This window comes from Larimichthys crocea, chromosome I (assembly GCF_000972845.2).
Source record: "Larimichthys crocea isolate SSNF chromosome I, L_crocea_2.0, whole genome shotgun sequence".
NCBI lineage: Eukaryota > Metazoa > Chordata > Actinopteri > Sciaenidae > Larimichthys > Larimichthys crocea.
This window is the reverse complement of record NC_040011.1, coordinates 8,352,181-8,424,269: the sequence shown is the minus strand read 5'-3', so window position 1 is coordinate 8,424,269 and position 72,089 is coordinate 8,352,181. Positions and strand designations below refer to the sequence as shown.

Sequence of the window (72,089 nt, the reverse complement as noted above, 5' to 3'; positions counted from 1 at the left end):
GTGTTTGGCGGTGTGACAGGGGACAGGTATGTGTAGGAGGAGTTTGCCGGTTTGGTGACATAGGGGGCGTTATCATTCTCATCCAGGACGTTGATGGTGACACCAACATAGGAGGATCGAGGTGGGTCGCCGGCATCCACAGCCTTAAGCCGGAAGGTGTAGGTGCTCTCCTTCTCACGGTCAAAGGAGATGCTCGACAGGATGGTTCCTGTACCATTCTGGATGACAAACTTTCCATTGTCTGGTTCTACATACAACCTCACTCTGGCGTTCTCTCCCTCATCGCTATCAGTGACGGTCACAACACCAACAGGGTTGAGAGGAGCCATGTTCTCATTGACAGAGAAGCTGTAGCCACTCAGCATAAACTTGGGGTCATTGTCATTGCGGTCCAGAACATTAATCACCACCGTAGCAGTGCCGGTTTTGATGGGGACGCCCTTGTCTGCCGCTGCCACACGGAATTCGTACCGCTCCGTCTCTTCCCGATCCAGCAGGTTCTTCACACGAACCACTCCAGTGTTGGCGTCAATTTCAAAGAGCCTGGTGGCGGAGTTCTCGATGATGCTGTAAACCAGCTCTGCGTTGGTGCCGCTATCGGCATCGGTTGCCACGACATCCAGCACCTTGTCACCCGGTTGGTTACCCTCTGCAAAGTCCACCTCGAATACTGTGGGGGAAAAAATTGGCGTGTTGTCGTTCACATCTGTAACCTGGACTTTAAGAGAGTTGGTGCTGGACAGGGCTGGGTTCCCAGAATCCACTGCAACGATTTCAACAAAGTATTCCCGAAGATGCTCGTAATCCAGCAGAGTAGTCGTCCGCAGGAAGTATTTCTTCTTACTATCATTGGATGACTCGCTCGCAAGTCGGAGCTGAAATGGGACGTCACCGGCAACCACGCACGTGACCACTGCATTTTCCCCCTCATCACGGTCCGACACCTGGACCAACGCCACCGGTGTGCCGATGGGCATGTCCTCAGAGATGTTGGCCACACCGTCCTGGTGTGTCACCAAGCCGATACCACGGATCTCGATGGCTGGGGCATTGTCGTTCTGGTCCTTGATATTGATGGTCACCAGCACCTTGGAGCTTTTGGTGTTTGGTCCGCGATCTTTGGCGACCACAAAGAACTTGAGGAAGTTGTCCTCCTCACGGTCCACCGTGTTTTTGACGTAGATGATGCCTGTAGAGCGGTCGATGCGCAGAAGTCTCTGGACGGTCTCTGACGCCTGATGGAGGCTGTAGTCAATCTCTCCATTGGTGCCGGTGTCTGCATCGTTGGCTCTGACCTACGAGGACAAAAAACAGAGGTTAAGGACCACGCAATCCCCCGCAAGAAGCAATGAACATATTCAATGAACATATTCATAGGAGGTCTTAGAAGGTAGAGAGGGACGCCCCTGATCTGGTAGGAAAAGTTTGGATTGATTAAGAGGGTGTTACTGTAATCGAGTGGTGAGAAGACCACAGCCTGAATCAGGAGGGTAGCGGTACAACTGGGCAACCGAGGCAATGTGATCAGAGATGGTTAGTTGGTCACTGATCATGACTCCAAAGTTTCTTGCTACCCTGGTAGGGAGTCAATGTTGATGTTGATGTCAATTTCTCTTCTAGTTGGTTTCCGTACCCTCTCTTAGCTTCAGATGTTTGTTTTCTTGTAAGTAAACGTCAAAACTAATCAGGACTCCGACTCAAATCTTTGTTTGATAGTTGTAGTCAAAATAAGACAATCATTTGGACGTTTGACAAGAAATTCAAGTCCACAGCGTTGATTTTATCAAACTCTCCATTCATTGTGTCCTGCTTTCATGTGTCAATCTTTGGCAGATCCACCATAAATCTTTAGATTTCATCCCAACAATTTGTCAAATCTAAGCAGCCATATTCTCTCTCTGACCTCAGAGGATTATTTCATTTCTCTGACTTACAACCATCACTAATGTAACACTACAAAGCCCTTTGTGTTTCCCCCCGAGGAGGAGGAGTTTTTCCGCCATGTGAGAAACAGACGATCAAAGCCGAGCGCACACACCCACACAACAACATCTAAAGCGGCCGTGCAGCGGGTCATTGGCGTCTAATGGGCAGATGAGTGAATGTTAATGTTCCTCTCATTATCAGAAAAGCTCCGGCTCCTCTGGGCCCATTAGAGGACACACCAACATCGGACACAATCTAGCTTTATACGCCCAAAACCCCAAAGTAAATGGAGGTAATTAGTCAATTAGGAGGAGCTATCAGTCAGCAGAATATCACTCGTTAGGACGTCTTTTCTATCTGCACATCTAATACTTTTTAATTGCATTAATTCAATGCCACGGCCGCCGTTAAAAGGAATGTAGGTCACCGTGTAGTTTTAAATGAACTAGTTGTTGAACGGTTGATTTAAACGTCCCAGGTGCTGCTGGATCAGCGTTTCCTGCAGGCTTCACCTGGGACTTACAGTAATATAATTATAAATTTTAAGGCCTTTAAAGCGGAGCTGAATCCGTGCCAGGCTTGCACTCAGCAAAAATAATCTCCTAAAACTTAAAGTCCTAAAAATTATTTGAGCCTATTTAAACAAACAATAAAACTTATGTTGTTCGGCCAAGGACGAAGCATCGATTTCTAAGTCCAGAGAAGATGCCAACGCAGTTTTTTTTCTTTTTGAAGGAGTGCTAAGCTGTAGTTTATATCCACTGCACAGACAAGAGTATAAATATTCCTTTAAGATACCGAATTTGTACAGTAGCAGTCAAAAGTTTGGACACACTTGTAAATGATCTCTGAAGACATCAAAACTACGAAGGAACAAACAAAACATGTCTCATATTTTAGATTATTTTGCCTTGATGGCAGCTTTGCACACTCCTCTCTCAGTCAGGTTCATGAGGACCTCACCTGGAAATGCGGCATGAGCCACGATGACCTCGGATTTTGAATAAGGCCGCATACAGGATTCAGCCCTGTGGTGAAAACGCACATTTGCTATTCATTTGAATGGGGTTAGTCGGTTTTTAGTCTATCTAAGAGAAGTTATGGCGGATCTGAACTCTGATACTCGACCTGATATGTTCTGGCTTTGGTTATTTCGTGAAGCAGCTTCTAAATCTGAGTCTTGCTCACAATTTATGCTGCAAAATAGTGATGAATATGTGTCAGGAAGGTGGTGTGACAAAGTTTGTGTCCAATGGTTTGAGAGATCGAGGTTTGGTCGAGAGTCGGCCGAGTAAACCACAAAATAAAGGTTATTTCCTGAATGTTTGACAGCGGTTACGTACAACACAAAAAGACACACTACTGCACAACACTGAACCAACACTGAAATTTTTATAAGTCTGTGTCTTTGGAAATTCTCCTCTTGTTGTTGGTCTTCCTCAGTCGTGGTTTCTTTGTAGTAATTCGACTATGAAGGCCTGATTTTGAAGACCAGATGTCGAGATGTGTCTGCTACTTGAACTTAATTGTTGATTTCATTAGCTAACTTAGTTTATTACATAATTCCCGGTGTGTTTCTTCATAGTTTTGACGTCTTTGTGTTCATCTACAATGTAAAAGTTATTAAACCATTGAAGGAGGAACTGGTACTGTATGCAAACGTCTTTTAAAATTAGTTAAGATATCCAGATTATTTGTATTTTATGGGACGCCGTGGCAGTAAAACAGCTTTAATTGAATGTTTAAGCAGGTTCCAAAGGTTAACAGCAGCAGACAGACTCTCTTTCTAACAGTTTATACTGCCTCATCATAAATATCTGGTTTCCTGCCTGCTCGGGATCGCACACTGTGACAGACTGTCACCGGTTGGTGGGGGGGTTGGGTGACCGTGGAAATCACTGATCCAAGTCGTGGAGGTTGAGGTTAAAGAAAGCATGAAAGTGAAATTATAATTCCTCCCTGGACATCGATTTCCTTTCCTCCGGTGCGGCTTTAAGCAGCCAGACATCACCAAACAGCGGTGAATTATTGACAGCTTCAGAGGATTGTGTATTGAACAGTCGAGCTGTCGGAGCAAAGTGCCGCTGTGATGAGGCCGGCGCTCTCCAAGGCCGCTCTGTCCGGGCGCACGGCAAATATAAACAGTTTATCTCACAGTTAACAATTAACCAGCGAGGCAGACTGGTTTCTTAAACGAGAGCTGCGTGGTTCAGCTGTTTTAACGAAGCTAAACCTCCAGTCCACTTAAAGGAGGCTCAGTTTATTCTTCTACATGGTTACATGAATCCCATGTTCCCAGTTTTATCCACCTTATTCTTCTCTAGTCGAAGGAGTCACTCCTCCGGAGACATTTGGGGATATTTCAGATGTACAAACAGGTAAAAAAGAAATCAAATATCAGGTCTGAAAGGTCTAACATGAAGTCTGGCAGTACAAAGAATGTTGGCGCCAAGTTGTCCTGGTTTGGAAATAATGGGCGTCGTGTCCTCCAGAACGAATGTACACAGCGTATCGTGTTAAACATTAACCAGCGATAAGTTCACTGTTGACCCAGCTTCGACTTTACTCTCTCAGTCAAAAAATAAATCTGAACTCTTTAATTAAAGATGTTTTTTTTTATATTCATAACCAAAAAACAATGAAATCTATTAAACGAGTAAGTGGACCTTTGTTTAATGTCAACAGATAAAAACACAGATTTAACCGACAAATTAAGTTTTGATTCAAATTCGAATGTTGCCCCTCGCACCTGATTGGTTTACGTGTGACATCACCTTTCTCCTTACTAAGCCCCGCCTCCTTCAGACCAGCAATAAAAGGCTGTTTTCACGACCTTTAATTAACTAATTATCAGATTAATTATTGTTTTTTTGAGCTAAATGATGAAATAAGAAGCGAGAGCGTCTCTAAAAACCCCATAAATAAACGAGCATGACGTCCATATTTATTAATCACTGATAATTATTGATAAACATATTTCTGTTTGAAGGTTGCTGTTTTTCTGTTTTTTGGTTAATAGATAAAAGTTAACGTGTTTTTTCTTTCTCATTTTGATTCTGTAGTTTAAGATTTAAGACTTTAAGATTTCGTTTCACTGGATTCTGTTTTTATTTCAGTTTTTCAGCTTCATGGTTTTAATATTTCAACATAAGTAAATGTCCTGAATCCTCCTGAAATAAGCTGAGCGCAGCGTTGTGCTTCATCACAGAGCGAGTCACAAGGCGAGGATCTACACGTCTGTGCCTCCGTCGGATGTTTTAAGCGGGTCAGGGTCGTGAGTCGGCGCCGTCCCGCCACCTCTAAAGCTTCGCTCCACAAACGCACGTTAAGTGAAATGAAGTCGGCGGCTCTCTGAAATGCAATGAGCCGCATCCAGAGCAATAATACCAATAAGCCCCGTGGATAATCTCATGACTGACTCAGATTAAGCCGTGCATGGCTTCGCTGGAAGGCTGGCTCGGGCTCTCGCAGTCAGGGAAGAGGAAGGATGATACGGGCCGAGCTAAACCCGCCGACGGTGACATCACGTACCGGCCGCCAAGGCAGCGGGCTCAAAGGTGGAGTTGAATCAGTGGTTAATATGTGACTACACGCGGCGATCCCACGGCCCGGCTTCACCTCCACCGCACCATCTGTCTGTACGGATAATTGAGCAGCATATTATGTGCAGTCACTGCAGCCGTGTTGTCCTGCAGCTCTCAGTGTTATCGCCGACTAACCGGGCCAAAGGTTCCTCCGCAATGTTTGGTGGACAAGAAAAACTCCAGATCGGGTCTGGAGGAGCACCGGGAGGGCGAGATTTACCCTGAATTCAAACTTTATGACGAGTTTTACCAACGAAAGGAGGCAAAATGTTCGCTCGCTGGTGTTAGAGAGGACAAATATGTGTCAGGAAGACAGTTTTAAACCCTGATTTTACCCATAAATCTTTAATAAAGTGGAGAATAAGATGTAAAACGCAATATTTAAGACGTAAACCTCAATATTTAAGATGTAAAACTCAATATTTAAGATGTAAACCTCAATATTTAAAGCCTAAACGTGGCATTTAGGGCGTAAAACTCAAGATTTAAGACGTTAAACGACATATACTGGCTCAGGAATCACTGTCATCCTGAAGTCTGGCTGACAACCAACTGTAATCTTCATGATCGGTTGTTTCTCAGTTTGAATCAGTCGATTGGTTCATAAACTGTTTTGTACAGCTGGACTGACCTGCAGCACTGAGTGACCCTGCGGGCTGCTCTCCGGCAGTTCGGCTTCGTAGTGATTCCTCTCAAACTTCGGGGCGTTGTCGTTCTGGTCGGTGACGGTGACCCGCAGCAGAGCGCTGCTCGCCCTCGGCGGCTTCCCACCGTCCACCACCCGGATGTTCAGGTCGTACGAGTCCTTCTTCTCGCGGTCCAGGTTGCCCATGACGACCAGCTGAGGCAGCTTCTCGTCCGTGTCTACGGCGACCTGAAGGCTGAACAGCTGGTCGGCGTCCGGCCCGGTGCTCAGCGAGTACTCGGCCACGCCGTTGGTGCCGGAGTCCCTGTCGGTGGCCATGGGGATGGAGAAGAGGGCGCCGATGTGTGTGTTCTCGGGGATGGATAAGGTGAGGATTGGCGAGGAGAACTGTGGCGTGTTGTCGTTGATGTCCAGCACCTCGATGCGCCCTTCGATCAGCCGCGGCCCCGAGCCGATACCTTTCACCATGTCGGTGATGGACACCTCGAACTCCAGGAAGCATTTCTCGTCAAACGGGTTGCGGCAGTCCCTCATGGTCTCGCGGTCGATGGGGATCTCGGTGGTGTAGATGTCGCCGGTCTTGCCGTCCACCCGCAGGTACGGCGAGCCCACCTCCAGCTTGTAGAGATGGCCCGTGTCGGGAAGGCCCCGGTCCGCCGCCAGGCTACCGATCAACGTGTTAGGCGGCTGCTCCTCGGGAACCCGATACAGGATGTCAGAGGGCGCGGCGCCGCAGGAGACCAGCAGGACGACCGCCACGAACACTAGAACCTCCCACCTTAGCGCCGCCATGTCTCCACCCGACAGCACCGCTCTGAAAGAGACAAGAGAAAACAGATTAGCTCGACCGCCGTCACTCATCCACAACAGACAACAACAAACAGAAGGTTGACCTAGGATCCGCAGAGCTGCCCCTCGCTCCGATTTATGTCCAGAATAGACGCTCGGATTCGTCTCCGTGGGCCACTAAACATGTCCCGTATGGTTATTTGCGAGACCCGAGGGCGACAAAGGTTTCAGGCCCGGTGTCACCGCTGGCAGAGATCAGCCGAGCAGCACAGAGTGATGATTTCCTCCTGCTGCCAGTCGACCCTCTGACAGGAAGACGAACCGAGCTCGGCCGCAGGCGACACTCGACCACAGATACTGACGAAGGGCGGCGAGAAGGAACGGGGCGACTGCATGTCAGAAACTCGAGGAGACCTTTTTAGATTTAGTCCGCTCAGCCCTGTATGGAGAGCAGGCAGGGGTCAGCAGAGGCCCGACAGGCCCCCGGGCCACACTGTGAGTAAATCAGGCCATGGCTGACTCATCAGACTGTCTGAGTAGCTGCTTCACGGTCGAGTTAAACAAGACGAGGAGAGCAAATGAGAGAGTCTGAGCTTCAGTTTCAGGAACATTTCTGACACGAGAGGAGGAAGAACTGCACTGTAAATGTATCACTTCAAATGATGAATGAAAAATAAGACTTCTGCCTCTGATTTCACTTAATCTGAGACATGAAACGCAACATTTAAGATGTAAAACTCTTTATATGCGACATCTGAGGCCTGAAATGTAAAACTTCAGACATGTAACTCAGTACTGCATAAATTAATATAATAATAATACAGTATACTGTAATACTATAAATATATTTCAGACGTCTGCTGTAACATCACATTCAGTCAGATATTTCTTTCTCCTCGTCTCTCCACCTCTTTCTCTTTCTTCTCTCGTCTCTGTTTTTTCTCTCCACCTCTTTCTCTTTCTTCTCTCGTCTCTGTTTTTTCTTTCTGTCTTGGCAGTAATTCATCACACACACACACACACACACACACACACACACACTGTGTGTTTCGTGCTGTAGGAGTTTCTCGGTTTCGGGTCGCCGAGGTTAATCTGAAGAGTTTTTTTTTTTTTTTTCATCACGTCCTTGATTTGGAGAGCACACACACACACACTTTATAACACACACACACACACACACACACACTTTATAACACACACACACACACTCTGGCTCGCATGCTGAGCAGGAAGCAGGAAGTCTGCCCACACTGATGCACCGAGCTTCCTGTTCAGACTCCTCTAGAGCGAGAAGTCAGCGAGCCGCGTTCACCGTCGCATCACGTGAATCGCTTCATCTCTCAGGAGGTTCGACACGCGACGTACTTTAACTCGAGATGTCCGAATCATCGGCTGATGTTCAACAGAAACGTGCGATCGGTCAGGTCGGGATTGGACCTATCGGTGACGCACGTCGTGTTTGTTTACCGGCTGATCTCGAGTTAGGTCGGTGAGGAGGCGTGAGGAGTCATCAGAAACTTTGATCAAACTCAATAAATTCGATAAGAGACGAATACGCAGCCGTGTTGGATTAAATTCAAGGCACTTTAAGGTTTATTTTCCAGGTTTTCCAGGACGGGACGTTGCCATAGCAAAACAACAGATGACCTGTATAACGTGAGCTGACGGCCGTCCACAAACTTTTGACCAAACCTGAACTTTGAGCTGGACACACTGCAGATAAAACCAGACGTTCACGGCGTGAGGAGCTCTTCCCAAACATCGGTCGATCAGCTGTTCTCACGCAAACTGACTTTGTTGTTTCAGCTCCTGCTGTAACACACACACCTAATTACCCCTGTGTGTGTGTGTGTGTGTTACAGTGTTTCTTTTCTCACATTTTTCCCCCCAAAGCTGCCAAATGCTCCAAACTGACGACCTCTGACCTCCGACCCCCGCCGGCATTTCACACGTCACCGTGGAAACGAAGCCCAAACAACAACTGTTCGCTGGCTGACGTCCAGTCTGCCGACATGAGCGAGACGACAAGTGACGCACGGACGAGGAAGATTAAGACATAAAACACGAGCTTAAGACGCAGTGCAACATTAAAAACAAAAATCACAAAATTTAAAACATAATCGGAATGTTTACGACAAAAAAATGGATATATTTATATAAAACAACATCCAGGAACAAAACACGAAATTATGTTCACACTGACACTGGCATCTATACGACATGTTCTCATAGACGCGCCTTTGTGGCTGTAAACCGTCAGAATAAGGTGATATCTGATGCAGTTTTACAGGTTATACGACACATCTGTCCCCGATAAACACCAGCAGATTTGCATTTCCCTGTTTACGATCATAAAACCTCACAGCGGAGTTTCTGTCCTGAAGGCAGAGTTTGTTTAACCGCGTCATCGAGATTTGCCCGAAGCTGCAAATACAGAATAAAGGATGATTCAGCGTCTAAACACAGGAGCACATACTGTCCAGAAAATATTCTGACACGCTCGGTGTCTCTGCTGGATTCTTAAAATAAAGCGAACCAAAGTTTCTAAAACTCAAAATAAAATAAACTGAAAATATAAAGCAGTTTGATCAAAGATCAACAAACTTTCAGTCTTTGGTAGTTTTTATATTTCGGGTCACAGAGTCAGAAATCTGACTAACGAGGTCGTATGAGGAGTAAACTCGTCCACCAGTACGCCGACGACGCCCCGTTCTACATCCACTGACACCACCTGTCATCACCGTCTCATCCACCTTAAAAACAGCCCGACTAACTATGACTTCAAACGGGAACTATAAGGGAGAGAAATGTGGATCAGGAGCTCCAGATGAACCTGAATCGGATTCAACAACGTCGACAATAAAAACAAACCTCCCTCCTGTTTGAACGTCTGTTAAAGCTGCTCTACAGCGAGCGCACCGTCCAAAAACAGATCTGCCGCTCGCCCACACGACCAGTTAAATCACATCGACCACGTTACATTAGAAAGATGAGCCTGCACGCTCAGTTCTTCAGCACAAACTAAGAACAAAATGACAAAACGCTGAGAAACCTCCTGCAGATTTTTGTCTGTTAAAATCAAAATGTTTGATTTCACGTATTAATCGCGCCATAACTGGTCAGCAGAGTTTTAAAAACTCACAGATTTACGTCCAGTTACTACAAAAAAACACGAGTAAATTATGTGAGTCAGTTAAAAACCATCTGCTACAGTAAAGTCCACCTCTCCAGAACCTCCAGAACCCAACACCCAGAACCAAATAGATATTTAAGAATACAATCTACAGTCCGGCTGATATTTGACAGATCTGTGTTTGCTGCATATTTTCCGTCGACACACACACACACACACACACAGCTGACATGTGAATCATGAGGCCTGTAATGTAAACTGCAACATGTGAAATGACAGAGCGCGCTCGGGTCGTGAGAAGTCACATGTTTGTTCACGTCCCCGAGGAGACGATCGCCGGACGAGGCCGGAGATCGTCCAGCTCGCCTCGATTTTCCCACAGTCCATCTCCGACCATGCAGTGTGTGTGTGTGTGTGTGTGTGTGTGTGTGTGTGCTGCGACACAAAGCCTTTTTTACGAGCACTGTAACATTTCCATGTGTATGAAGCCAGCCAGCCGCTGTTTGACTCCCGGACGGGGCGAGAGACAAAGACTAACAATGGAGGACATAGGAGGAGAGAGAGAGGGAGTGTCCGGACAAAAGCTCCCGTCTGTACATCACAAAGCAGCTCGACGGCCTCGTTACCTCCCACTGTGCGTGTGTGTGTGTTGGCATTCATGTTAACGAGCAGCTTAAGTACAGTACACGACGTTACATTAGAAAGTCGAGCAGCTGAACGCTCAACAAACTGAGAATAAATGAATTTATTTCACATCTAGAAAGAGATTTTTATTCATTCAACTCATTCTGTGACTTTGTTTGTAGGAGAGCTCGACAGGTTTTTGTCTTTTTGTCCAAATGTTTGATTTAGATTATTATTATTATTATTTAGGAGATAAATTAGATTTTCTTTTTGAAAATAATCAAAGTTTAACATTAATTTAACGTGTTAAATATCAGATTTACACTGATTTAACTTAAATAAAGTCATTTATTTCAATAACTAAGTAAATTATGTAAAATTATATTTATTTTACCACTTTATGACAAGATTTATAGAAAAGCACTGCAGTTAAAATCAAAATGTTTGGTTTTATAAACATGTCATGGCTTAATGGGTTTTCTATATTTTTTTTAATCAGTTAAATTTCAGATTTACTCAATTAAACTTAATTGAAGTCACAGGAAAACATGAGTAAATTGTCAGCTGACAGATTTTCGTCTGCTGAAGCTGAAACACTAAATTTACTGTGGAGATACGAAGTACAGTCACTTCAAACTCTGACAAAATACTGCAGACATACTGCATTACACCACAAAACTACACACAGAGTCAAATTCAAGCACTTTCAAGGTACCTAAACCAAAGATTTCCAGACTCTCAAGGCCCTTGTTTAGTGTAAATAAAGTTTCCTTCCTGTGAGCAGACGTCGCCCACGTCTCCGGGCAAAACAGAAAAAAACGGAAAAATACCGTAATTTAAAAAAATAACCTGTTTTTCAGTGAAAGTCTGTCGAGCTGTTGAAATATTTCATTTTGAATATTTAAAATAATTCAGCCTAAAAAACAAACAAAAAAAAAAAACGGTTAAAGTGACGTATTTTCTTTGAATCTTAAAGTTCAATTAAAAACTGTTTTAGGTGAATTAAACGCCTGACTGTTATCACACTGATGTAAAAAAAAAGTTAAATTACCAAATTATTTTTAAATGTCAGAAAACAGAAAAACGCCGTATTTCACCGTAAACTTACCGACCTGAACCGAGCCGAGTTCTAAAGATCCAACGGGATGAGCTGTCGCACGTCGCTCTCCTTCTCTGAACTGTTGCATCTACAACGTGAGCGTCGACCTCATGCCTTCATCTCCATAACAAACACCCCATTGGCTGCTGCACGACAGGCCACGCCCCCTCCAGTGGAGCGAAAAACAAGATTTCCACGTGAAGTTTCAAAACATGTCACGACTTTTATCCTCTGAGATAAAAGTTTATTAATCTCTGCAGCTCATCAGTGAAACCACGTCTTCTTCTCGTTAACGTGAACAATTGAAGTAATTTGTTATGTTACCGCGGCGATTACACACCGTTAAAATATAACTGGAATCCGGTTCACCTGCTCACAGGTGTGTGTTTTTATGTCTATATCTAGGTGTGTGTGTGTGCAGGTGTGTGTTCTTTATATAAATTCCTAACCTGAATGTCCTGTATGTCCTGTTCACACACACACACACACACACACACACACACACACACACACACACCTGGATTGAAATAAATCAAACACACACACAGGAAATCAAAAGATCCTTTGATGTTTTCAGATCTCGATGTTCACGGTCGAGGTGAGCGCTCCGGACAGTGTGTGTGTGTTATTGTGTTAGTGTGTGTTAAAGTGTGTGTTAAAGTGTGTGTTAAAGTGTGTGTGTTAAAGTGTGTGTGTGTGTGTGTGGTCCCCCGCCCTGCAGCACAAAGGGGATTACTCTAATGACTCCATTCACTTCTATTGTTTGATGCAGATTAGCACACACACACACACACACACACACACACACACACACACACATCCTCCCCATTCAGATGCAGCAGCCAACCAGAGCCACCACCTGTGTGTGTGTTTGTGTGTGTGTGTTAAACCCAATCCAACATGAATACCGCGACACAACCCGACCTCACGGCCAATCAGTGAGCCCGAAATTTGACTTAAACTGAGCGCGCTCCAGGTGAGCTCCACCTGCTGTGTCTGTTTCTTCGTGTCACACCTGAGTCTGACGACGTTTACGCTGCAGAACAACAACTCAGAGAAGGTGAACTCGGTTTGTTTGGTGGCTCCGAGACATTTCACGCTCACGGTAACGCGCTGAAGAAATAAACGCTTGTTTTTCACGAGACGGTAACTAAGTTTAAGTTTACGAAGACGTTCAGACTCAACAAGATAAAAATATTAATTAATCACGTCAAAGTTTTGAGTCTAAGATCGTAAACAAGTCGTATTAATCGTTCCTATATAATGTTGCCAAAACTAAAATCAAGACGATCAATAAAAACTAGACACAGTCAGAACTATTAGCAGACATATCGATATTTGGACGTAAATAACTCGGATTAATCTAAATTTTCCTGAATTTACTGACTTTGGAAACATCTAAATAATTAATTATTCTTTAATTAAACCCACAAAACAAATGTAGTCGACTAAAAATACTGAAAAATCTGAATTCAAACGACTGAAACTGAATAAAAATTGTATCTTTATCGATCTTTCCGCACGTTACAGGAAAACAAACGATGATAGCTGGTGCAGACGCCAACAATACATCATCACGTTCTCCGCCTGCGGCAGGTGTTCAGGTGTTCAGGCGTCCACGCCTCGTGTAAACAGTCTGCGTGCCGCACACACAGAGCGATCAGGTGACCGCAGTGAAAGGAATGTGTGGCGTCAGACAGGAAACGCCGGATGACTGTCAGCTGACTCACTGGTTTAATGGTTTCACGGCTGGTTTCGGTGCCGAGGCCGGACTGAGCGGCTCGGGGATCAAACGTGTGACGGTGTACGGACAGGATGTGCAGTGTAACACACACACACACACACACACACACTCTGATCCGCTGGCAGCAGCAGCAGCAGAAGGGGATTACGGGAGTGGATGGCAGATGAACAGCAGAACAATGTTTTAAATCCACGGCGACATATTTATCTCACATGTCGGACTACGGAGGACAAAACCAACGCGGAGACGTGACGGGGGAACGTCGATGAATTAAAAATAAACATTAAAGCTGCAGCAGGTGACATTACGTCATCGTAAATAACTCGTTTTAAAACATTAACCAGGTTAACTGGTGACTCTTTTTGCCCGTAGGTGTGTATGTGAGTTACCGACTGACTGGTGACTTGTCCGTGGCGTACCCCGCCAGCCGGGGTTGGCTCCAACCTGCCGCGATCTTTTAAGATGACTGGAGCCAATCAGGATTGGCCAGCACGTAACGAGCCAATCAAACAGTTGAATTTAACGTATCCGCGACAGATTATCGTCCTGAAGCTTCCCGCTGTTTGTCTCTAATCTAAGGCGGCCAAACGCCGCCTGTGACCACACCCACCTGTCAATCAAAGCGTCCATGCTCTTAATCCTGCATAACTTTAAGCCTTAATATAATGTGAACAGGTGAGTTGTATATAAATTCACCCTCAGTACAGTTGTCATGAACGGGGAAATTAGCTACAGAGACCAAAACTGTTTTTTGTACCAGGCTGTAAACATGTTTATTTCTGCTGTGAAGTTGGACATTTGGACATGGGGACTTATGGAGACTGACTCACTTCTGGAGCCAGACTCAAGTGGACGTTAGAGGAACTGCAGTGGACACGAGGTTGCTAGTTACGTTTACGTAATTTGGTAGTCACGACAAAGAGAAGATCGTTTAATCGTGTAATTAAAGGTGTGCGACCAATAAAACGACATGAATATAAACGACTTCCATCGTTAACATTAACTCGTTTACTCATAATTAGACGAACAGGTCAACACAATTAATTGATATTTATGTTTTAATTTATAGTTTTAAATGAGCTAAAACGGGACATGACGGATTTAATCATGATTTAGAGTGTGTGTGTGTGTGTGTGTGTGACGTTGTTTAAAGATTTGTGTCAAAATTAAATTAATCCACCTCAAACGATCAAAAACTATTCAAACAATCGATCAGTGTTTTGATTTCGTGTCACTTCACTTTGTCTGAATCGACCCCGCGTGGCGTTCTTCTTCTTCTACACGTTCATGTCGGCTGTGAACATTCAGACGACGAGCGTGAGCCGGCGTCCTCTCAAAACAAAAATCAATATAACGACGTCTCAGTAACGGAGCTTTTAGTCCCTGTTTATGACAGGAAATGACATCATCCGCCTGTGAAGGGTCTCCGCCGCCTACAGACGGTTTCCGTGACGCGGAGGGGATTTTTTTTTTTGTGGTTTTGGTGACTTTGATGACCCCGAAATACGACGTGACATCACTTTTAGTGGCTGTCACGGCGATTAGAGCGTCCGGATGATGGATTTACAGATTTCTGTGCAGGAGAACAAACGAACAGCTCAGGACTTTATTTAATCGACTTCATTCTGAAAATATCTTCAATCTTGGAGTTTTTTAAGGCCTAAATTTTTATTTTTCTGATTGTTCAGATGAAGAAGAATCGTCACGTTAACGGCAGCCGGCGCCTTTTCTTCATCCTTTCTCGTCACACCTGAACCGAAACAGAAAAACCTGCCGTGAAAACTCTTTAATCGAAGCGTGGACGTCTCTTTCTCTGCAGCGCCGGGGTGTGTGTGATGAGTGTGTGTGTGTGTGTGTGTGTGTGTGTGTGTGTGCACTCTCCCATTTCACACACCAAACCCATTTCCACTCTCCCGGCTCCCATTTTAATGACGGGCATTAACGACATGGCTCGCTCAGATCTCCAATTTTTACGCAGAAATGTGCAGAACGGACTCTGTCCGACCTCCTTCCTCCTCCTCCTCCTCCTCCTCCTCCACCTCCTTCATCTTCTTCTTTTCCCCGCTGACTAATCCTCCACCTCACACCCCCTCAACCCTCCCGCGGAGCCGCCACCACGCAGCAGCACCGCCGTGGAGGACGTTTGTTTTGTCTTATCTGGTCACATTTGGACGGACGGTCCTCTAAATTAGAGACGAATCCCCAAACCTCAGACCTCGCCCTGCGATGCCACGGCGGTGGTGGCGGCGGCGGATCGGGTGACAACGGGGTCCAAACTGGCCGCAAACCTCAGTGAGAGTATCTCCACCTCCTCCACCTCCTCCACCTCCTCCTCTGCTGCAACATAAGCCTTAAACACACGTTCACAGAGCGGGCGGTTGGTGTGATGCACAGAGGGGAGGGAAACCCTCCAACACGCTGCAACACCACCTCGCCTCACCCGCCTCACAAAACCTCCCGCGAACGTGACGGGGGGGAAGGAAGTGGGGAACGGGGTCAAAGGTCAAGTGAGGGGTTCACACGGAGCTGTGCAACCGACGACGGCGGCGGCTACAGCTCGCCTCTCTGCACGGGGAACAGCAGATGCATGTAAATACTCCACCTCCCACTCTCTCACCCACCCATCCTCCCCCATCTCTCTCTCTCTCTATCATGTAGAACAGGTCCGTCCTCTTCCCCTCTCCTGGTTGGAGACCGGAGCGACCGGACGGACTGGATTCCCAGGCGGTGACACCGTCACCACCAGCAGCACCTTGACGGGTTTCCAGTGAAACTCCGCCGCCTTTATTTGGATTTAAGCTCATGTTAAGCACACACACACACACACACACACACACACACAGACGTGTTAAATTTGATGCTACAGGTGCTCAGGAGGCCTCAGGTGCTCACCGAGTGTGTGTGTGTGTGTGTGTGTGTGTGTGTGTGACGGCTTTATGAGCAGCCTCAGATGAATGGACTGTTGTATTGTTGCTTTAAGCAGCGACGGGAGTCCCTGAAGGCAGATTAAGCTCTAATATTACAGTGGGAAGACAAACCCCGATCATAATGACGAGCTTCTTCTTTTTACTGCCATTTTCTCTCCTCCTCCTCCTCCTCCTCCTCCTCCTCTACAGAGTCCCTGCAGAACTCCTGTGATGCTGCTGCTCCTATAGAGGGGAGCTGTGCAGCCTCCTCCTTACTGTAGAGGCAGAGCCGGGGTTAGGAAACCCGGAGTGACCCACAGGAAGCTGGGTTTTATTACTGAGGAACATGGAGGTAATGCTGAGCACGGATCGATCCGGATCAATAGCACTGTGGTGTAATATAGGTAAAATACCCATCAGGGGGGATCAGAGGGGGAATATCAGCGTTTAAACCGCCATCAGGGGGGATCAGAGGGGGAATATCAGCGTTTAAACCGGGTTATTTCTCACCCAACAAGTGTGCACGGAGGCTGCAGAGATTTGCACCCCATCGAGGATGTGTGTTTTTAATTAAGGTGCAAGTGATAATTCATAATAAAGTGAATTTATTTGTTCAGGCTGCGGTGCGTAAAGCGTCTCCTGCAGAGCTGCAGATGAATATATATATATTTATATATATAATATGTCACAGCAGTGCTGTTATGTAAAGATCTAGGAGCATTTTTCTGTGGAGAGAAGTTCCTACCTGGACCGGGTGAGAGCCGCGCGGTTCCCCAGCTCTGAGCGCTCCAAGCCCGGCTACAGGCTCCGCTCCTCCTCGGTACCCAGGCGGAGCCGCTCCGGGGACCAAAAAAAAAATGAGAAAAGCCCGAAATTAACAATCCAAGCCGGGTGAAAGAAAAAAACAACAATCCAGACAGATGGGGGTAATTATTCCTCCAGATCCTCTCTCACAATCTCTGTCCAGTCTTACTGTCGTGACCGGGGCTGCGCGTCTCTCCGGGGAGAGCGGCTGGAGCTGGGAGCCCGGTCCGGACCGGGGAGGGTGGGGGCGGGAGGGGGGTCACTCACTGCTACTCCGTGAAGCGGGCGGTGTGTACCGGAGACAGCAGCAGCAGCAGCAGCATCCTCCGCCTGGATGGAGGTGGTGGTGGTGATGGAGCACCGGGACGTTAAAGGAGGAGTAAAAAAAAAAAAAAAAAAAAATTAAAATAATAAAAAAAAAAAGATTAAAAATCACCAAAGCGACAGAAACACTTAGGTCCGGTAAGGTTCCGAGGAGTTGCCGCCAAACCAACCAACAACAAGCGGTCCGGTTCTAGTTTCCACCCCGACGCACGGTCACCGCTCCGCCGCCTCAAACTCTCTGTCCGCCGCCCGGTCCAGCACGGAGCAGGTCGCGCGACTGCACCGAGTGTGATGAGAAAGTGGAGTGAGTCCAAACGACTGCGCTCGCGCTTCCCTCCCTCTCTCCCTCTCTCTCTCTCCCCGGTCTCTCTCTCTCACTCTCCCCCTCCTCCTCCTCCTCCTCCTCCCTCCATACACTCCTCTCTATACACTACACCGAGGCTGGGGGAGGAGGTGGTGGTGGAGGGGGAGCCGGGTCGGGCGGAGCTTACATCCACTCTCTCACCACCGACACCAACTAACTCTGAGCGGGTTCCCCAACATTTTCTATGTTTCTTTAATGGCGACTTCTCCTCCTGTAAGCTGCCGTCCGTGGACAGCAGCAGCAGCCGGTGTTGTCTTTAACTTTGCCCGCTTAAACTGTGACTGTATGCGGCAGCGGCGGGGACACAGGTGAGCGCCCCCCTCCACTCTCCAGCCGTCACCCTGATGGGATACTTTACGCCGCCATACTTTTTTTTATTATTATTATTTATTTTTTTAATTCTGTCACATCTCTGCTTCCATTTTCCGCCCATACAGTAAATAAACGTCCCGCTGCCTTCGCCTGTATTTCTGTCACTCCTCCCCGCTCTCCCTCTCTCTCTCCTCGGCTTCTTCTCCCCCTCTCTCCCGCTCTCTCTCCCTCTCTCTCGCTCCGTCCTGCCGCTGCACACAGAGGCGGGAACAGGCCGTCTCTCTCGCGCTCTGAGCGCCACCTACAGGCGGGAAACGGCACGTGACAAGGGCGGGAGAAGCTGGAAGAAGCTCGAGAGCGGAGGCTCGCTCTTCCCGCCACTGCTGGAGCAGAGAGACGGCAGGGGACCGATCAGAAAATGGAGGCTCCGGCTGAAATATATGTGTTTTAAACGTTATGTCTGTTATTACAGCAGCGTGTTGTTGTATGAACAGCATGTGGTGGAAGGAGTATGATGTTTAAAGCAGCTTAAAGCACAGGCAGTGATATTACTACACATGAAACATATGGATTATGTTTGTTTGTTTTGCATATGGCTGCCTCAGTTTCAGTGTAGCAGCTTAGCGAGAATTAAAAAAATATTCTCCAACATTTATTTCACATTTTTAACTGCAAAAAATATGAAGTGTTTTCTGTCTCAGGTGACAAAAAAAGTGACTTATATATTTTTATATTTACAGTAGTGGTGGGTGGATCGATCCAAATATCAATACGAAGTCGGTATCGGATCAATATTAGTCTGGTGAGATCGATTCTTTACTTTGGGGGTTGTTAAGTTGTTTACATATTATTTATATTTTCACCAGTTGTTTTTGTTGTTGAGAATTTTAATTTTATTTTTGTGTTACAGTTTCTCAACAGTACTTGTCTGTTTTAATTTGTTTACTGGTTTGCGAGTACTTTTTTATTTAAGATTTAAAATTTGATAAAGGATTTCGTATTTAATTATAAACTTTGTCCTAATTATGTCCTGGGTTTTAACTATTTAATAATAATAAAAGGAAACATCACAAAAAACACTTTAGGTCATGAAAATTAATTGAGATTTAGCAATTCAATGATGCATCCACCTTATTTATTGAATAAGGTATCGGCGATACTGGCCCGTATTTACTCGGTATCGGATCGATACCAAAATATGCAGTATCGCACGGCACTGATTTACAGTATATTCAGCATCTTTTTAAGTGTTATTTCTCCTTTACACAAGGAAGGCGAGGGTGATGTGAGGAGATTGCAATGCAGTGATTACACATGCAACTAAATTTCATATTTATAATTATTTTAGTTTAGGTTGAGCTAGCTGATAATCTCTGAAGTATTAATACAGTCTTGTATATGACTGAATAAATCTGTTTTCTTAAATAAATATTGTATGTAAGTCTTCCAAAAGTAAAAGTACCGTACAGTTATGTAGCATTAATGTTAGCATGGTGGAGCTCGTTTTAATTTATGTTGTGTAATGTTTTATTGTGTATTCTATATGTGTATTGTTTTATAACAATGTGTATTGTTAAATATATTTTAGTTAGCCTGTCCTGAAATGTGGCGTATAGCACAGCATTAAGCAGCTAGCAGTTAGCCTCCAGGCTAAACTTAGCCAGTGTTAGCTACATTTCTAACTGTTGACATTTGCGTTAGCTTCCTCGCGTTGTATATTTCTCTAACTGTCTGCACTGTTCTAAACAATAAGTTGTTATGTAGCCTATTTATCACATGTATCACATATGTTAACAAACAACAACAACAACACAATAAGCAGCGACAGATCTGAGCTAAAGTTAGCTCGGGTTAGCTACATTTTAAGCTGTCTAACGTCTGCGTTAGCCGACATTTGCTATCCTCACGAGCTGAATATGTCGTTAACTTTTAATAAGTTATGTATTCATTGTAGAGACGTACATTTGTTAGCCTGTATGATGACAAACGACCTGTCAATATTAATCTCTGAGCTAAGGTTAGCCTGTTAGCTACATGCCTGTATTTTTTTAGTTGTATATTTCCTAAACTATCCACAGCGTTATAACATTAATAGTCTGTAAGAGGATTTATTTCCTTCTATACTTGACATTTCTGAGCAATATTTACTGTAGATACTTTGCCGCCGTGCTAATCAAGGTCTCTGTAAATAGCAGTTTGTACTTTGGGTTAATTACAGAGACATCAAGATCACAGAAATGGGAGGGTTGATGAACATAGCTGCGGCTCATGTGCCAGGATTCACACACCCTTTATTTACCACTACATTCCTGGTCAAAATATTACCTTCTGCTGCAGATGCAGCGTCGCAGGACCCCTGAACAAACATTCCCATCCCAGACGTGCAACTGCTAACTATTTCGTACCTTTTGGTAAGTTGTTATATATCATAACAGTGCGTGTACTCCCCTCAGAGTGTACTCCCTCTTCCCTTTCTCCATTTTACTTCGATGTTTCATGTTATTGATGTTAAGCTCAGCAGTTTCTCTCAGGACAGAAATACACAGAGATACTGAATGATGGACAAAAGTGATTTTGTTTTTCCACAGTTTTCCCCTTAAGGGTGGTTCGAGTTCTTGATGATCACGCCTGCTGGAAGAAATGTTTCAAATATACACAGCAGGTTTATTTCTCAGTGTATCTATATGTCAAATAATAAAGCACAGTACATAACACTTACAAGGCGGTGTGGGTCCCAGGTGTTTAGCTACACCTCCTCACCATGTGACCCCATGTGTGAATTACTTTGAGGTAATTTGATTCTAACATGTTTAATTAGGATTATGCACCGTGTGTTGACAGTACAAACAAGCCTGGTAACTGTCAGTAAGAAGCTATTCAGTTGCTAACAGACAGTGAGCTCACACAGTTTGTTTAAAAGGTGTGTCGACTCTTTATCTCTAATGTGGAGCAGTTTAAAGAGAAGATGTGACACACACCTTATAAGGTCCGAGAGCCTCTTCCATTGTTTCATTCCCTCAACGGTTTAAGCCACGTCCATATTTGCCAACTTTGAGGCCTAAAACATGGCGAGGGATTTCAGAACCAACCCGTAGGTTCTGGTCCGATCTTCCCTAGAGAAATTAGAGATTTGAAGACTTTCTTAAATACTTTTAATCGTTTCCTGAAAGATCAGCTCAGTCTATATTTACCCACCTTGAGACCTCAAGCTCACAGGGGATTTCTAAACCAACGCTGGGCATCTGGTGGTCGTTCCCTAGAAAAAGCGTTGATGGATATTCCCTGGAGAACTTTGAGATTTGAACACTTTGTTTCCTGCATTTTGGTGCTTTTAAAAGAGCGACAACGACAAAATAATATTAAAAAGTACAACATATTTATGTTTAATACCTGTAATTGTTCCCTCAGAGGTCAGCTCAGTCCATATTTGCCAACCCCGACTCTAAAACATAAAACATTCGAAACCAACGTGTGGGATCTGGTCGATCTTCCCTAAAGAAATCTAAGATAATGAACTGAAGCTGCAAACACTGGGTGTTAAAAACCCTCCTGACACGTCACAGTTGTGATAACGAAAAGGAAACAAAGCGTGAAGATTTGTCAGAAATCAAGAGAAACGTGAGAAAACTGTGACCCGGGGAGGAAACCAGGAGATGGTAATGAATAACAGTCTCCCAGGAAATACCGGAGGGCTTGAAGGTATGGCGTCTATTCACAATGTCAAAGTTTAAGTTGAATTTCATGTAAAAAAATTTAGGTTAGTCAATCTTTTTTTAACTGCTGGTGGAAATTCCCTGATGAAATGTACAAATTAATCAAATGACCTAATGAAAACACAGATATACTGCAGAGTAAAGCTCTGTCAGGTGTTTCAGGATTATAAACTAAAACAAATAACTTGAAAAGGAGAGATATGACTTTAAACAGGCACAATATTTGCGTCACCGTTATTCTTCTGTGTTAACAAACTCCACCCGTCTGACACCGACAGTGACTTTAAACAAAGCAGCTCAACAGTGTCGTCAATACTGTTTAGCGTCCGTCTGTTTCCTCGATTTGTTTTTCCTCGTTGTCTTCCTGAAGACATGCTGCGACAGGTTGGTCTCCAGAGGAGTTTAAAACGCCGTGGTCGACTTTGTTTCCCAGCATCCCTCTCTGTAATTAACCCCCCGGCCTACGTGGACCCTGACTGATCAGCTGTAATATCCTCATCAATATTCTGTCCTCTGCAGCTCGGCCCGGCTGCGCTCACATTCATAACTGGAGTTATGAAGTTAGTTCACAGAGTTAAAAGTTGTCTGTGGTCGCAGTTCGAACATTTTGTTTGTTTTGAAATGTCTTCATCTGTGTGTGTTTATTGTTAATTGTGCAATTATATATGTTCCAATCAGGAGAGCAGAGTATAGTGTATATCACAAATATGTAAATATGAGGACGTCCACACTGAATCTGCTCATGAAGACGCAGAAGTCGAACACTGAAAAAGAACAACTTGTTTATGTTGTTGCGTCACGTTGTGTTACACTGTGTAGTGTCTGTATCTAGTTTGTGACAGTTTGAACAGGTGATGCTAGTTTGAAACACACAGTCACGACCAATCTACAGTTTCTTACTTCAGGTGTGTTCGGACGACAAATTGTACAAATGAGCAGTTTTTACAGTAACTACGTAAAAATTTGAGTGTTGTACCTTACACGACTGTTCCACTATATTTCAGAGATAAATGTTGCACACGTATATAACACAACACATTAACAATCAGGACAATTACACATATCACGTTACATCAGATCTCAGTTAACAACACGGTTGACTGATTCAGTTTTATTTGTATAAATCATAACAAATGATCTCCTGACACTGCCTGTACAGAGCAGATCTACACTGTACTCTGTGTGAACTGTTTAAAAAGGTTTAAAATAATTATTCAGCCTGTTGTGTTCAAATGAAGCGACTATAAATCTTTAAATCAAATTTAATCTTTTGAGGAGTATCGAAGATATTCTGCAGAATTGAATTTAGTATGTTTACTTTTTTAGATCATGGTATCGAACACTTCTTCCACCGCTGTTCATTAACAACTTTAAAAATGAAGTACAGCGCAGAGCTTGTCAGATAGAAATTCTTGTGAAATAAGAGACACGAAAACAACTCGGCTTTTTGCATTTTTAATGCAATTAGAGGAAAGAAAATCTGTTCTTTGTCTGTTATTTTTCCATTTGTTTCTGTCATTTGAAACGTGCAGGAAAGGAAAGCTGTCATAGCCGCAGACAGACGGACTGAAAGCAACACGTGAGAGAGGAAGACTCCGACAGACTCTGACTGTTTCGGAAATGAAGCTAATTATCATGAAATAAAAACAAGAATCATTTTAATCCTCCGCAGATAATCATCATTAATCATAAAACAAAGAGAAACTGCGCCGTAAAAAATTGGTTCTGCTTCATTGACTTACTTCAGACTGTAGAAGTTGACTACGAGTCCCAGAGAGCATTTCTCTAAGAAACATTCAATCAGAGTTTCAACAAAGTTTAACTGTATTAATCCAACTGGTCCAAAGTGAAGGTGCCGATGGGGCAGGGACAAATGGAAAGACGCTGATAACAATATTAATTATTGAACTGAATTATTGAATTATTAATGCGCGGGAATGAATGAAGTAATTCAATGGTTCGATATATGAAAGTGAGGCAAAAAATAAGAGTTCCAGGCGAGGAATTCGAGCAATGATTTGTAATTTCAGCACACAAATGACTCATTTGAAGGGGCGATTATTAAAAATTTCCCTCCAGACACATGGTGGACTGAAAGGACCCACGTGACCCGAGCCAGCTTGTCTTCCACATGGCCAAACATATGTGGAGACCCAAACGCTCCACTCATATGTGATTGTTTAATATGTTGAAAACTGTTGTTAGCAATATGCTACGATAACAGCCTTTCCTCTTTTGGTTTCCACCAGATTTCTGAATTTGAGTTATTCTAACATGCCACATATGAGGGGTCACACAGGGTCCTCTTAATCCTCGAGGTCCCTGTAGGGACAGTTCTAAATTTTAGTTTGTTTTCCATGAGATACAGAGCAGCTAACAAAATCACTGAGGGTGACCACGTTTCTTTATTTGTAGATTAATGAACATTTAGGGAGGTTTCCTTCATCTTTTCTTCTCAAAGGAAGCACAACAGGAGAAAGACTTCCAGTTAAAGGGACAGTTTGGGTTTTTTCGAAGTGAACAGGTTGTGAACAAACGCATGTTGATGAGTTTATTTAGACGACTTGAGAGTTTCTCGTTTCTCTTTCTTTCTCCCTGCTTATGGTCTTTATGCTAAGCTAGACTAAACACACTGTTAACTGAAACAAAGATATCCATGTTCACGCACTTTGTGTTACGTTACGCTACACTAAAGTTACATTATGCTGAGTTATGTTATGTTACATTACGTTACATTGATTTGCTTTACATTGTGTTGCGCTGCATACTGTATGTGTGTTACATTGGGTTCCGTGCCACTGATTGCATTGCATAGTGTTGAGCTACATTAAGCTGCGGTACATTAAGTTGAGTTGCATTTGCACTTCGTTGTGTTGACTTACATTATGTTGCGATACTGTTCCACTGCATTTCGAAAGTTCAAACATATGGTCGGTTCATGTTAAAATTCATTTTGTAAACCTGCATAATGAAACATTCTCCCCTGAGTCTGGACAACAGGGCAGACTGGAGGATGTCCCGTAATGTTGGCGTCCTCCCAGGTGAGTGGCCCCTTTGACCTGGAGTACCGGCAGCAAGAACATGGAGGTCAAAGGTCATCCAGGACGAGGACGGACGGTCTGAGCCCAGCAGCTTGTCTTCCTCCGGCAGGAAGCTGCTTTACATTCAGCGAGCTCGTCTCGTTCTGCTTTGATGAATAGACTGTAATCTGTAATCTGCGGCGGCTACCTGCTGCTAACGAGCCAAATTAATTAGACACCGACAGTAAACATCTATCGATAAGATCAGATGAAACTTTATTGATCCCTGAGGGGAAATCGGCGCATTGTAGCAACAAACAGTAACAGGAAACCACAGAAGAAGAAGCTGAGTGGTGGGAAACATCACAGATCTACGAATGAAAAAATATATGAAATGAATCGGAGCTTTGAGTTCAGCGTGACAGAAGAACAATACAAGAAGACCAAAGCTGCAACAATTAATCAAACGTTTGTTGTATGAAAGAGCGACAAATTGTTTGTACAAACACACACACACAGTTTGCAAATTAGATTAACCTCCAGAGGTGTGTGTGTGTGTGAGAGAGAGAAATGTAGGGCATTAATAATGAATCTCTGCTGGAAGTTGATAGTATTGAAGCTCTGGGGTTCCTGTGGTGGGCTCGGAGGCGACATTGGTTCTCTGGAGGTGAGAGTACTCCCGCTGTGGTAACTATGTTCAGCTGTACTCGAGTATTTGTTCTGATTACATTACGTCTGGTCAAAAGTCGACAACTTTGCTAACAGTCAAACATCAACCAGGTCCCCAGCAGCAGCTGATCTCACTGCCTAGTCCAGCAGCAGTCAGCCCAGCTCGGCGTCTGTCTTTCAGCCTTTTATTTCACCAAGCTCTCACCAACCACTAAAAGTCAGTCCCACATTTACTCTTGTCCGGCGGCTTCTTGCTCGCTCACTCTCTCCTTTTCTCTTCTTAGCTTCCTCCGTCAGCGTCCTCTTCACTCTCTTCTCCTCTGGTTATATTGCCCGCTTGCGCAGCTCCTGTTCTGGCATGACACCGTCTCTGCTCCCTGTCAGCATTATGTTAAGATCACCTGTGGGTCGTTAAGGACACCTGTGGGTCGTTAAGGACACCTGTGGGTCGTTAGGGTCACCTGTGGGTCGTTAAGGTCACATGTTGTTGATGGTTGTTGGGGCGGAGCAGCCGGAGGACATCAGAGGGAAAACCAGAAAACATTTCCTCCATAAAATATGATCCAGTTTCACCAGAATCAGTGAAATAGTTGCTGCTGTGTGACTTAGTGCCGTAAAGCGTTACGTACTTCCAAAGTATGTTCAGAGTGAACACAAAGCAAATTTCCGTTGTGTTTCATACGTGTAAATTTGAGTGTTCTTGTCTGATTATTCTTTTCAAACTGAACGTGGACGTGAACTGGGACTATTATAAGATTATTATAATAAGTAAATATTATTTTAAAACTCCATTCATGCTCTATTGTAACAGCTTCTTTTCCTCTGGGCCCATTAAAATGAAAATACTCGTACACATATAGGCATACAGCGCACAATCCACAGTATTAAGTTCAATCAACACCCCACTGCTGCCCATAACATCACATTCACTTCAGCTACACGGGGAAGAATAACGCTGATTGCTGCAGCTCATAGTTTACTGCTTCGTTATAATGTGACTCATTAGGAGCCTTTTCAACTGTTTCTCCACTAATGTTGTTTGTTGCTTTTATATCACACAGCAGATTATTCCATTGAGTAACTGTGCTGTACACGTCGGGCTGCATGAAAACACAGTGAGGAAGAAAAGGCTAGTAGAGAAACTTTATTTATATGTATGTTTATATCACAGTGATACACAGCACTGATTTGTATGTTTGTGTGTTTATTTCTGCTGTGAAGTTGGACATTTGAACATGGGGACTTATGGAGACTGACTCACTTCTGGAGCCAGCCTCAAGTGGACGTTAGAGGAACTGCAGTTAAGTCTATATCTATTCTCATTCACATGTTAAGACATTTCATGACCACGCTATACTACCAACAAATGGTACAAAAACTGACTAAAAACAACCTGGTTTATCCTCTGTGGAGCCTAAAAATTAAATCTGTCAATAAGGGGTTCATCCTCTGGGGATCATCCTTCAAAAATTCTAGCATCTAGTAGTGCCAGATAACCTGGCCAAGGAGAAATTTAGTTTTTATTGAACTTAATTGTAGTGGCACAAGAGAAAAGATCAGGGGTTAGTAATATGATGTAGGATCATCCTCTTGTGAGCACTCTTGTGAAAACTTAGACCACCCCCTGCATGAAGCTGAAATTTACCGTTTTTCCCCAGAATCCATGTCACCATCCTGCAGGACCCTCAGAAACAGGAAGTGCGGACTCCTCTCGGCGTCCCGTTAAACCTCGGAGGTTTCACGCTGATCAGGTGCCTCAGGGGTCGCTGAGTCCATCAGGCGCCTACAGTCCGCCACATGAAGCGTCCCCCCGCAGGTAGAGCCACCAACACTAATGGTTCCTGGGTGACATTTAGATAAAGGTGAGAGGGAAAAAGGTTCAGTTAACTCACCATCAACCTTTAACCTCCCGTCCAGGAAGTCAAACTGCAGCCAGCGAGCCTGACATTTCCTCCGCGGAGCACTTTATTCAGCTAATTAACCCGTTAGCTGGATGACCTGCAACACAAAAGGACGAGGAAGAAAAGCACGAGGACCGGTGATCTGGTCTCTGGTCAGACGACTGAATCAGCAAATAAGTACATGACTCAGCAGCTGTTATTCACTGACTAACTATTTAAAAAACTTAAATCCGAGTCTCAGCACATTTCAATCATACTGTACAAACGGTGTGAGGCGTCCATTATGAGGCCTGCAGAGAGAGAAGCAGTATTTTCTATGTAAGCTGGAAGAAAGACGTCTTTGTTCTCTGGCCTCCACGATGTGAAAGGAGCATTTTATTTTATAATAAAAGACAAATTTCTCTGCAGTCAGCATTACAGTGTTTCGTCTTTGTTAGTGTCCATCACGATCGCTACAAAAGCTACGATATATAAAGCAATGTAGCATAAAAATCACTGTTTGTGTTCGTGTTTCCCATGTTTGGTCGTGTTTCCCGTATTTTGTCGTGTTTCCCGTATTTGGTCGTGTTTCCCGTTTGTGTGTTCTGTATTTGGTTGGATCCTTCCTGTGGTGCAAACATTAACACTCCCCCGGTGCTCTGAGCTGACAGTCCTACTTTCCGCTGTATAAACAGTATTGTCCTTTAACCTGACTGTGAACTGACGTTTGTCTCACCGTGGTACAGTAACCATAGCGACCGTGGTCATTTCACATCCCTGTGGCGGAGTGGGTGGGGGGGGTTGTTTGTTAAAAAGCTTCAAGTATGCTATCAGCGTTAATTGCTGTGCAGACAGATGATGAAGTGGCTTAATTAATGGGCCAGCGGGTCGGCCAATCAGATGACGGAAACATATACAGCTAGGTGACAGTGGGCGGGGCTGCGGTCGCCTGCGTCTGACTAGCCAGGCGTCACGGAAACACAGACCGGTGTAAACACAGCGACTGACCTGCTGCTGTTTGTCAGGTGACCTTTGACCTCTCCTGTATAGACGCTGGTTATTATCCCATCAGTCCTGGAAACACATGCAAAGGCGAGGTCTCTTCACCGCTCGCTGTGACTCACTCTGTGGAGACACTGACAGTCAGTCTCATTAAATTAACTGTTTACAAACCGTCCTGGATTACTGATGTTGTAAATGCAGCACACACTTAAACTGATATTGATGTTTTATGTGTCTAAACTTCATTTTGTTATTGCCATCTGTTTAAATAGTACAGTCGTGTTCTGTATATGGTCATGTTTTTACGTATATGGTAGCATGTTTCTTTCTATACATGGTGGCATTTTTCTATATTTGGTCATGTTTTTTTGTATATGGTCGTGTCTTTCCTGGTTGTGTTTTCCATATATGGTCGTGTGTTTCTATATATGGTAGCATTTTTCCATATTTGGCCGTGTCTTTCCTGGTTATGTTTTTCCATATATGGTTGTTTGTTTCTATAGATGGTGGCATTTTTCCACATTTGGTCATGTTTTTCCATATATGGTTGTCTTTCCTGGTTGTATTTTCCATACTTGTTTGAGTCATTTTCTCCAGCATTGGTTTGTTGTTGTTGTTTTCTTCAGTTTCAGTGTGTTGAGCTCTCCGGGCCACTGTAGTCAAACACCTGTAACAGGTGAGGCTCGGCTGTATTGACTTTCAAAGTGAGTTTTCACACACACTCACACAGTCACACAAACTTGTCTTTGTACAGTAACATCACATCTCGTCCTCCAAACTGTTGTGCAGACTTGTGTTTGCATGTTTTTCCCTCGTGGAGTTTTAAAAAAGCAGATTTTAGGTGTGAGTGTCTGCAGTGTGGTGTGAACACACACACGCACACACACACACACACACACACACACACACACAGCCGAGATCTCTTTAAATTTAAACGGCTTCGTGTAAACTCACCCTTCGTCTCTCTCCTCAACATCTGTTACCATGGCACCCATCGGAAAATACTGCCAATCAATCTGCCAGCTCCGCCCCTCCCAACATGAACCACACACACAATAACACACACCCTCGAGCATTTAGTGAGCCATTTAGTGTGTGTGTTTGTGTGTGTGTGTGTCATCCTTTCTCATTAATGCAACACACACAAACATTAACGTGCTGCAAGCTACAGAACCGCTCGTCTCAAATGAAATGAAACACACACACACATACACACACACACACACACACACACACACTGTTTAGCATCCGCTGTTATTGTGTTTGTGCGTCGTGGTCTCCATGGTAACAGCGAGGTCAGCCACCAACAGAGGGCTGATTACCATTAATTATTATTTATAATTATTCATCCACCGCTCGGCTCCATCTGATCCACGTGAAACTAAAAGATGGAGTCCAAAGTTTGTTTTTGAGCCGTCGTGGTGGCGATGTCGTGGTGACGTGGTGGTGACGTGGTTGCGATATAAATACAGCAGCACCAAGTCCATGACGAGACATGACAGTACTCAGAAATCACTTTGGAACAATCCCAACAGAAAACTGAGTGACTTTAAAGGCTGCTGTGAAGTGAAAATTAAAACTCATCAGAGTGAAAATGTAATTTTTCTGAACCCAAGAGTTAGAAAATGTGTCACGTGTACATCGTGATCTTAGTCAGTTTCCTGGAATACACCTGCTCTTTGTCATGTTTTCATGTTTTCTCCATTAGAAATGCATCCTCAGGGGAACCTGATCATACTCTCACCACTAGAAAGGCACCCTGGAGGGCCGTGCATCACATTTTCTCAGCAGGAAGGGCCTCCTGGTGGACTCTGCGTCGTGTTTTCTCTTTATTTTTTCACATTTAATCAGATTTCTCCTCTAGAGGGGAACCTTCAAGAACCCTCCGTCACAGGAGAAGCCTCCATCAGTTTACTGCATCATCAGACATAATAGAAACATTCCTGAGAAAACATGAACCAGAGGTTTGGGAAAGAGAAACCAGCATGTAAACGGAGAAAAATCTTTTTCTTTAGCTTCACCACGATCTTTCTCTTTGAGCGAACACAAAGAAGAGCAACCAAACTGTTCATTCATGCTCGATTTCATCTGAAAACGTTGTTGATGAATAGTAACTGACCAATGCCAGAGCTCGAACGCTCATGAAAACCGAGCTCTCGAGACATTTTCTGTTTAGACGCAGACCGGGATCCTCGAGAGCATCCTTGATCCCACTTATACCTGTGTTTTCTCTGAAGGTTTACCTGCACAGAAATGATTTACACTAAATGAAATGATTGAACTGTATTCACTGCAGGTCAATAACCGTCATGTTAGAAAACACTGCAAAGTGTCATGTTGTCATTGTTCATGAAGTCATGGACAGGCTTTCATCTGAGGATTTAAATCAGGCTCATTGAGACGTTCCACCAAATTTCAGCCTCTTTCAGAGGGTTAAGTGTTTCGGTCTGCAGGTGGAGTTTAATTTAACTGCGTGTTTCTCACTGACTCACTGAATTATGAAGTTTAGGCACAGAAACTGCTCGCAGAGCTTCAATAGTGACTTCCAGCTCATTGTTTAGACACATCCTCACTGTTTGTCGTGCTCAGATAGAGACTGCTGAACCTAGACGAGCATTCAGCAGCTAAAGAGACAGATTCACCCTCATGAGGCGGTGGAGACCAAAAACAGAGCGACTAAAAGACTTACTCCGTCAGCGTCCTCTTCGCTCTCTTCTCCTCTGCCATTATGTCCACAGAGGCTGCTGAGCCCGGTTACATTGCCAAATCCAGATTTCTTTTGCTAACAGACTGTGTGCAATGCTAGGTAACGTTAGCTTTGGAATGTAGTCTGCTAACAACAAACGACCAGCAGCCACTACAACACAGTCCTGATGATAATGTTAGCTTGCTAGCTAACTGGGCAGACACAAGGAGCACTGACACAGCCCAGCTAACAAACTGTGCTAACATTATCTAACAAACTGAGCTAACAGCAGCTAACAAACTGAGCTAACAGTAGCTAACAGCAGCTAACAAACTGAGCTAACAGCAGCTAACAAACTGAGCTAACATGAGCTAACAGCAGCTAACAAACTGTGCTAACAGTAGCTAACAGCAGCTAACAAACTGTGCTAACATGAGCTAGCAGCAGCTAACAAACTGTGCTAACATTATCTAACAGCGGCTAAGAAACTGAGCTAACATGAGCTAACAGCAGCTAACAAACTGAACTAACAGTAGCTAACAGCAGCTAACAAACTGAGCTAACAGCAGCTAACAAACTGAGCTAACATGAGCTAACAGCAGCTAACAAACTGAGCTAACAGTAGCTAACAAACTGAGCTAACAGTAGCTAACAAACTGAGTTAACAGTAGCTAACAGCAGCTAACAAACTGAGCTAACAGCAGCTAACATTAGCTAACAGCAGCTGTCCATCATAAACTCTGTAAACATATTTCTGGAAGCCATTTTGTTTCTGGGCTGGCACTAACAATATGGCTGTCAGGATGAGTGACAGGTCTGTGTGTGTGTGTGTGTGTGTGTGTGTGAGATACCATCAACAAACCAACAAGTGTAATGCTGACAGGAAGCTCTGACAGCACGACGCACTGTGTGCACCGTTACATCATCCACCTGAATCTGAGCTCACCTGCAGAACACCTGACCTGCTGCTGCTCACCTGCAGACAGACAGACAGCCAGAGACACGAGGAGCAAGACTACAACTCCCAGAATCCTCAGCACGAGGCTCATCTGTCCAGCTTTGTACCAACAATATGTTAAATCTGGGTTTAACTAAAAGACCCACCTGTCAGTCAAAGCATCCACGCTCTTAATCCTGCATAACTTTAAGCCTTAATATAATGTGAACAGGTGAGTTGTATATAAATTCACCCTCAGTACAGTTGTCATGAACGGGGAAATTAGCTACAGAGACCAAAACTGTTTTTTGTACCAGGCTGTAAACATGTTTATTTCTGCTGTGAAGTTGGACATTTGGACATGGGGACTTATGGAGACTGACTCACTTCTGGAGCCAGCCTCAAGTGGACGTTAGAGGAACTGCAGTTTTTGGCACCTCCTGTATTAGCTTGCCAAAAACAAAAAAACAAATCAGTTAACGTGATATTTTTATATCAAAATTAACGGTCTAAAAATTAAATATTCCTAAAAAAACAAAGACATGAGCTAAAATCTGCCTTGTTTTATTTATTGACCTCAAACTATCGTATTTATTCAGTTTAATAAGCAGCTGATCGTATTTTCTTTTGCATGTGGCATCTGAAAGTCTAAGTTTAATTAATATTCAGACTCACCGTCTAAAACACGAGCTGAAATCTTCCTTCTTTTGTCTCCGTCGAAGTCGAATCATCTCGCTGTGGTATTTTTAACCTGAGAGGCGTTTTTCTCAGAGGAAGCTGCCTTTTACGTCTCTCCCTGATGCCTTGAATGCAGCACGGGCCCCAGCTGGATGAGGTGCGAGGGGGGCATGATGGGAGATGGAGGCTGTGCCGCCTGCGGCCGTGTTGGAGCGCAGGTCTGTAGTCCGATTCCCACAGGCGCTCATTAGAGAGCCGCCACTCAGGAAACACACCTGCCGGCAGCCAATGAGACGCTGCCCCACAACCCACACAGGTCCCGCCTACACACACACCAACGCGCTAACAATGCTAAAACACACACACACACACACACACACACACACACACACACACACACACACACACACACACAGTTCGGCCTCCTGGTGCTAATCGAGGTAAAAACATGAAATCAAACTATTACAGGCTGCGTGGACGTCTTCATCCGCGATGGAGGAGACATGATGGAGGCAAACACAGCTACATCCCGACGCTCAGTTACTCCATCACGGAGGAACCACAGCTAACGGACTGAGCTAACAGCAGCTACAGTTGGCAGAGACACCATTCGCCTGATCACAGGTCAGTGTAGCATCAACAGTATATATATATATAGTTTGTATTATAATATAACAGAATAAACACTGCAGACTTCTTCAGGTTTCTCTGTGTGTTGTATCCAACATGAGAACACTAAGGATTGTGGGTAAATCCCCGGGGGGCGGCGTGCAGAGCGAGCGAGGACTTCACAGAGCGAACACGTGAATGACTGAAGAAGTTTGAGCGAGCCCTGCAGCACTGATCGGACTCTGATGGGACCGGCCCGGCTTCATACAGACAACCACAGAAGAAGAAACGAGGGCGCCGTCAGAGGAATACTGCGGCATGCTGGGAGAATTATTCCTGACCACAGATGAGAAACTGAGTTTTCATGTCGGACTGGACACTGCCGGTTCAGAGGTTCTGTTGCTGTGTTCACTGTTAGTCTGGACACTGCCGGTTCAGAGGTTCTGTTGCTGTGTTCACTGTTAGACTGGACACTGCCGGTTCAGAGGTTCTGTCGCCGTGTTCACTGTTAGACTGGACACTGCCGGTTCAGAGGTTCTGTTCGGTCTCTGGAAGGTAGACGCTGACGTTAGCTCACAGCGCTAGCTTGAATACCCTATTTGACTGTTTTTAAAGGACCCCCGTCAGATTAAACACATCTCCTAAACTGACTTTAAAAATGTTGGTGGAGGGTTGGGTGGAGGTCAACATCTGTCTCTGTTGGAGGATTACTGAAGCTCCGTCAGCTCTGACACGAAATCCATAAATTACTCGTGTTTGGATTATTTCTGTTTCATCATATTACCATACTTACAGTAATGCGGTTGGTAACCTACATATTTTACATTAACGCATTACAGCTTCTGTTTGTTTGTCGCACGTTCACAAACATTTTTAACCCTTCAGACTGCAGCGTGTCCATCATTATAAAATCATTCCCTGCGAATCAAACACGTTAAATAAAGTCCAGATCTTTGTGTTGTGGATAGTTTAAGTTACCATCAATAACCAGCAACAGAAATATACATCATTATGTTAATATCTATGTACGAGTCAGCAGCGAGGACTGACCAGGTTACTGTGACTATTTGAAGATCTTTAAGTGGCCAAAGACGTTGTTGAAACGCCACTGATGAACCACGTCCAGGTTTTAGACAGTCTGCGGTCATAGAGTGATTGTAGGTGCGCCTGGACAATCAGAGGCGTCACCCCAGTACAAATACAGGACAACCTGGAGACTTCAAGGGGAACTCCTCCAACCCTGCCGCCCATCACCATACTCAACAACACTGCTGTGGAAACATCTCCAAGGATCTCCAAGGACTTGATGTTGATGGATTTCCTGCAGCAGCTCAGGAAGCTCGACCCCCCTCAGGAGCAGCTCGTCCATCACTGTCTTGGTTCAGATCTGCCACCAAGCATGACAGGAACCGACCAGAATCGACAGTCAAGACTACAACCAATCAAGTCCAAAGTCAGGAAATGTCACCACAGATCCATCACACAGTAGAAACAACCATTCACTGCGGTGAATGGCCTCCATGTTTGATGTTTCTTAAACCATTTGACCCAAAGCCAACTGAAATCCATGCCGGTTCCCATGGCAACATGATGCACACATCTTACGGTGACGTAGGTATCAAACATCTCATCATATCTGAGCATCGACATCGGTCACGACTCACTTTTTACAGACGATTTTAAACCCGAAACTCCAAACACAATGCTTCCGTAGAGCAACAGAGGTTACCATGGTGATGAATCCAGGTTGAAGGACCTGACAAACACACACACATACACACACACACTGTAGATGTATACAAGTTTTAAGACTGTTCGTATGAATCAGATGAAGAACTTTAATTTCTCTTTTCAAGGACTCAAGTCAAAGCCCTCCTCGTCTTAGTTTTTAGACGCTGGAATGCTAATTAGCTTTTATGAAGTGAAAGCAGAGAACGGGGAGGAGGAACGACGGCTTTATGAACAAACAGCCTTGATGATGATGATGATGATGGTGCAGCAAAGCATTTTGTCCTCTTCTTTAATCTCATCAGTCAGAAGATGATTAGAGCGCCAACGTTTGCATCCAGGAAGACGAGTCGGAATCAACAGAGGAGGAAGAGAGTCTGAAGTTTGTGTTAAAGGTTGCTCAACAAACGTCTTATCCCAGGCCGGGTCATCCTTCTCCCCATCAACACATCCCAGCTCCTCTTGGAGGATCTCAAAGTGTTCCCAGGCTAGATGGGCTATGTAGTCTCTCCAGCAGGTTCTGGCACAGGGTCTCCAACCAGTTGGACGTGCTTGTAACACCTCCAAAAGAAGGCGTCCAGGAGGTCCGAATCAGCTGGCTCCTTGTGGCACCTAGTGAAGGTTTGAAAAATCACACCAGAAGAGGTGCAGTCCGACCAAAACAGCATTGTGGTCCCAACATGACATAGACGTACCGGTTGCGGTTTCACCGTAAGGCCACCTGATGGAGGAAGCTCATTTCGGCTGCTTGTATCCATGATCTCATTCTTTGGGCCACTACCCAAAGCTCATGACCAGAGATGAGGGTTGGAACGTAGATGGACTGGAACATCAAGAGCTCAGCTCCCACTGACCCACAACAGTCCGGTTCAACATCCATTTTCCAACCCCACGATACTTAAACCTACACTTGGGGAAGCAACTCGCTCACAACCGGAGCGAGAACCATGACCTCAACTTGGAGATGCAGACTGTGGGTCCATCCACCCGCAGGGAGAGGGATCGGAGTCGCACGGCAGGCGAAGGCGTGTACTTTGGACGTTGTTGAAGCTTCACTTTGGTTGCTGTTTAATTGCTGCAACATTTCTCACCATTTTCTCATAAAACCTTGGACTGAACATCGACGCAGCCTCTCGCATATTTGAACATTTTTATGGTTTCAGATCAAAGTGAACTCTGAGCTCTGATGAGCTGCAACATCACAGAAGAAACAATTATCATCCGGACATCATCCAAAAGATGATTTATTGATGATGTGAAATCATTTTTATTAAAGAAAAGAGTCGGAAACGCTTGTTTGTTTACAGATCGACCATCGTAAATTAAAATTTAAAAAATGTTAACGTATACATTAAGGATCGGTGCGTGGATCCAGTTGTCATCTTCCTCCACCTGTTTCCGGGCGGTGCTGATGGAATCAAAGCGGCGTCGACGTCGCCTTTGAAGTCGAGATGGAGAGATGAAAGGAGTTCTGACCTCTCCTCCCTCCCTCCCTCTCTCTCCTCTTCCTTCAGCACACTTATTTTCCTCTCAGACAGGATATCACCATCATCATCGTTTTTTCCTCACAAAATAAGAGTCCCCGTCAGTGGACGTGGTCAGTTCGCATAAAGACGCGAGGAAACAGGCGGCCTGGTTCGTGGACACAAACAGTCGTCACTAATGTAAAAAACATGTTGTACAAAATATTTTACTCCAGACACACGCGGGAGAAGACGAAGAGCTCAGGTTTAACACTTGAGCTGTGTTTTATTCACGTGGAAGAAACAAGGTGAAAATTCACTTTGCAGCTTTGTCGTGAAGCCGACTCGTTAATGTGACGCAGCCGGTCTGTTTACCTGAGAAAGAGCAAAAATATAAAAGAGAACGGAAATATAAAAATAGCTGGAAGGAGCTGAACGAACCTGAAAACATCAATTACTTCTTATTAAAGCAACATGACGTAACGTTTGACTCCTGATCCGACCTGTGATCAGGTGAACGGTGTCTCTGTCATTCCTACGTCTGTTCTCACTCTATGTAACTTTGGGCTCCGGGTCGGGAGAAGTACGTAACGCTTTACGGCACTAAGTCACACAGCAGCAACTATTTCACTGATTCTGGTGAAACTGGATCATATTTTATGGAGGAAATGTTTTCTGGTTTTCCCTCTGATGTCCTCCATCGACAACAGGTGACCCTAACGACCCACAGGTGTCCTTAACGACCTGCAGGTGATCTTAACATAATGCTGACAGGGAGCAAAGATGGTGTCGTGCCAGAACAGGAGCTATGCAAGCGGGCAATGTAACCGGGCTCAGCAGCTTCTATGGACATAATGGCAGAGGAGAAGAGAGTGAAGAGGACGTTCACAAGAGTAAATCTGGGACTGACTTTTAGTGGTTGGTGAGAGCTTGGTGAAATGTTTTGGTCGTCTTGTCAGCTTCTCCACTTTCCCTTCATCGAGTAAACTTGTAGATTTTATTTACAGAGCTGCTTCATTTCTTCTTCCAAACTGTTTCCTTCATCCTTCACTGACACCTCAGGACGAGGAGATGAATCAGAGCTGAAATATTTCGGCATATTTTCAGCGGCGTTGGTTTTGCGGTGGTTAAAAATGTTGGCGGTTCAATTCCCGGTTGTCTGTGGTCAGTCTGTGCATCAGTGGGCGTTCAAGGGTTACTGTGAAGTGTGGAGAGGCAGAGCTGGTGGAGGTGAAGATGTTGAACGGCTGTTTAACATCACATCAGTCAGCCGGAGAGGGCAGACGACCAATCGGATCTCTGAAGGAACAGTCGGGGTGTTTTGTTGGTGAAGCGGTGAAAATCCACCCACACCCGTCTGGAATGCTCCAAATTCTTCCTCGCCTCATGTTTTTTTTCTCCGTGGCCTCTCTCGCCCGTGAAGCTTGTCCATTTCCACGGAGGGTCAGCTGTGAGGGAGGACGATGAGAGGGAGGGAGCGTGCTGCAGCAAAGCAAGCGGTGAGATTTCGCAGGGTTCCTGAATGCATCATCTTCTTCTTCCTCTTCCTGCTGAGGAAGCGGCGGCTTTAGCCCTGAGTGGGAGGGCGAGGAGAGGAAGCTAAGCTAATTATTTACACGAGACGGAGGAACACGCAGCGCCCCGGGCACGGCGGGGCGTTCCCCCCGACCTCGCCTCATCACCCCCCTGGCCTCGGGGTCGCCGGGCGAGAGCGCCACCTCTCAGAAACCTGTGATGATGCTGCAGCTCAGAGGTCAGAGGTCAAACGCTGTAAATGTGAGCGAGGTCTCTCAGCGAACCCATTATAGACTTGTGTGTTTTTCAGGAAGCAGCTCGCCTTGATGCCGCCGCCGCCGCTCTCATTAGGACAGCTCAGCACGACCCGAGGCTAAAAGGTTAGCTCACAGCGCTAACCCTCAACACAGGGTCCAACCACGCCACCCCGTGATCCCCCCGTTTGATTTTAAAGAGAAAACATGGACGAACTTTGACATTTTCTAATCATCTGTGTGTGTCGGAGGAAAAACTGCAGAAAACAGCAAAATTCATGATTTTATTGTTGAAGGAAAGAAACAACAAAACAAACATGATCCAGTACTCGCCCTCGTCCTCAGAGTGTACTCCCACTGTGGCAAACAGCTGTACTTGAGTATTTATTTCAGTATTTGGTCGTGTTTTCTGTATTCGGTTGAGTTTTCCATAGTTTATAGTCGAGTATTTGTTCACGTAATACACTATGAATGTATGTGTAACTTATAGCTTTATGAATGAGCAGCTAACGCAACATGTGATACCAACTTGCGCATTGCCCAGCTCTGGTTCTGGCACGACTAACAAACTGAGCCAACATTAGCTAACGGCAGCTACATCTGTCAGACGTTTACTTTCAAGTAGCAGAAACATGATAGTTGGTTAGTTAGTTTATCAGAGAAAAGTTCAATAATGTTGCTTTAAACCCAAACAATTGAGTCTTTTGTTGACTTCAGAAGTGAGTCACGTTTAACTTGTTAGCATCTTATTTTAGTAACATGATCTCCTCCAACTCCTGTGGAAAATCTCTGTCGCTTCAGCTGCTAAATGTTCATCAGTTCGTCTCCGAGTCTGTCTGGCTGTTCGTGTACGAGCATCTCTTTTTGACCCTTTGAGAGCGAACCAAAACAGTAAAGTTGAGTCCAGACGGCTAAAGAATGAGCTGAAACTCATTATAAACTCTGTAAAAGCCGAGAGAAGCTGCAGAGCCGAGCGATAAATCTCTGGAGGTTCATCACTACGAGCGGAAAATATCCAGTACATCAAGGATCAAGGATATCTTTATTATCCCTGAGGGGCAATTTGTTGTACAGCCAGCAGTAAGCGACATCAATAAACAAACAATAAACAATGAATACAACCCAAAGAGTTATTTAAAAAGCCAAAGGCAGAAGGAAGACATGAGTCCATCGGTCCATGTTGTCGGAAACAACTTGATCTGCTCGGATTGACTGGACCTTCTTCAAACACCTCACCTCGTACAGGTAAGATTGTTTAAGGTAACTTTGAATTCACATTAACTAAAGATACAGGATTTATATTTCTATCTTTGAGGGCAGCAAGCTTCAAATTCATCGTATCACAGGTCCAAGATATTTATACTTCTGCCAACCTGAAGTGGCCGGGATGATGGTCAACACCTCCAGGTCTGAGTTCATGGTTCTCTGCTCTACGTTGCTGAGCTCTCGATCTTCCAGTCCTTCTACATTCCAACCATCACCTACACCCTTCAAAATAAAAGTTCTGATATTTTTTTTCATGGTGATGCCATAGGAGCACCCTTTTTGGTTCTGGTTCCTTTACCTCATGGTTCTTTGAAGAACTAGTTGTTGCAGAGGGTCGACTTAAAGAACCAGTAATCCGTACTCTGCATTCAGTTCCCCAAAGAACCCTAAACACCAAAAAAGGTTCTTAAGGATAAAAAGGTTCTCCAGAGGTGTCCAGGCTCAGCATTAGAGATGGGGTGAGGAGCTTGGAGCAGTGGGATGAAGCCAGCTGAGGTGGTTTGGACATCTGATGCTTCAGAGGTGCTCCAGGTGGATCTAAGTAGTAGGAAACCCTTGGGGCAAACCCAGAACTGGTTGGAGGGATTATATAGCCCATCCTCACCTTTGGCCATGAGCTTTTGGGCAATGTTAGTTTCCTCCACCCAGGTGTCTGGGCTCAGCCTTGAAGATAGGCTGAGAAACTCGGACACAAGGCCTCCAGGGCGCCTTCCTCTAGGGGTGTTCCTGGCACGTCCAACTGGTAGAAGATCTCGGCAGAACCTGCTGGAGGGACTACATAGTCCATTTTGCCTGGGAACATCTCTGGATCTCTCAAGAGGAGCTGGAACGTCCGAGGAAAAAAAAACGCGACCCGACCCCAGTTAAGGGGGGTGAAAATGGACGGATGGATGAACAAACGCAACAGCCAGAGATGATTGGAGGATTGTTTCTTAAATCTAGTGTCACCTCTTTAGTTTCAGACATGTTGGTGTCCAAGAAGAACGACTTGCACCGATCAGGCCACGATTGACCAGGAAGCTCCTTGTGTCTTGATACATAATGTTGCTTCAAAGAATAAGGAAGCAAAACAGGAAGTAAACTCAAAGATCATTGTGTTTGTTGACGGTCCAACATGAAGCTGGAAACAGGAAAAACCTCTTCAAACTGTTGTGATGTGGCGCAGGTACGTGGCTCAGGTGAGATCGATACATTCAGAAACAAACCAAAGCGTGATGCCCTTCTGTCAATATTTAATCAGGACGAGCAGCAGCAACGTCGAGTTAACATTTCATAAAACACATTAACATTGATTCAGTGGACCTGGAAGATTAAAGTGGATAAACGGAGGGAGTCGATGATTTTTAGCAGGTAATGGGACAAAGTCTCCACAGCGAGGACAGACGATGAATAAAGAAGCTCTGAGGAGGAAATTAACATCATTTTATCTTTTTAATCCTTCATTTTTCAAAGTAAAACCTGACGCCTCTGATGTATTTTGTTGTCTGAGGAGGAAGGCAGCGATCATTAATGTTATTAGTGACACCTGCTCTTTTCTCACGTCGGATATTTTGGCTCAGCGGGAAAATTTTCTATTCACGGAGCCGATCTCCTCCACAGACAGCTGGGGCTGATACAAGAGCTGCAGGTGGGAAATAATTACAGAAATTAAAGGAAGAAGTCCTAATTAATAGCTGTAGGTAAGTCCAATAATAAAGTCCAATTTCAGTTCTGGAGCTGTGAAGTCGGAGTCGATGCTTCGATGTGATAAAACTCAGACTGGCTCCTTCTTCTTCTTCTTCTTCTCGGGCTCGAACGGAGGAAGAATTATCCGTTAATTAGTGAAAATACTACAGGAGGAAAAATGCAGAACGGGAGGTAAATGAGGCAACCTTTAACCTCGTGGAGCTGTTGTCATTAGTTACAGCTGATCTCATGAGAACCAGCTCTGTCTCATTAAACATACAGAATATATTATATATATAAAATATAGTTTATATAACACATTTTCTTCAAATACTTTAAATATCTTAAATCATGTTTGGTGTCAAGAAGTTCATTTCATGGATCAATTACAAGAACTAAACATAGAAAAGAAGTGTGATTTAAAGTATAAAATTATATAAATTATGTAAAAAATAGAGAATAAATGTATTTTTATGTTAAAAATAATAATTTCTTTATATATTTTACATAAACAACTAATGTTACAAAACCTTAAAATATACATAACATGCTTACAACACATGATCGTATAATTATAAATATGTTTATAAACAGACAAAGTTACTGCACATTTGGGTTGCAAAGTTCTGGGAATTTTCAAAGTTGGAAACTTTCCATGGGAAAAAACTGGGAATTTACAAAATTGAAGGTTGGCCCTTTAACAGTGAACCTAAATATCGTTGGGGGAAATATATTTTAGCATAATCTTGACTAAAACAACCAGATTTCATCGAGGTACACTTGAATATTTATGCTGTTGCTCTGCTATTACCTTCAATTTCCAGTTAATTCCCATTTAGTTTCCGATTTGGAATATTCCCAATCTTAACTTCCCATGAAAAGTTTCCAGAAACTTCCGCCTATCCATCTTTGCAATTTCATATTTAAAAATGAAATCTTACCGGCTGATTTTAGCTCAGTGACACAGCAGTGTAGATTTTTAACAGGAATGTGAGCTGCATTCAAAAGTATAAAGATCAATTAATTGTGTTGACCTGTTCGTCTAATTATGAATAAATGGATGAATGTTAATAATGCAGGCGTACTCACAGCACTTCATTTAATGTCAGCTGTCCTTCACGACTGTACGTTCATATACTGACACGTTTTAATGTGTGTAAGAGGATTTTTCTTCTCTGTGTTAATCACATTTAATTATTTATATTTATCCTGTTTTCTTGGTCACACATGTTTAATTACAGATTTGAAGGGATCTTTATCAGCAGTAATATTGAAGCTAAAACTCTTCTCTCGCCACCTTTTATCTCTGTACCAAATGAGGAAGAAATCGGACCGCCAAGGTCGTCGACCGAACTAGCAACCTGTACAAAAACTGCAGTTCCTCTTGTCATAGTACTGCAGTATCTCGTCTTATCAGTTGTGTATGTTGTAAAGAAGGTGTCACACAGCAGAGGCTCATTGGACTGAAGGTCAATATTGGAACAATAAACCAGGTCAGTGAACGCACCATGGCCTCTGTTATCTCGTGTGTGTCAGGACTCAACTCAACTTGTTCACAGCAAACTTGACCAAATGAATCAGACTGTGTTTCCACTTTGTTTCAGTCTGTGTAATAAATCCTCTTTATTGACTGAGACACAAACTAAATGTTGTTTCTTCATTGAATCTCACATATGTACAAGAAAAGAATGAATCATCTCCTTATTGATTCTGATCATACAAACTAAAGTCATCATGAGCAGTGATAGCCTCCATGGCTAAACAGACACAGGAAGGAGCGCCACCTAAAGAAACTCAAACATTTACACAACCACCAATGAGAAGAGGGCAAAGTACCGCCCACAGTGTTTGATTGACAGGTGAAGAAATGCCACAACAATCAGCTGTCAGCAACAATGATGGAAACAAAACAAGCTGAAGACATGAAACACAGAATTTAACCCTTCAATGACTTCTGTCTATTTGACTTCACACAACTCAGCAGAGGATCCAGGATAAACATAAAGTCCAGCATAGAGAGGCTGAGTGAACGTGGTCTGGACTCTGTGGAGGAGAGTCATGGTTTCAGAGACGCTGTAGAAGGACAGAATACCTGCACTGTGATCCAGGTACACTCCAACTCTGGAGGACCGAGGACCTGAGACGGGAGTTTGGACTTTGTTGTAATAAAAGTTATAACTGTTTGTGTCACAATATAACGTCCAAGATTTGTCATTGTGTCCAAATCTACATTCATCTGATCTCCCTGCTCTGCTGATATTCTTGTATGCGACTGCTACATGAACTCCTCCTCTCCTCTCCACCTCCCAGTAACAACGTCCAGTCAGTCTCTCTCTACTCAGGACCTGAGACCAGTCAGTGAATCTGTCTGGGTGACTAGAATAAGACTGAGGTTGTCTCATTCTTGTCACTTTTCTGTTCCCCTCAGATAATAACAGCTGTGTGTTTGCTGTGTTTGGATCCAGTGTGAGTTCACGTGAATATTTTAAGAACTCAGCTCTGGTCTTGGGCTCTGGTTCTGGTCCTGACAGTGAAACATGGACTTCAGTGTCTGTCAGTGAGATGTTTGTCCGTTGGTCCCTCAGAACGTCCTGTAGTTTATCTCTGAGCTCTGACACAGCAGCTGTCACATCCTCAAAGTCCCTCAGAGGACGGATATTGATGCTGGATGAGTCTGTAGATTGGCTGAGTCGTGACAGTGAGGGGTAGTTGTGTAGAAACTGGTTGTGGTCCTCTGTGTGTGAGAGCTTCTCCAGCTCAGCGTCTTTCCTCTTCAGCTCAGTGATCTCCTGCTCCAGCTTCTCCTGAAGATCTTTGACTCGACTCACTTCAGTTTCCTGCTGGGATCTGACCTGCTGCTTCACATCAGACCTTCTTTTCTCCATGAGACGGATCAGCTCAGTGAAGATCTTCTCACTGTCCTCCACTGCTTTATCAGCAGAGCCATTGATAGCCTCCACCTCCTGTTGGAGCTCCTTCACATCTTTCTCTCTGTCCTGGATTCTCTGCTGGATGTTTAGTCGACTCACCTCGAGCTCTCTCTGCCTCTCAGTCCTTTCTGCTGCAGCTGAGACTGTGTCGTGGCCTTTATGTTCATCCACAGAGCAGAGATAACAGATACACTGCTGATCAGTACGGCAGAACATCTTCATCACCTCATCATGACGAGAGCAGATGTTCTCCTGGAGCTTCTTGGAGGGCTCCACCAGCTTGTGTTTCTTTAATGGAGCTACATCATGATGAGGCTGGAGGTGTTTCTCACAGTAAGAGGCCAGACAGACCAGACAGGACTTCAGAGCTTTCAGTTTTCTCCCAGTGCAGACATCACAGGCCACATCTTCAGGTCCAGCATAGCAGTGATCAGCAGGAGCAGCTTGGAGTCCAGTCTTCTTCAGTTCCTCCACTAAAGCTGCTAACATGGTGTTTTTCTTCAGGACAGGCCTCGGTGTGAAGGTCTGCCTACACTGAGGGCAGCTGTGGATTCTCTTCTCATCCTCTCCATCCCAGAAGTTTTGAATACAGTTCATGCAGTAGCTGTGTCCACAGGGAATAGTCACCGGATCCTTCAGTAGATCCAGACAGATCGGACAAGAGAAGGTTTCCCGGTCCAGTTTATTTCCTTGCTGCGCCATTTCTCCTCTCCGCGTCGACGACTGTCTGAGTTTGACTTCCTCAGAAATGAAACTAGTTTGAGCTCTGATCTCAACAACATGCGGCCTGTCAGCTGACACGTCAGCACATGTTGGTTCCACCCATCTTCAAACTGTAGATCTGAGGGGGAGGGAACAAGGAAACATGAGCAGAGAGGAGCTGGCTGTGTTTGAGAGCAGGAAGAAGAGGGAGGGCTTATCAAGAGCTGAGTCATTCCAGGAAGAGGAGCTTGTAAATGATCTGTAGAGTTCATACACTTTGATCGCTGTGAAGAAAATAGTTCATGTTAAAGTTTCACCTGGAAATGAGTCCAAAAGAAACCAGAAGACTTTTCTAAAACACGGCTGATCTGAAGGTGAAATAAAGGTAAATCCTCCAGTCAGTGACAATCATCAGCCCAACAACCACTAATAAAGGCAATCATTTCATCTTCTTCATCTTCAGTGATGAAATCCTCGACTGTCTGTAAAAGGTGAGCTGTCAGAGACGAGGACTACAAACACAGGAGCATCACCAGCTGCCATTTTGTCACCTTTGTTCTTTTCTTTGGAAACCAGTGAGTTCAAATGTATTACACACGTTTACTGTAAATATTATACAGTATGTAAAGTAGTTCAAGTTTGCACAACCACAAACCTATACAGCAACAAGACTCCAGAAGAAGTGAGTCAGTCTCCATAAGTCCCCATGTCCAAATGTCCAACTTCACAGCAGAAATAAACATGTTTACAGCCTGGTACAAAAAACAGTTTTGGTCTCTGTAGCTAATTTCCCCGTTCATGACAACTGTACTGAGGGTGAATTTATATACAACTCACCTGTTCACATTATATTAAGGCTTAAAGTTATGCAGGGTTAAGATGCTACACGAGTTGAAAAAACTTCAAATCAGATGAATTCAGTTTTCTGTGGAGCGATAGCTGCATCGATGAAGTGTCAAAGTTAAAAAGGTGACGAGATGTTTCCCGCAGTCATCTCGTCGTTCACACTCTTTCCTCGTCCAGCGCCAGAAATAGTGACGACGATCTTCACGGCGCAAAATGAAAATTACTGCTGGAGATCCTCACACATTAACCCCGTCTTGTTGGCGTGTGTGTGTGTGACGCGTGGTGTTAATTGGCAGCAGAATGATCATGAAGAATTCATGCTGCAATAACAGCGGCCCGCTCCCGTTTAATTAAAGATGCTGCGTCGCCGCGGCTGCATGCATATTTAATGAGCGACATAGCTAACAGAAACTGATTACTGAGCCTCCCAACATGCGACGAGGTGCAAGCTAACAGCTGCTTTTAGCACACACACACACACACACACACACACACACACACACTGTCCAGTTGCTTCATCTGTTTTCATGTCGACTGCCTGAAATGTTTCAGCTGATGTAAATATTAACACTGCGCTTCTAGAGATGATAACCAGACTTATTTTAAAGAGACTTTGAGAAGTTTGAAAGAGTTTTAACATTTTTAAATAAATTTAAAGTGACTTTTCTGACATAAACTAACATGTAACATGCTGTTAGTTTATGTCTGTCGCCTTGCAAATTGACTTTGGACTCTGTGTTGTAGTTGGTGCTGGTCGTTTGTTGATGTTAGCGGACTCCATTTATAAATTAATGCTACTGTATTCATGCTGGTTCGGAGGTTCTGTCGCCGTGTTCACTGTTAGACTGGACACTGCTGGTTCAGAGGTTCTGTTGCCGTGTTCACTGTTGGACTGGACGCTGCCGGTTCAGAGGTTCTGTCGCCGTGTTCACTGTTAGACCGGACACTTCCGGTTCAGAGGTTCTGTCGCTGTGTTCACTGTTAGACTGGACACTGCCGGTTCAGAGGTTCTGTCGCCGTGTTCACTGTTAGACCGGACGCTGCCGGTTCAGAGGTTCTGTCGCCGTGTTCACTGTTAGACCGGACGCTGCAGGTTCAGAGGTTCTGACGCCGTGTTCACTGTTAGACTGGACACTGCTGGTTCGGAGGTTCTGTCGCTGTGTTCACTGTTAGACCGGACACTGCTGGTTCGGAGGTTCTATCGCTGTGATCACTGTTAGACTGGACACTGCCGGTTCGGAGGTTCTGTTGCTGTGTTCACTGTTAGACTGGACACTGCCGGTTCAGAGGTTCTGTTGCTGTGTTCACTGTTAGTTTGGACACTGCTGTTTCAGAGGTTCTGTCGCTGTGTTCACTGTTAGACTGGACACTGCCGGTTCAGAGGTTCTGTGCTGGTTCAGAGGCTCTGTTTAGTTCAAGGTCTGGCCGTGTTCACTGGAAGGTGCTTCCACTAGCTCATAGCGCTGCTGCAACTGCTGTACAGAACAGTTATTTCTTAATTATCTCACACAAAGAAAGACTGGAAACATTCCAACATCAAACCAAACAATCAATACGAGTCAGAGGTTAACCCTTCCCTCTCCGAGTTGTCCAATCAGAGAGCTTTCTGCTTTCTACACACGTGTGTCGAAACCTAATGAACCGCAGATGATGAAGGTCACAGTCTTTCTTTATTCACGCACACACCGAGTTGTGTGCTGTTATATAAACCAGAGCCGAAGAAGAAGCAGAGGGGCTGAGGGAATATTATTGTGCTCCTCACAACACTGTTAGTAATTAAAGTCAATCACCACTTGAACAGGTTTGAACAGACGAGCAGAGACACACTGAGCCTTTTACACACCGAGCCGCTGTTATTATGTTGGTGCGTGATTGATCGAGTCAATAACAGAAACGTGGTGTGACACACACACACACACACACTCTCATATGAGGCATCGTATCCATCTATTCATTTCCCAGAGCTGAAAGTGTGACGAGTTTCTTCCAGTAAAGACGACAACTGCAGCAGCAAGTACTTCTGTGGTACTTGTACTTTCGTATACGCATGAATATCTCGGGCCTTGTTCATGAGTTGAGGGACAATGGGGCACAGTATTGTAGATGTGTACCGGACAGTTGTGGTTCAGAGGGAGCTGAGCTTTCCTCGATTTTCCAGTCTGGGTTCCAACCCTCATTGATGGTCATGAGCTTTGGGTACTGTAGTGACCGAATGAGATTGAGATTGCGGATACAAGCAGCCGAAGTGAGGAATCAAGTGGGGTGGTTCGGGCGTCCAGATGTCTCCTGGGTGCCTTTGGAGGTGTTCCAGGCACATCCAACAAGTTGGAGATCTCTGGGAAGACCCAGAATCCGTTGGAGGGACTACGTAGCCCATCTAGCCTGGTATGCTAAACCTGCTGCCAGAACAACCCGACCCTGTTGAAAAAATCGTAAGGACATGGATTTGTTCAAGGGTGCAGGTTTGCTTTGTCAAAGTGGTGTGCACATGCCACGTCAAAAAATCAAATGTAAAAAGACAGACGATTGAGATGTGCACTTGAGGTGTAATGTTTTGATACCACCGGGCACAGCTGTGACACTGTTTTGGTCTTTTCTCATGATGACCATGATCACGGAAAAGGGACTGTCCTTGAAAGGCTCAGTCGATCACATCAAGGATGAGGCAAGGCTCGCCACTCTGTGAAAAACTGCAAACAGTCCAACCGTTTAAGAACAATGTTTATTGACGCACAGTTTGACTGAATTTCTAGATTTCACCATCTACAATCCAGAATATCATTCAAAGATTCAGATAATCCAGAGAAATCTCAAAAACCGGGTAGCAGTGCATTAAAAACCTGCATCCAAGTACATTTTACCATAACTGACGGTGTAAACACCGTACAAGTATGGAAGTATGTCTATAACTAAAGTTTGACTCAACTTATTGGTTGATTTTTACGAGAACTAATACAGTCTAATCCAACACCAACATTAATAATTCATGACGATGAACATTATTCTGCATTTTCCATGAATTATGATGAATAAAACATCCTAATTACCAAAGTTTATTTGATCACGAACACATCTCACACTCAGGAGGACTGAAACTTTAAACTAAAGTGTAGATGTTTACATGCCGGTGAATTTCCCCCAACCTGTTTGGTGTCTTTGGAAACTTCGGGCTGTTGCCTTGAATCTTTAAAAAAAAGTGTTTGAATTGAGTGTGGATGTGCAGCATCTGTGTGAGTGATGGAGCCATCGATGCATCCAGGGAGAGAACAGAGTTAAATGCTAACGGCAAGAAAACTGACCTGAACCAGTCGGAGTCTCCGATGGACGCCAAAAACCTGAAACTCATATCTGATGAGTCGAGGGTGAACTCAGTGAAACAAGTTTTTCAACATCTCAGCTTAAAAACCTGAAACCTAAACCTCGCTGTCCCGGCTTCACCTTCAGCCGTTCACATGAAATCATCAGATTTAATCTGATTTGTGTTTGCAGATGTTTGTACATATGTGGAGCAGATGGAGGTGGTTTGTTTTTGGGTTCACGTCAAGTTTTCTTTGGCTGAAAATGTTGAAAAGCAGCATCACATTTCCATCCACAGTGTGCATTACACTGAATACAAATTTTTTGTACAAATAGAGATGTAATCTTTACAAAGATTTAGTTGGTCTGACGAACACCAGAGCTGACACCATTGGGCGATTAACCAAACATTGTTGAGAATCGATTAATCGTTTTGATCAAGAAGATATTAAAATAATCAGGTCGAGCTTCAAAATGTTACAATTTCCTGCATATCTATGTTTACAATCATCATAAACTGGATTGAAGATGTCAACTTCATCATCAACTCAGAAGATTTTTCCACTTTTCTACTTTTTAGAGTGAACAGCAATTGAAACGTGATCAAAGTAATTTAACTTAAAGGTTCAGTGTTCAGGATTTTAAGCGATCTAGTTGTGTAGTTGTCGACTGCAACCGCCTCGTGAAAAAACATCGGCAGTACAAAGAATGGACGCCGTGTACGTGACGTCCCCGACGTTGTGCTCAGTGTTGCCGTCATCTTGACGCCAAGAAGCCATCTGTAACCACACCCACCTGTCAGTCAAAGCGTCCATGCTCTTAATCCTGCATAACTTTAAGCCTTAATATAATGTGAACAGGTGAGTTGTATATAAATTCACCCTCAGTACAGTTGTCATGAACGGGGAAATTAGCTACAGAGACCAAAACTGTTTTTTGTACCAGGCTGTAAACATGTTTATTTCTGCTGTGAAGTTGGACATTTGGACATGGGGACTTATGGAGACTGACTCAAGTGAACTAGGCATGCTGGTTTCATAGAAATTGGTATTTTTGCGAGTTTATGAGAGAAAAGTTACAAGATGTTGATTAAGTTTACAACAAACAATCACCAGGGTGGGAACCACACATGCAGATAACATCCATTCACCTTCTCTTATGGACGGTTTGAACAAAAAATGTCCCAGAATTTGGACCCAAAGTAGATTTACAGCGTTTATTGGACTGTTGGAGTGTTTGTCTGATCCTTTGAGCCAACAGACTGAGAGCTGACCCACATTAAACTCTCCATCCATCCATAATAATACATAATAATATAATAATACCCTGCCTCTCCCTCATGTAAGTTCTGTTCCATCCATCTCTGTCCATTGAGTCGTCCAAATCAGATTAATGCCGACATATGCTGCCACCATTAAGACCACCTACAGCGTCCTCACACACTCTGTGACATGAATCTGTAACAAGATGGAGAACGAACAAATACAGCTCGAGTTGGCTCTCGTCTTAATGATGCTCGCTGCTGTTCCCTCCATTTTACATCAGCCTGTTGTGTCTCAACCACTCAAACACTCAGAGATGTCAGTCACACTAAAGGTACGATCACATTAGCCTCCCTTTCAACGAAATTGCGGCACTTAGCCCCCCAAAAACAGGATGAGATGTTCGGAGCGGGGTAGTCACATTTATGACGCTGCAGTTTGTAGTTGGGTGGTTTTGTTTGAGATTTAATTTGAGACGGTTCATGAAGTCGTGTATTATGATCACAGCTCAGCTTCACTAACAAACACCACAGCTATAAAGATATGGATTTAGAGCAGTTTGTTGCATGGCGAGATGATGTAGGAGGGATGGATTAAAGGGTCCGGAGGGAGTAGTAAAGGATGCAGAGTCGAGGGATAAAGGATGGGAGATGGACTGGTGGGAAGCGAGGGAGTTGACCCTTTGTGAATTGATGGACAGAGCTCCGGTGGTTCATGAAGTACATTTTGTGCAGAAATGTCTTTGTTACTGAATCTAGTCATAAAACTTGATGAAAAGATGTGAATGTACCGTTAAAGAGTTCTCCTCTGATTTATCACTGCAATTGAAGCAGTAGGACCAGAGATGTCGTTCTAAACCTGGTGCCAACATTACCCTACAATGAACCTGGGCTGCTGGAATCGTGTTATGTTAGTAGCAGCTAATATAATCTGGATCCAGAGCCTGCAGAAGTCTGGTTGGATCACGTCTTTCTAACTTGTAGTCTTCAACCAATGCAGACTTGTGTGGCATCACCATCCATCCACCATCCATGATGTCCTTCTTCTCAGCAAAGCATTCCAGCTCCTCCTGGAGGATCTTGAGGTGTTCCCAGGCTAGATGGCCTATGTGATCAAGTTCTTGGTCTTCACTGGGCTCTCCTCCCTGTTGGACGTGCCCCAAACACCTCTAAAGGAATGCGCCCGGAAGGCCCGGACAACCTCAGCTGGCTCCTTTCAAGCCCCCTCTGGATGTCCAAGGACCTCACCCTATCTCTAAGGCTGAGCTTGGCCACTCAGTGAAGGAAACTCATTTTGGCCGCCTGTATCCACGATCTCATGTTTTCAGTCACTACCCAAAGCTCATGACCATAGGTGAGGACTGGAACGTAGATTGACGGGAAAAATCGAGAGCTTAGCTGCTTCTGAAACACAACGGTGCGAATACAGCATCCACGGTACTGCTGAAGCCAACTTGCCGGTCCATATTGAGGTCCGTTTTTCCATCACTGGAGGCCTTTTTATCAAACTTCAGCTCCCTCTGGAGACACTGAAGGGCATGATCACACATACACAAACGCCTTGTGTTCACTCCGATTCGATGCAAGTGAAGAGGTGACTAAAACTTTTGCCTCTGTTGGCAAAGCACATTAGCGTCTCCGCTTCGCGTGAACTTTGGTCGCCTTAAATAATCGTGAATACAAGTTCTAGATTGACTTCGGGATGAGTTGGACCGCAGAGCGAAAGAAAAGCAGCATCAAGAGTGTTAGAAAACCATTTCAGCTGACTGAGAGAATCTAAGATATAAAACACATGAAGAATAAGCTTCAACGGCATCATTTATAGTAAATGAACACCTCAACTTTTCTGCCTCAACTTTGAGGAAAATGTCTCGTTTTTCTTGTTTTCTTGTCTAAAATATTATCAAAGCTCAAATATATCAAATTACTGCAGTAAATGGTGTAACAAATTGTAAAAATATAAATTTGGTGATAAAATAGACCAAATTTTCTGACTCTACTGCATCCTCGACCCCAGTCGACCTGTGACCTCGAACAAAACAAGCATCTGGATTAATCATCCCAGCGGCAGGCGGATCAGACATTAATCCGGTCTAATCCGCCACATTAGCTACTAGCACGCTCGTTTTTTCGTATGTTTTTTTTGGGGGCTGCGACGTGGCCATTCGGCTGCAATGGCCATCGTGGGATTAAGTGAGAGCGTTAAGCCACTTCTCGCAGTCAGAACGCCGTCGGCGTGAACAACAGCGACTTAAAACCTCGGAGGGGGGAAACATTTAGATTTAATAAGGTGACACAGAAAAAAAACAGACAGTGTTTACAGAGACGAGGGGGGACGGAGGGGTGTTAAGGTACAAGGCATAATCCCGCCACAACAATACAGCTCACACAATTAAAACTACAACAACGTCTGTCAATATTAGTACAAGTACAGATAGCAGCCGTCATGTCACTTTAATCCCTGATAAACCTGCTTGTGTTAATCCTTCATTTACTGCTGCCACTCCCAATACACAATGCAGCAGTCCACATTTATTTATTTTACTTATTAGGTCCAGGAAGTTTTAAATTTTTAATGTTTCTTTACTGAAGAGTTTCATTTTTTTTATTTAGCCCACACGGTCTGTCGGGTTTCGTCTCTCTCAGACAATAAAAACCTGAGTGTTGGTTTGTACATTTAAAGGTTTGGTTGTAAGTTTAGGGGATTTTTTAACTATTCTTTCACAATCAGATTATTTAAAGGTTAATAAATCATGAAAATAATTCATAGTTTCAGGCCCACAGAAAATACATAATAAGTTTAACTGCTAAATTATGGTTGTAAATGAACCTTTGGTGTGATCCAGTACACGTTTTCTAATTTTCCACCGCTACATTTTATCTCACATCAAAACAACTAGTCTGATGATGTTGTGAAGTTGCATGGGATCATGGGAGGAATTATTTTTTCATTGAGAGATCATTGAGAGATCATTGAGCTTAGTAATGTTCCCTCATGACTTTATAACAACTAGAAGGAAGCAAGATAATGCCATGAAACGCCCGATTACCAGATTAAAATGACAGATTTCTCTGGGTTTGAACATTATTGGAAACATTTGGGATAATTGAAATACACAACTCAGCACAGGAAGAGTCATTGCGATTGGTTTTCTACCTGTGGCCTCAGACAACCAGGTTCCCCGTAACGTTATGAGGTTATCATATATGGGGCTCATACACGATTTTCCAAAAATGAATCTCCTCAAAGTTTGAGAAAATCTGCTCTAAGAACATCTCGTGGACCCCATGAAGAGTTGTTGTACTACAGTAGATAGCAGGTAAATAAATAAACATCTAGCTCGGCTCCATCAAGAGGAAACCTTCCACGTCTCTGACGCTGTCTGAATTCAAGGTTTTCCCAGAGGGATTCCTCCACACACCGTGTTGTTGTCATTTATACTCCTTTGGTCTTCATCATATCTTGTTTTTACTGGCAGTTTCTTCTGCAGTGAGTAAATAAATACATAGCTGTCGGTTTGCACACTCCTAAAATAAGTTGGACACTATTCATGAGTCATATTTCCTCCGTCTCGCCTGATCTTGCAGGTACTCAGGGGGTCAAACTTCAAATAAAAGCTGCCCTCCTTCATTAGAGGCTGTTGTACAGGTAAATCCTTAAATTGGATGAACCTCGGGCGGGAAACTGGCAACCAGTTAGGTCTCCAAGTCGTTCCCTCGCCGGATTCCCGGTCTCCTCAGCGAGCGTTAATGTGACAGCCACTTTGAAATTAGGCAGCGGATTAAATTAGGGCTTTAAAATCCTTTTGGAGTCGCTCATTCAGACGTGAAAAGATTAAGGGGCGACGATGAAAAGGGATTCTAGTTAAGACCTACATTATCGCAGACCTCAGCGCCCAGACAAAAAAAGAAAAGTGTGCGGTGCATTTGAAGCCATTTGAGGATCAGTATAAATGATTTCTTTGTGGACGAGTGAATGAAATTATAGAGCGGGGGACTGATGCCTCTCTCTCTTATCAGCCTTGCAAATGGACAAGTTCTGTGAATCAGACACACTTTCATTTCTGACAAAAAGGCTCAGGGGCAGAGAGTCGAACACCAGGTGAAGGTATTCATCTCAAGGTAATATTTACAGAGACGGTGTCGTGATGGAGAGAAAAAAGGAAGACACATTCAACCCTCACCGGGAGCGGCAGGACGGGTGGATGATGGATGGAAACAAACAAACTGAGACTTCAATTAAAAATAAATGGAAATATCTCATTTCCCCTCTCGCAGATTGGATTTATATTGCCCGAGTTTGTTGCCTGGTTACCTCTCATTGCCCCCCCGCTCATTTCTAAATGTTGATTAGGTCTGAGACAATAAATAAATAAATCAATGGCTGTTGGGTTGCTGGGCCTTGATTGTTTCCGGGGGACAAGGGGAGAGAGTATGGAGGAGGAGGAGGAAGTGGACCTGAACCACGACGTGACCGCCATTGTTAGATGTCACAGTAGGATTGTTCAAGGGTGTTTCGATGGAGGCCAAGGGTTGTCCAACGTCCGCGAACAGAAGGCTGAACAATCCTCTGATAGAGATGTTTTTAAAACCTGGTGATGTTCCAACAATGAAGTGATCTTACTGTACTGTCGACGTACCCAAAGCCTGATATCTCTTCTTCTACAGAGCTCCATTGTTGTCCAAAGAAACCATTAAAAACAAATCAACAGGGCTGTGACTTCATTACCACGAACACACAAACACTCTTCAGTTAGTAGGAAGTCCAGCACGTAATATTAAAATTTTAATTAATTCAAACACATTCCTTCAAACCTGGATCACGGAGACTACGTCCAGGTTTTAGACGGTCTGCGGGGACGTCACGGAGACTACGTCCAGGTTTTAGACAGTCTGCGGGGACGTCTCAGAGACTACGTCTAGGTTTTAGACAGTCTGCGGGGACGTTACGGAGACTACGTCCAGGTTTTAGACAGTCTGCGGGGACGTCACGGAGACTACGTCCAGGTTTTAGACAGTCTGCGGGGACGTCACAGAGACTACGTCCAGGTTTTAGACAGTCTGCGGGTACGTACGGAGACAGTCCAGGTTTTAGACACGTCTGTGGGGACGTCATGGAGACTACGTCCAGGTTTTAGACGTCTGCGGGGACGTCACAGGACTACGTCCAGGTTTTGACGTCTGTGGGAGGTCATGGAGCTACGTCCAGGTTTTAGACAGTCTGCGGGGACGTCTCAGAGACTAGGTCCAGGTTCTGAAGTGTTGATAGATGTTTTCAAGCAGAAAACTTCGAGCTCTTTCATTTCCGTCACTTCAAAGGAAGGACTGATGTGTCTTTGCTCTCCTGAGAATTCGCAGATGGTCGACTTTTGACAGACGTCACGTCAAGCAGCACAGAGCAGACCGAGCTGACATTTCTAAATAAAACACTGTGTGCAGAACACTGACTGTACACAGAGTGGACCCAGTCAAACAGTAACATCTGTTGTGAGCGAGGAAACTGTGAAAATACGCACCACTGCTTCACTGATAAATATTATTAGTGTTATTATAGACAATGTGCATTGGTTAAGGCGAGCACACTGACTCTGGACATGATGTGAAAGATGACGAGATCAATACCACTTCCATGTCTCTACAGTAATTATGGAGCAGGAGCCGTAAATCGATTCGCTTAGCCCAGCACAAAGATTACAAGTGTGAGACAGAGGAGGCTGAACCTACATCATACCATGTACAAAAAATACACCAACCAACAGCTCGAAAGCTGATTAAAGAGTTTCCTTGATAAACTAACTCCTGTTGATCCACACTGAACTGTGATCAGTGAACGGTGTCTCTGTCATTCGTACGTCTGTTCTCACTCTATGTAACTTTGGGCTCCGGGTCGGGAGAAGTACGTAACGCTTTACGGCACTAAGTCACACAGCAGCAACTATTTCACTGATTCTGGTGAAACTGGATCATATTTTATGGAGGAAATGTTTTCTGGTTTTCCCTCTGATGTCCTCCGGCTGCTCCGCCTCAACAACCATCCACAACAGGTGTCCTTAACGACCCACAGGTGTCCTTAACGACCCACAGGTGTCCTTAACGACCCGCAGGTGACCTTAATGACCCACAGGTGACCTTAACGACCCACAGGTGACCTTAACGACCCACAGGTGTCCTTAACGACTCACAGGTGACCTTACAGAATGCTGACAGGCAGCAGAGCCGGTGTCATGCCAGAACAGGAGCTGTGCAAGTGGGCAGTGTAACCGGGCTCAGCAGCCTCTACGGACAGAATGGCAGAGGAGAAGAGAGTGAAGAGGACGCTGACGGAGGAAGCTAAGAAGAGGAAAGGAGAGAGTGAGCGAGCAAGAAGCCGCCGGACAAGAGTAAATGTGGGACTGACTTTTAGTGGTTGGTGAGAGCTTGGTGAAATAAAAGGCTGAAAGACAGACGCCGAGCTGGGCTGACTGCTGCTGGACTAGGCAGTGATATTAGCCATCACTCTCGTCTATCTCAGTCTTGCTTTATCTTGTAAACTTTAATCAGAAATCCTCCTTTAAACACGTCAAACTTGTTCCACGTGTGAGAGCTGCTTTAGCTTTTTATCCCTACTTCTATCTAACGATGTATGTCACAGCGAGCTCAGCGATGATTAACATGTTAACAGCTCTCTGACACTCGACTGAACGCAGCGCAGCGGAAAATGTTTGGATGAGAAGAGTTGTCTCTTTTTTTTCATGACATTTTCTTCCATCAAATGTAAAAAGTGAAGTGGGAATTTACTGCGCTCGCTCTGGATGAGAGTGTCAGCTAATGGAAATGTGAAGTTTAAATGTGTTTCTTTGTGCAGTTCAGCAGACAGAGTGCATTTAGACTCAAGTACTGATTTACTATCTCCATATTACTCCACTCTATCTATCCATCTATCTATCATCTGTAAAATCTTAATTTCTTACCCTGTAAAATGTTTCTCTGAAAAGGCTAAAATTACCAACAAGTTCATAGTTTAAATAATCCAGGTTTTAGACAGTCTGCGGGGACGTCACGGAGACTACGTCCAGGTTTTAGACAGTCGGTGACGTTGTCCACCTTTGGCTCTCTGGTAACTTTCTCGGCATTCGTGCAGTCAGCTGTCAACGGGTCTTTCAGGATAGTTGGTCCATTTGACATCAGTTCAGTCTGACGGGCAGAGTCAACGAAGTCCATATAATCACGTCGCCATCACATCATTTCCATTTAAAGGGAAACTGAAACATGTTGTCCTTGTCTGACATGCTGATCAGTTCTGAGGCTGTTGACCTCTGTAAAGGTCATCGGATGGTTGATCCGAACCCGTCTGAAGACAATCATCACATCCTAAATATCCAGCGTTGCGACTTTATCCCCTTTATAGAGGCTCGAGCTGAAGCGGCACAAATGACACCCTGAGGAAGAACTGCTTTTCTTTTACGACAGAGCTCTTGCCAAACTATTTGCAATTCTCTGACGAGATACCTCATTTAGTATTCATTTAGTGAGGATGGCTTTGAGGCGCCGGGATGACCCTGAAGTAACCCGATGAACAGACCGGGACTGGAGATTAGAACTTTTGATGGCAAACCATCAGATTAACTGCTGTCTAAACACACGAAAAGACCTGGACACTCTCGAAGGTTTTCCTAAAAAGAGTGCCCTGATCTAATGGTACAACACTTTGCCGATATCGTGAACGCAACAATTGGGAGTAAATTGGCAGGTTTGTAACAGTCGGTGAGTTTGACGTTTGAATGTTGTGTTGGGTCACTGTTCAATTATTGTGACCCCACCATAAGCACGAGTCCAGTGGGATCTAGGTGTTATATATGATAACATGTCTGAAAACAATACTTTAAAATTATATTTAAGTTACTGATACCAAATAAGTAATTTCCAAGAATCCAGCTATATCGATTTAACCTTTTTCTAACCATGGAAGGTCCCATTCAGATAAAATATATCTGTTTTTCAAGGAAGTCCTGGCTGAGACAAGCAGCAGTACAAACTCAGAACAAATCAGTTAATACAGATACAAACAAACAGACAGTACTACAACACACAGCATCCCAAAATATTAAAAGTGCAGTACAAGCTGTGAATCCAACAGTCTCAGCGACATGCCAACGATTCGTTTGGTACAAACGACTCGACTGCAAGGAGGACTGTCCATCACACTTTCTTACTAGTATAAATATAAGTTGTACTATTCCAGGAGAGGACGTTAGTACAATGCTCAGAGACGCAGAGTGGCTGTTATCATGATGAAAGTTTGTTTAATCTCAAGCGTACCTTTTCCCCGTGTGGACCGCAGACTGAGGAGTTTGGCTGTAGTTAACGAGAATCCAAGTAAATTAAAAAAACTCACTAAGCTGAAAGTTTTCATGTTGAAAGTTTCTTTTCAAACTGATCACTCCTGTCTCTACCTTTCATTACGTTTTATTTTCATCTATTAAACAATTCCAGCCCTGCAGCTCTCTCCTCACTGTCGGTGGTTAACGAGCTGTTTTTTCCCGTTGATGGACGACGAGCTAATTAAAACACAGGTGTGACAGCAGACTCAGGTGCTCTCGTCAACATGACAACAGCATCACCGCTGATCCGTGAAGACGAGCTCAGGATTTAATTTTGAAAGAATATTAAAAAAATCTTTTATATCTAACATTTAAGGTAATGTCATGTTTGTGGCTCTCGTACTTTTATTATTACTCTTTTATCCACTAAAGTTCTTTTCACTGTTAGTTTATCCGTAACTCAGTGATTACTGTACAAAGGCACAACTTTATAACTTCATTCAGTGATTCTGGCGATTTCAAAACCTTTATTTATACTGCATTTTAAGTGAATGTATACAGAATTAAGTATTTTATATTTGAGACTTAAATGTACGGTAAAACTATGGTAATAACTTCATGGTAAAACCTTTATTTTATACGGCATACATACAGTAGTTTTATGTGAGTTACACGCCAAAACAGAGAAATAAAACTCTGGAAATAAACTTATTTACATAGTAACATATGGAATAAAACGCCAACCTTACACACTTTTTAACATATTAGAAATACGGTAAAACTCTGCAACCGTAGCTGCCAGTTTTTTGGGTTTTTTTTACCGCAACAGTTTTATTTCATTGTCATATTTCATAGCAAAACCTTTATTTATCCGGCATTTAAGGGAATTTATACAGAATGAAGTAGTATGTTTTATATGCCACTGTTAATTGTACAGTAAAAACATGGCAAAACTTGTTTTATATGGCATTCATACGGTATGTTCATGACAATTATACAGCAAAACTTGTATTTATACGCTAAATGCCAGCCGTAACCATGGAATCAACAGTACGTCCTTTCACGGTAAAATTAGAAAAAGGTTATACTGTAAACACTGAAGATTTAAATGTGAAGAGCTGGACCTCGCACTTCTCCAACATGATTTCAGTCGTTGGAGTCTTTGTTTCCCTCCTGAAGCTTCGGGCCTCAGATTCTGGTTTATTATTCACGGCGCTCCACAGAGACCAGCTTGGACATGTTTGTGTTAAATCTGTGCCCCTTCATAAAACTTTCGGGGGTAGCCATGGCCGGCGGGTGGCTGACCTCAGACTCTGGACAGGAGGGATATCAGCGGGTGCCCTGAGGATTGTGGGTAAACCTCGGAGGCCTCCTACAAAGCAGCTCTGAAAGAAAATGAACCAGCCGGAGGGGAGGAGGAGGAGCTCAGGCTGCATGTAGGTCCACCAAGGCCAGGAGGCCCGGGGCTATGCAGAGCAACGCTGGCTCTACCTCCACCTCTCTACTCAGCTCAGTTATTTTATTATCACGACTGCTGATGAGAAAATCCATTTCTACAACACAGAACCAGAACCTGCTGTGGATCTGGGCTGCAGCTGACTCTTTGCTACAGATGAATCAAGTGACATATTATGAATCCTTCAGTCTGGGGGTCTGTTTATTAGTGTTTGTACCACAGGTGGTTTGGACCACCGGGAAGAAGCAGAAGAAGAGGAAGAAGAGGTTTACAGGCCCAGGATGTGGGGAAATGCTGACGTGTCGTCTCAGAACCGGAGCTGGGCAATACATAAGTTTGTATCTGTTATGGAATTTTCTATCTTTAGGTTACCTGAGGTCCCGTGTGGGCCTTGAGGTCCTCGGCAGTATTAGTTGTTTGGCTTTGGTTGGGAACAGTAGGTGCCAGTCTATCTCAACACTGTGGTGTCCAGGGTCACAGAGACCTGTTGCTGCCTTCATAGACATAATAGATAGCTTGTTGTTGACAGTCCAATCTGTGTAAACAGACATCTGTGTCTCCAGACTAGAACATGCTGACAATAACACCTCCACAGGTAAAGACATTCTCTGTGACTCATTCTGGGCGTGTAGTATTTGTGGTGTTATCTTGGGGTTTAAAGTCGATCCACCAGGATGAGTTGGGCAGAATGTGAGACCGACTCAGGCACTTCTGATGAACTTTGAGAGTGTCTCTAATTCTCCTTGGCCAAGCGTCAATAAATAATACAGCATCAGACATCAGAGGCTCCTTAACACTTTCTGAACTCCTGACCTTTGACCTTTGACTTCAGCAATTTCTCCACAACAGTATCATCGATCAATTTAGCTACTCAACTCATTTAGAAAGCTATAACGTATCAATAACGTTGGATTTGGCAATGGAACCAGGCTCAGCAGACTCTATGGACATAGTCAGTGATATTAGCTGCAGCTGCTGTTGGTGACCTTGCTGATGTTTGGCTGTTAGCAAAGTTGTTGACTCGCTAGTTTTTGATCAGAAGTATTGTAATCAGAACAAATACTCGAGTACAGCTGAAGTGGGATTACACTCCGGGCCACAAATCAATTTAGCTTATGAAAACACATCAAAGAAACATGAACTGTTTCCAAGGGGGCACTAAAAAGTGATGAACACAGCTGAGACACGCGTGTCATTGCGTGTCTCAGCTGTGTTCATCACTTTTTAGTGCCGGTGCTACTCAGTGTTTCTAAATGCTGTCATAAGTGTGTTGAGCTCTCAGGGCCACCATATTACAGTGACCAGACGTCCCGATTTCAAAGCTGTCCCTGTAACTATATTATGTTATATTAGAGGCTCAGGAGAGAAGAAAGAAGGGTGAAGAAAAGAAAAGCATTGAAGGAGATAATATAATATATAAGATATTATATATGTGATAATATAACACTGTGTAGACATGCAGGGAACATTCTGCATACAGATACAGAAGTGTCTGTTTAATTATACATTAAATATTCTATTAAAATCTATAAATGATATTTTCTGGGCCCTCAGAATCGCCCTAACTTTTCACCCCCTAACGGCGCCTCTGACCTTTTGTGTAATAAAAGCTGGTTAAAATACATGAAAAAGTATTTGTCCCTGTTTTTTTAAATTTCATAACGATAATATTTAATTATTTGAAAATGTCCCTGATTTTTATTTCAGAAATCTGGTCACCTTACACCATATTCAACCATCATCTATACGTGAGCGGCTAAATCACGTTAGCATCATCAGCTAACGTAATCATGGGTGAGAGTTGTTTCCTGCTGTTTGTCATGAAGGTTTCATGGCTGGAGAGACGTAATCAAAACATTATTCTTCTCTCCGTCTCTCCGGTCGGTCCTCAGCCTTGAGTAGTGGATCAATAAATCAGCGGATCGATACCTTCTAATCATTTTTCTGGTGTAAGATGCCGACAGACGTCGGAAACATGAAGAGAAATGTCAAGTTGACATTTTGCACATAGGAAGTGTTTCCTCCCCAGACAACAGTGATATTATATTAAAACATGTAAACATGCAGACGTATTGATCGACGTCGCGGACGGTCTCCTGTGATTCTGATACATTGACTGTGACTGTTCGATTATGGGTAATTAGACAGTTTACGAGCCTTACTGACTCTCAGGAGACAAATATAAAGACTTCTGACTTCATTGACTTAGGAGCTCATGAATCTATCACACCTTTCATATTTATTAATTCAAATCTTCAAACATACCTTAATATAACCTATGATTACTTAAGTATCTTATTAAACTATAAATTAGTTAACAGGTTTATTAATAGCTGAGAACACCGACTGCATTTAATTTCTCACAGATTATTCAACACCAATTTCTCCTGAAGCTACTGAGCTATTTCCAAACACATTTTTATATCTTTATATATGTAGGAAAAAAAATCTATTATTTACATTTATTGGATGAATTTCATATATTTTATGAATTTATTCCAGTAATGTATAACATATATTTTAAATGGTGCCTTTCTCATGGCAGTTTTCAGGGCTCCGCGATTGCGTTAGCGGCATCTGGGCAAGTTAGCAATAATTCATAAACAACAACAACAAAATAAAGTTTGTTCAGGTGGTTTGGGTTAAAATAAGTTAGTTAGGATTAATAATGTACGTAACATAATGGGTGCGTCATGTAACGACACTAGAGGAGTACCTACAGTGTCACCAAGCTGCCGTATTTGACGAATTGGAAGTGAACATGCAACTCCAGTCCGAAGATTAATTTAGCTCAAATTTCAAATGAAAATAATTTGACTATCTTGGTCATGATAATTTTGATTGCGTGTAGTGCTAATTAGCAAATTCTAGCTGACTTCTAAACATTATACAGCATGTTAACATGTCCTGCCATGTCACTATAATGCACAATGCCGTTAGCATTTAAACTGACATTAGCCTAGCTTCTTGCCCCATTATCGTAGGTTACGTTAGCATGGCTTCTTGCCCTGTTATTGTAGGTTACGTTAGCCTAGCTTCTTGCCCCATTATTGTAGGTTATGTTAGCCTAGCTTCTTGCCCTGTTATTGTAGGTTATGTTAGCCTAGCTTCTTGCCCCATTATTGTAGGTTACGTTAGCCTAGCTTCTTGCACCATTATTGTAGGTTACGTTAGCCTAGCTTCTTGCCCCATTATTGTAGGTTACGTTAGCCTAGCTTCTTGCCCTGTTATTGTAGGTTACATTAGCCTAGCTTCTTGCACCATTATTGTAGGTTACGTTAGCCTAGCTTCTTGCCCTGTTATTGTAGGTTACGTTAGCCTAGCTTCTTGCACCGTTATTGTAGGTTACGTTAGCCTAGCTTCTTGCCCCATTATTACCATTATTGTAGGTTACGTTAGCCTAGCTTCTTGCACCATTATTGTAGGTTACGTTAGCCTAGCCTCTTGCACCGTTATTGTAGGTTACGTTAGCCTAGCTTCTTGCACCATTATTGTAGGTTACATTAGCCTAGCTTCTTGCCCCATTATTGTAGGTTACGGTAGCATAGCTTCTTGCCCCATTATTGTAGGTTACGTTAGCCTAGCTTCTTGCACCATTTTTGTAGGTTACGTTAGCCTGGCTTCTTGCACCATTATTGTAGGTTAGGTTACGTTAGCCTAGCTTCTTGCCCCGTTATTGTAGGTTACGTAAGCCTAGCTTCTTGCACCATTATTGTAGGTTACGGTAGCATAGCTTCTAATCATCTCAATCATCATGTCATGTTATTCCGATGCGTTAGCATGATTCCGTTGGCATTTAGCTCACAGCACCATGGTGCCTCGCACATGTCTCTGTATGGAGTTTTTACCTTTACAGTTTCTAAAAGAATGCAAGTTATTTTCTTTGTGCTCCTTATCGTGCATTTCGTGTCCGCGTCTCCCGCCTCTTCACATGAGCAGGGATCATTATTAACTCTTTGTGTCAGCGCTTCAATCTCATCACTCCTTCAGCACTCCTTTCATTGCTCTCCGCAGAGTCCAAGTATGAAGAATGTGTAATTACCTGAAAGAACGAGCTGTACAGAAATCCTGCAGTAATGAGAAAAGGTAAGCCACTTACAGACAAAAGCTCTGTTATTTTCCTCACCTCACTTTAACAGCTAATGACAGACGCTAACACGCCAGCTCTTCACAGCTGCTCAGATACACCTTCAACCTCCCCACAGGATGTTTCCCAAGAAAGAAAACACTGAAAAATGAAATGTGAAGACTGAATGCTGCTGAAGCTCCATGTGTCATCTACAGGACACGGGTAGGTTATGTTAGCTTAGCTTCTTGTGCCAAGCATTAATTAGTTATAGTTTATTTCTGCTGTGAAGTTGGACATTTGAACATGGGGACTTATGGAGACTGACTGGAGCCAGCCTCAAGTGGACGACAAGAGGAACTGCCACAGAGGTTGCTGCTTGGGTACATCCACTTATAACTAATTGGACAAATCTGCAATAAATCTTTAATTTATGAAGGAATAATGATCCATGGCGTTAACGTGTCCGGAAAACCAAAACCAGGATCTGTAAAGTCACGTGATGATGCTTTAAAGGTTCGTTAATGAGCGACACCCTTAACGTTACATTTTAAATCTAAAATTATTGATTAGTTTAAGTATTTATTAGATTAAATTTAATGCCAGCAGACTGTTTTTTTTAAAAACTGTATTTCCCACCAAACAGTCCGTGAAGTTAACTCTGAGGATCCTAATCACATTCTTTAAAAAGACCTAAAGTCAAAACAGAGACAATTAAGCTTCATCTTCACCTGTAGTGACCGAAACTCGTAGAAATTAAGAGCATTTCCACCCGTTAACTACTTAACATTAAACCACACACACACACACAGCTGTGTCCGTTTGGCTGTAAAGGATTACAGCAGTGTAGCATTAATTAATCGTGGCATAATGAACATTTGGCCCTGTGGCGAGGAATAATTAGGCAGCACTTTGCAGTGATTGGTAACGAGGTGACGAGGCCAGAAAAACCTCACGAGTTCACAAACTCCCACTTAATGGGAGCCGCTGAACTTCTTTTCCCTAACATGGACATGAATAATACATACGAACAGAACATGGACTCTGTGTAAATAATTAAGCCGTCCTCTGTGTCGGTTTTAACAAACACTGGACCTTCAAACATGCATGTATAAGATTCAGGGACGTCCATTAGTTTCCATCCGTTATCCATAAGCACTCATCTTGCACACTGATGGATGAAGTTGGTCATGGACCCCGAGGCTACTCTTTGTGTAACCATCCGCCCTCCCTCGTTACGTTTACTTTTAAATATTACACAGCCCACACGCACACGCTCGAGGCAAACTGGCATTTGCTGTATAATCTGCACATGAACATTCCCGCCTTCGAAATGTCATATCAGATGCCTCCTACCATTATTCCTCACCCTACGTGATGGAAACTCCTCAAAACATCTAAAATTTGGTTGCTAAATTGTTGCTGAAGGGGGTTACAGTGCTGCATGTAAGATCATTGATGTTACAGTGCTGCATGTAAGATCATTGATGGATTATAAGGTCAGAAACGTTATTCTTACAATGAGTGCTGGCCGTCTCAAGTGTTTCAGGCTTTTCGCCGTCGTTTAGCAGTACAAACGTCCCGGGTTGTGTGATTTTAAGTCATTGTTTGGTTACGTTAGCCTAGCTTTTCCTCTGCATTTTCTAATTTTGGTTGAAAGTATCTCAGGGTCTTGTTCATCAATGGGAAAATGGAGCCTGAGATGGTCCGGTACGTCTGCAATACCAGACTTACCGGCAACTGTCAGCTGAATGCGTCTGTGGTTGTCGTAGTTACAACAGCTGTTGAATATCAAAGATACACAGCTTTACACCTGATTTGTCTTTGGCGTCTTGTTTAACAGTGACAGACATGTGACCATGGACGCATTCAGCTGCCGCTCACCAGTAAACAGGGTTGTTCGGTAACCGAAACACCGGCCGACCTGTCTTCAGATCAGCAATTTTCTCATGCCAATGTAATTTCAGGTTGCGTCAGGTGATCTTAATATGGATTTTAATCGTTCTAGAGACGTAGTTCGAGACAATAGTGATAGTCCTGATAGTGGTTGGCAAAATGGAGTTTGCGTGACACTGTAGGCTCCAACGCCTCTGATCTTTACCTCATGTTTCATCCACCAGTTACCCTCAGACTTCACCTGAGTCCTACATCCAACTGCTCACCTGTCCGTCATTCCTCGAATACCTCTTAAAGTATTTACACCAGGCCTCCTTCCTGTTGACTTGCTGTCTTCACCCGTTATCCCATGTTAGAATCATTGTTCCTGTCGGACCATTGGTTAGTATTTGGGTCTTGATATCTTCTTACAACTCTCAGTTTGAAAACCTCTCCTCTAAACACTACAGTACCCATGAGCATAAACCACTGTGCCGTTACTGACAGGTATCCAGACATCATATCTGCTCAGATCAGTCAGTTGTCAGTGGAAACACTCGGTCATGTAGGAGGAAGAAGGTTTTTGACTGGCCAGGGACACGACCTCAGCCCATCAATTCAGTCATATGTTTCACTGCTGAAGACCAGACCGGAGGCATAAAATTCCCCCAAACAAGACTGGAAGTGAAGATGGCTCCGGTTCAGGCCTGGCAGAGTGTCAGCAGAGAAGATACAAAGTGTTTGCTGTTGTCAGTCGACTCCAGACTGTCACTGACTGCAGAGGATTTCACACCAAAACTGAAATGTGATGATTTATTCATGTTTATGTTTTCTGCTCTCCAACACTGAATGTCTTTGATTAATTGAATCTTCATTTGTCCTGGACATGAACACACTCAGATTAAAGCCGAGGATGTACTTATCGTCTCAAATTCAAGGTGCTGGAGTGAAGAGACAACACGAGGAAAACAACCTGAAGACTGACGTGAAACTTAGTTTGAGGATTTTGAAGAGGCGACTGACTGAGGACTTATGACGGCTCTCACCAACCACTAAAAGTCAGTCCCACATTTACTCTTGTCCGGCGGCTTCTTGCTCGCTCACTCTCTCCTTTTCTCTTCTTAGCTTCCTCCGTCAGCGTCCTCTTCACTCTCTTCTCCTCTGCCATCATGTCCATAGAGGCTGCTAAGCCTGATTACATTGCCTGCTTGCACAGCTCCTGTTCTGCACAACACTGTCTCTGCTCCCTGTCAGCATTCTGTAAGGACACCTGTGGGTCGTTAAGTCACCTGCAGGTCGTTAAGAACACCTGCGGGTCGTTAAGGACACCTGTGGGTCGTTAAGGACACCTGTGGGTCGTTAAGGACACCTGTGGGTCGTTAAGGTCGCCTGCGGGTCGTTAGGGTCACATGTTGTGGATAGTTGTTGAGGCGGAGCAGTCGGAGGACATCAGAGGGAAAACCAGAAAACATTTCCTCCATAAAATATGATCCAGTTTCACCAGAATCAGTGAAATAGTTGCTGCTGTGTGACTTAGTGCCGTAAAGCGTTACGTACTTCTCCCGACCCGGAGCCCAAAGTTACATAGTGTGAGAACAGACGTACGAATGACAGAGACACCGTTCACCTGATCACAGGTCAGTGTGGATCAACAGGATTTAAATCATCTCCACCTCTCCTCATTCCTCTCATCTTTTCCTTCCCCTCCTGTCTCCTCTTCTTCTCATTAGCAGCTCGGCTTCCTCAGCTATTATAATAATGGCTGTTGTTATGAGTGAGTCCAGCACTAACAGGATGCTAATTACGGCAGCAGGTGGACGATCGATGGCCGTCAGCTAACAGTCGAGAATGAAGGAGAGGTTCTTCTTCTGTTGACCTGGTAATGATTGAGCCTCGTCCACCCACCTCCTCGTTTCCTCCTGTGCTGAGCATCTTAATGGCACGTTAGACCGACTGCTACCGAGCAACAGTCAATAAAGAAATGCAAATAGAGTTTGCGTGACCTCAACTGATTTACAGAGTTTATGATGGACAGTGGAGTAAACTGCTGCCAACTGTATCTGATGTTAGCTCAGTTTGTTAGCCGAACTGCCCAGACTGTGAGCTCAGAGCACCGGGGGAGTGTTAGTGTTTGTACCACAGGTGGGAAGAAGAAGAAGAAGAAGAGGTTTTTAAGGCCCGGGGCAGAGAGCGGAGCCGGTGTTGTGCCAGAACAGGAGCTGGGTTATAGTTCTAAGTTATATAAAGTTATAAATGAAGGCATTAAAATGGCCATTTACTGTAATAAAAACACATTCATCCAAAGTTTTAATATTTTCTGAACTGAACTTTGTCTGCTTCAATCTCTTTGTCAGTTTGTTCAGATATTTTCTGTTTTTCAGATTCATTCTTCCACTTTCATGTTTATGTCAATTAAATAAAATCCTTGAATCACATTAATTAATCAGCGTTTGAAGCATCTGAACAAGTGCAAGTTTCTTTTCCTCAGGATAGAGAAGCTTTTATGACTCAATGCCGGATTAAACGACTCCCTCATGATGGATATTTTTTGTAGTAAATGTCGACTCTTCGCTGCCTCCAACATGCTTTATCTTCCTTGACGTTGCACCATGCAACCAGTCAGATTGACTTGTGAAGTATGTCAAAAAAAAAAAAACACAGATGAAAGAATCCTTTGAAAGCAGCAGTAAAAGAAATCAAGTCTTTCAGCCGCGTTTGAACGACGACGTGGTGCTGCCAGATCAAAATCCGATCAAACAATAACATTTTTTTTTTTTTGATTGTGATTAGTCCGTATTTTCTGACAGCCACTAAAGTAATTGTGAAGTAATGAGATAGTGGCAGGTTTTTTTATTTCACGTTCTCCTTTCAAATAATGAAAAGATGATGAAAACAGCCCGTGACTCCAGGAAGGAGCGTCGCTGGGTGGGAAAAAAGGACTTCAAAGGGAATGATAAGCAAATGTAGCCGAGCTTTTCATTCTGAATTAAGTCAACCAGCCGCTTTAATCAAATTGTTTCAGAGGAATCAAACTACAAACACAGAAAACAGAGAGATTGATTTTCAGTCTGTGAACTTCCTCGAACATCGAAGCTTCGACACGCTCACAACCACTTCCCTCCATTTTTTGTTTTAACTCTTCGAGTTGAACTCGTGAGCCCGTCAATCGCATTTTAATGCCAACAATAATCTAAAAAAAAAAAACAGACGTCATGCTCAATTATGCTGTTGCCGTTGATTTACTGTGACAATGACGGTGGGGTGGTCGGTAGAGTAGTGGGTTGTGCAGGCGCCCCATGTATAGAGGCCTCAATGCAGTCGGCGCCGGTTCGAATCCCGCATCAGACGGCCCTTTACTGCGTGTCATTCCCCCCCGTACCCTGCTTCCTGTCTCTTTTCAACTGTCCTATCCGTGACGTCCCCCCTATCTAAAACCTGGACGTAGTCTCCGTGACATCCCCGCAGACTGTCTAAAACCTGGACGTAGTCTCCGTGACGTCCCCACAGACTGTCTAAAACCAGGACGTAGTCTCCGTGACGTCTCTGCAGACTGTATAAAACCTGGACGTAGTCTCCGTGACGTCCCCACAGACTGTCAAAAACCTGGACGTAGTCTCTGTGACGCCCCACCAGACTTATTTCACTGGTTCATACACGATGCAAAGCAGCTGGCCTGTGCTAACATGTAGACCAACACAAAGTAGCTAACAAGCTAGTGTTGTAGATCCAGATGTATGAAAGCTCAGAAATCTTTTAGGTTTTATTTTAGTTCCTTCAAAGCTTCAAAAAACATCAGAAACCCATGTAGGTTTGTTTTGTTTTGGTGTTTTATTCCGATCTCGTCTGTCTTCGTCAGGTCGGGTTTAAGCGGCTCCAGCACAGGCCGGGTTCCGGTCTTGATTTTTACACCCGAGCAGGACTTCACGATCATATTTTCAGAGGTTTCAAACTACAGAGGAACAGAGCGTCTGGTGTTCTGGCTTTGTGTTTTTGTTTTTGTGCTGGGCTCAAAAATGTCAAATTTACTTCAGGCTTCTTTTTCTTCAAAGTTTGAACTCGACTCCGAGAGGAAAAAAAAGAAACATTTTATCTGTTCACAGACTGTTGATCTGCTGTTCTGGAGTAAACTAGGCCGCTTTTGTTCTCCAACAACATAAAATGAAACTACTCATAACTAATCACAAAAAACAAATCACCTGAAGATCCAAGAGTTCTTCTGCATTAAAATCCTCCTGGACACCTTCCTTTGGAGATACGTCCAACTGGTAGGAGACCCCAGGGCAAACAAAGAACCTGCTAGAGGGACTACATAGCCCATCTTACCCGGGAAGGCTTTGGGATCGCCCATGAGAAGATGGAATACTTTGCTGGGGGAAGGGATGTCGACCGACAATCACGACCCGAGAGGAAGAACATCTCAATCATCTGGCTCTGAAGCTGAGTTGGGTGATGTTTCACCAGACTGGTAAATTATCCACTGGCGAGCTCGTGTACGTGTTGCAGATTCTTTGGGTGGGTTGCACCAACGCTGTGACGTTATTACTTCAGAATCAGGTCTGTTGCCATGTAGGTTGTTACAAATTAGTAATCAATCTTTGTGTTTTGGTGTCATCGCAGCTGCTTTTAAAAAGCACTTTGTCTTCGTCGGGGCAGTTGTCATGCGGCGATGTGAGACGGCCTCATCTTAATTTCTCCATTAACTTGACATCGTTGAGGTGACTTCATGGAGGCACATAATAATTAAAGGCTTACAAGGTTATTAATGGATTATTAATGTTAAATGACCCATTAAATTCATACAAAATCCCTTGAATGACCACTGACGGATTACCTTTTTCCAGCTCGACTCCAAGCGACTTAAATGATCACGAGCGTCTCAATGAACCTTTAGTTTGTTAGAAACTTTTTAATGTTCAGTGTTAAATTGTCTTTGGCTTCAGGAGAATTAATGAGGACCAACAGCTGGAACCAACAAACAAGATCATTCATAAAGAAGGAAAATAGTCCCCAACACATGCACCATTTCCTCCAGTTTGATTGATAAAAACTATTGTGAGCAATTTTTTGGAAATTACTGGAACGATTTGGGAGGTGTACCAGTTAAAACATGTTAAAGTCCTGATCATTGTCAACAATAACCAGAAATATACATCATTACATTGATATGTAATAACCAGGCTCTCACGGCTTAGACGGAGGTTGTTTTCTGGGAGAGAGTTTGCCGAAGAGTCGGCAGGGAGGACTTTGATGATCTTTTCTCATCAGTTGCTAGAGATACTACCTACCACATTACTGTTTGCTGGAACAATATGGGTTGCCGAGATGGAGGCTATTTTCCATCGGGCAGTTCACCGAAGAGTCGGCAGCTACAAATACCACATATTTGGCATCAAATTAAAGATGAAATTGTGTTTTTTAAAAGTGAAACCAGTTTGTGATTGTCAGTTTCTTTCTGTTTGAGCTGCCTGTTGACTGAGTGACGGTTCTCAGTGAAAGGCAACAATGTTTAAGAAATCTTTATGAAGATTTACATCTTCAGTAGGAACCAATGGGAACCACAGACAGAAGATGACAGACTTGTAGGCAGCTTCCTCTCTGATTTATTTCAAAGTGTGAAAATCTATTTTTCCTCTTTTCACATCTTCAGGCTTTTAAAAAGTGTCCGACATGATAATGTGATAAATGTTCAGGACAATATCGTGTTTTGTGCCTCTGCTAATTTAAATGTTCGTTTGCATTAATTATGGAGAATATAATGCAGATTTCGGTGTTATGAACGCTCCCTTTCATTAGTAAAAGCGGTTGTTAATGACCGCCTGTGTGCAGCCTGTGTGTCCTTAAAGCTCGGCTGTAATTAATGGAAACATCAAGTGGTTTTGATCACAGTGTGTGTGTGTGTGTTTTCTTTGTTCATGCTTCCTGTTGGACTTCCAGTCGGCTGAGCTGCTTTTTCTGATCTGCAGCGAGCGGCTTGACAACCTTTTGCTCATCCGAGGAAAATTCCATTACAGGCTGT

General features: G+C 43.8%; 2 protein-coding genes across 3 annotated transcripts in view; both read right to left on the bottom strand.

Annotated features, from left to right (window-relative positions):
- The window catches only part of LOC104930747 (protocadherin-1), a 90,437-nt gene extending 72,845 nt beyond the window's left edge, over positions 1-17,592 (bottom strand). The window contains exons 1-3 of one of the 2 annotated variants that reach the window (XM_027284086.1): positions 17,197-17,592; positions 6,142-6,970; positions 1-1,295 (exon numbers count right to left, since the gene is read on the bottom strand). The exon at positions 1-1,295 is cut by the window's left edge and continues 889 nt beyond it. In XM_027284086.1, coding sequence (XP_027139887.1) covers positions 1-1,295; positions 6,142-6,948 — 2,102 coding nt within the window. In that variant the 5' untranslated portion in view covers positions 6,949-6,970; positions 17,197-17,592. Of the gene's footprint in view, positions 1,296-6,141; positions 6,971-11,814; positions 11,914-17,196 lie in introns of those variants that run through there. The other variant, XM_027284092.1, reaches the window with a different exon arrangement.
- Positions 17,593-43,182: 25,590 nt separating this feature from the next.
- LOC109140267 (tripartite motif-containing protein 16) lies at positions 43,183-44,972 on the bottom strand. Its single transcript, XM_019266647.2, has one exon. It carries the CDS (start codon positions 44,970-44,972, stop codon positions 43,299-43,301), a length of 1,674 nt encoding a protein of 557 aa, XP_019122192.2. The 3' UTR covers positions 43,183-43,298.
- Between the last annotated feature and the right edge of the window lie 27,117 nt (positions 44,973-72,089).

What these genes read in the sequence shown, in the direction of transcription:
- LOC109140267 (XM_019266647.2), bottom strand. Translation starts at nt 44,972, where the DNA reads ATGGCGCAGCAAGGAAATAAACTGGACCGGGAAACCTTCTCTTGTCCG.